Source organism: Lolium perenne, chromosome 2 (assembly GCF_019359855.2).
Source record: "Lolium perenne isolate Kyuss_39 chromosome 2, Kyuss_2.0, whole genome shotgun sequence".
Classification (NCBI taxonomy): Eukaryota; Viridiplantae; Streptophyta; class Magnoliopsida; order Poales; family Poaceae; genus Lolium; species Lolium perenne.
The window spans coordinates 117,746,932-117,819,020 of record NC_067245.2 but is presented as its reverse complement, the minus strand read 5'-3'; the positions used below and the strand labels follow the sequence as shown (position 1 = coordinate 117,819,020).

Sequence of the window (72,089 nt, the reverse complement as noted above, 5' to 3'; positions counted from 1 at the left end):
AAGTATTGTACCCCACCTATACCAAATTTAACCTGGCTCATACATTAACTTCTACTCGGTAAAACTAGAATCGTAGCTAGTACATGGCTTGGCAGTAGAGCGCCCCCAAGTGAAGAGATCATACAACTACCAAAGTGAACTTTTATACCGAAATAAAAATACTAAACCCACGATGGACAAATAAAGTCAAACTTGACATTTTCATTTTCAAGTGCATTTTTTATCTTCTAATTTAACTCAAACAGTATCATAAACATAGCGAACTGCTCCAAAATTAAAACTGAACTTTCTCTATTTAAAAATTCAACATATAAATGAAGAATGAACTCCCGGGTTAGAAAAAAATAAATTTCCATTTTTGTTGTCTATACAGAGCAAAAAAGGAAAATATAAATGAAAGGGAAAAAACTTGCCAAACAACCCACGCCAGTTCTCCTGAACCGCAATTTCATGCCCCATGTCTACTAGATACAATACTCATTCAATATCCACTTGCATATATGATCAAACAATGATGCATGTGCCTACGCCCTGCATATGCACATGATTTCTTGTCTTGTTGACCTGGACAGATCATGCCTCCCTCCCTGCATTGACCTGATCAACCGACCTCTGTCGACTCTACATTGTATCACCTGGGAATCAATCTGGCAATAGTAACATACATGCACCTGGTGGCCAAGTGAGTACACTCACGTATCCATCACAAAGTCTACACCTGCAAAAGAACAACACAACCAAGTTAAAACAGCCAAAGTTGAATTCTTGTTCATGCCAACATACATACTGTAGCTAGCTTAACTTCTGGATCGAGTAGTGCTAAGCACCTTTTGACTTGCAAATTTGAAACCAGAAGCTAGATAGGTACTCCAACTACTAGTTTTCTTAGGAAAAAGGAAATACCCAGGGCAAGTCCAGCTAGTACTCCTAGTTAGAAGAATTGGACCAACATAAAAAAAAAGTTAGAAGTGGATCAAGATAACAGAAATGGTGGTGGGTTTCGCTTGACCTGGATAAGGTCGTGTCCCCGTCGAGTAACTTTTCGCCTTAGCTCTGCTTGACGAGAGACCCATGACGCTGGGCTAGAGCATGGTGATGCAGAGGCGCACATTAACCAAAGTTCAGAAATGCGATGAATCACAAAGACATTTGAAATTTTGAATCAATCAACTTGAGAGAGAGAGGGAGAGAGATTTAGCAAGGAACATACATTGTTACCTTATCAGTATCTCTCCTAGTTTTCCAGAAAATTGCCGATCGATGTACACCTCCATATTAGGAAGCTGCAAGTAGTAGTAAAGGTAGTGAGAAAATGAAATATGTAGACCCATCACAAGATAACAACTTCACTTATGCAGATTCATGTAGGAGTATAATGCGTAGGAGCAAATCGTTTTGTATAAGATAAATTAAGCATGATGAATTGATACTTTTATCGACAAAAGTGAACCCCCTTTGCTGTACCAAATGAACTTATCAGAGCAATTACAGTGAACTTCATATTTTTTTTGAACTATTCTTTTTACGATGTGTTTTTAACTGAAACTATCAGACAAACTAAATGAGCCCCTGAAAAATACAAAGTGAACCGCCCTTATGAATAATGTGAGCTTCTGTTGGTCACCTTACTTATATACAGTGAATTTCCTATTTTCACCAATGTGCACTTCCAGACAAATACACCCTATTAGTTTCTCTGCAAAATAGATTACAATTAACATCAGTGAGCAATCAACTAAGCATCACCAAGAAATTAGTACCATTACTTCAGAGATTAGCATGGTTAATAATAGCAGTAAGAAGCTACAGCATCTCCGCCACATGCACAGCAAGTATAGGAAAACTGAAAGAAGTTATTGGAGGCCGCTTACCAGATTGTACTCATGTCCTATCGGTCGTGTAGCATACTTCAAGATGATAAAAGCATACCACTCAAAATGAACTTCACTTATTTCTGTCAGAACTACAAAAAAGATGTGACTGAACTGCTATCGGGTGAACTTCCTGTTTTAAGCATGGTTCACACAAAATTGCAGTGAAGCAATTCTTATATTTCGGGATACTAGAGAAATTAACATGGCAGTCTGAAGTGCGCGGATAGAAAAAAAGTGATTTTAATCATGCTTATATGTGTATAGCGAACATTCGAAAAAGTTATCTAAAGTAGATAGTACTGAACAAACAAGGCAATGAAACAAACACGTACCACACATTTAAATTAACACACGGAAATAGTCGTTTGTTTCCCCTGACAAACACATGTATAACCCACTAAATAAACATGTGCGCTTTTAACTGTAAATGTCACAGGCTATGCAAGTTACCGAAATATGGACAGTGAACTACCCCTGCTAATAATGTTGAAACAATAGCGATATAGTATGTTCACGGGTATTGAAGCAAACTTTAGTAGTGCAAAATTCTAAATACATGTACTGTCAAAAAAGAAAACAATTTAAACTTCTGGGATTTTTAAAAGTGAACTTTGTGACAAGGAATAGTGAACTGCCACTGTACATACGGAAAAAATAAAATTCTTGCTATTTTTTGCCTATAAAGAAGTGAGTGTCTTCATCAGATGATTCGAATATTCAGATCTTAAAAAGAAAAGTGAACCGTTCTGGAAGAGCGAACTGCCTAAAATGAACAAGATGAACTTCGCGACAAAACAAGATGAAGTCCCTGAGTTGGACATGTGAACTTGCATTTTAAATAGAAGCGAACTTCCCGACAAAACAAAAATTTGTGACTAAAAGAAAAGGAGAAATCCTTAAGTTGGACAAGCGGACTTGCATTTTAAATAACAGCGAACTTCACAGTCTTGTGCTTATGTGTTTTAACTGAAATCAATCTATGAAGTGATTTTTTCCAAAATAAAAATGAGTAAACTTTATATGTGAACTAGGTGAAATTGTTTTTTATGTGCTGCAATCGTCCAACATTTGCTCAAATACAAAGCTAGCAACAATCTTTATGAATAAAATCACAAAAAGGCAGTAGTTAAGCTAGCAACAATCTTTATGAATAAAATCACAAAAGGCAGTAGTTAAGCTAGCAACAATCTTTATGAATAAAATCACAAAATGTGAACTTCTATGCGAGGAAGATGTGAACTTGCGAACAAAATTAAAAAGACGAACTCCCCGATAAAAAGAGGCAAACTTCAGGTATATGAAGTGAACTCCTTGATTTAAAAATACTTCAGTTCACAAATTATGGTTAAAGTGAACTTATTGTAGTTCACTTATTGAACTTCTGTTTCCAACATTTTAAAAGTGAACTTCATGACAGAGAATAGTGAACTGCTAATTTAACTCTCAACAGAAAAAGGTTTAACTTCGCCTGTTGCACACCACTAAACCACCCCTGCACAACAAGGAACTGCTGACCATGCGTGACAACGGAAGAACTTCTCAAACAGGAGGAAGTTAACTTCTACGATTAACACAGGATTTTTTTATTTTTCTATGTATTGTTATCATACCAGAGGCCCATTAAACTAGACACGATTTGTTTTCCAGTGGCATTTTCAGCAACTAGGTCGCCGTGCACCACTACAGGTTGCAGCTAACTAAAAATAAAATGTGAACAAGTTTTCAATATGCTTTGTACATCTTGTCGAGAGACTGGAACATGAGCGGTGATTCATCCGAACTAGGAATAGCCACTGAAGCAATAGTTCACCTCAGCGGTTAGCAGCAGTACTGAACTTTTGGATGCATTCGAAATAAATTTCAAAGCTAAGTGCACTTCTTGAAAACAAAAAACCGAACTTCCCAAATATTGTTGATAGATTGTTGACTACGTATAGAAAGTTGAATTCACAATAACACAAAGTGAATTTTCCTATCTGTGTTTTTTTCACATCATCATTTTCATTAATACAGCAAGACATCATTTTTTCTAGATTTTTAATCTTTGTTTCTAGTGTCAATGTAATGAACCAAACATAAAACAGATGCATTCCATATACCAATTTTTCAAACGAAATTCTAACTCAACTGGATTGCTCCATAATTGAAGTTGTGCCTCTAGTTTTGCTACATATGCACTTCGTGCACCATATATAACAACCAGAAGTGAATCGTTTGTGCGGGCGAAGACAAAGGAAATTTGTACAATACAAACTGAACTGCAACTTATTGACAAAAACATAGAGAAGTAAACTTCACTTTAACACCAACTCACTGTGATCCTTTAATTTGTTTCATAGGAGACTTGACTAACCTGCTTCACATCGCGGCACTGCCTTTAGCTAAGGACTCGACTGCCCGCCCGTATACTGGAGCTCTCCCGGCCACGAGCTTTTGTGCATAGCAAAGGAAAAAAAAATTGCACACACCAGGTGCATCCAGAACAAGGCGATTAGACTCCATTGGATGGCCAAGGTCAGGCTTTTTATCTGTAATCCAAATGAAAACAATCAGCTTTGCTGAAAATGCATAACCATGATTAAATTAATATAATCGCAAGCAACAATGCAGCCAAAGCACGATAATTTTCAAACTCTTAAGCTACTCTATCATGGCCTGAAATGAAACTACTGCTAGCTACTTGGTACAAGTGGTATCAATGCAAATTCTGGTATCTTCAAGTATAAGAATATTCGAGAGCTCGACAATTTACTTTTCAATGATGAAGTTCAAGCAGCATTAGTCTTTACTCTGCTTAATTTGCTCAAAAATAGCTAGCTGATTATTAATTGAATTGTTTCGATGGCAAAACTGAACTTCGCTTTCGGACGGAACGAACTCCGCTGACAATAAAACAAAGTGAACTTCCCAGTTAGGTACAGTAATTCTGAACCAGCATCGTTTGCGCGGGGCGGGAGGTTTCAGATAAAAATAAAACGAACTTCCACATATTACTGCTTTGAATTCCCAAGGTGTTCAAAATGAACTACCAACCCGTTTGAAGTGAACTTCAGGGGGCATTTTTAATTCCCAAGGTGTTTAGCTTTGCTCATAGAAGCTAAACAAGCAAACTTCTCAATATAGATAAGTGTACATACCGCAAACATTTGAAAACTGAACTGCTCAATATACACATATGTATAGCAAACATTCGAAAATTTTAACTTCCGCCAGAAAAAAGAATCACGAGAAGAGCAAACTTATGTCGCGACAAGAGCAAACTTATGCCGCAGAACATTCAAAAACTGAACTGCTCAATATACACACGTGTATAGCGAACATTCGAAAAAGTTATCTAAAGTGGATAGCACTGAACAAAAAAGCAATATATCGCGACTTGACCATATGAACCAAACTTCAAGTGCGAAGATCTGAACTGTGTCCGAAAATAAACTGAACTACAGCCAGATAAGCACTAAAAATATAAAACATGCATAGCTATTGATGTCCAGGGCCATCAATGGTTCTTTTAAATTTGAGCCAATAAAATGCTAGTGAAGAGCTGGAGGCACCAAACAAATAAAGAGATGAACACGCATACCAACAAGGGACTTGAGAAGGACAAGCAGTGTGCATACATGATAAGCAGGAGCTAAGTGAACTTCTTAAGGATAAAAAGGTAGAGAAAACATGGCTGTCACTAAATGAACTTGGAAACCAAAAAGAAGTGAGCTTTGCTGAAAATGCATAACCATGAGTAAATTAATATAATCGCAAGCAACAATGCAACCAAAGCACGATAATGCCAAACTCTTAAGCTACTCTATCATCGCCTGAAATGAAACTACTGCTAGCTACCTGGTACAAATGTTATCAATGCAAATTCTTGTATCTTCAAGGATAATAAAATTCCAGAGCTCAACAATTTACTTTCAATGATGAAGTTCAAGCAGCATTAATTTTTATTCTGTTTAATTTGCTCATAAATATCTAGCTGAATATGATTGGAATTGTTTCGATGACAAAACTGAACTTCGCTTTCGGACGAAGTGAACTCTGCTGACAATTAAATAAAAAAAGTGAACTTGCTAGTTAGGTAGAGTAATTGTGAATCAACATCAGGCAGTTCGGAGTTGCACAGAAATTTATACCTTGAACACGTAGGCGAATGACCTCCATGGAGACGATGCAAGAGGATCATAATGCGGTGGTTCCCTTGCCGATCAATGTCGGCTCAGTAGCACAGGATGAAGCACTCACCACTGCATCTACAGGGCTCGCTTCACCGCTGGTCGCATACGGTGGACATCCCGGCGGCGCACGATGAACTCCTTGACCCCGCATGATGAACATCCCATCATTGCGAGCAGGCTGCCGGGCATCGCCACAGTGCACTCCCTTCCGTCGTGGCACTGAACTGCCCGCGGCAGACCTCCGGAAGCCTGGCCGGCGGCGGGATGTAGAAAGCCACGAGACGAGATGGGGGTCACTAACGGCGCTGGGAACTCGAGGTGGTGCCATGTGGCCCAGGCGGCGTGATTCGGGTCAACGGCGGCAGCAGCAACCCGGGTCGTTGGTGGAGCACGGCAGAAAGAGAAGGAGGCGGAAGGCGGCATGCCGGGCGGGTGGCGGGCAGCGGCGGCGTGTGGGGCGGGAGGTGGGCGTCGGTGGCGCGCCGAGCAGGAGGCGGGCGTCGGTGGCGCACGGAGCGGGAGGCGGGCGGCGGCAGCGCGTGGGGCGGAGGCGGGCGACGCGCGGGCTGGAGGCGGGCGCGGCAGCGCGCGGAGCGTTGGGGATCGGGATCCGGTTGTGGCTCGCAGGGAGATACCTCGGTCGCTGGGGAGGGAGGCGAGGCGGGATTTGGGTCCGGGCGGCGCGGTACCTCGGTCGATAGGAAGGAGGTGGGGAAGAAGATAGTGGGTAGTTCGGGAATCGGGACGCGGGCGTTTTTTTTTTGTCGCATGCGTCGGGTGGATCACGCAGTGCGGGCGGGTGGGCTCGGTTTGGGAGCAGAAACTAGTAGGATTAGGGGGTTCGAGAATAGCTATTCTAGAACCCCTCTTAAGGGGGGTTCGAGAATAGTTGGGCTCTATATATATATATATATATATATATATATATATATAGGGAGCGGTCGAGTGAAATACAAAGAAAACCCAAACAGCATCTTCCCGATGCAAACCATCACGATCTGATCCAAAACTGCCGGCAGGTCGCCCCGCGCCACTCCATCTTCCCCGCCGCCGGAAGGCCCCCCGCGCCGCACGCCTTCTCCGCCGCCGGCAGGTCTCCGCGCCGCCTCTCCTTCCCCGAGGCTGGCAGGCTCCCGCGCCGCCTCTCCTTCGCGGACGCCGGCAACTGCCGCCGCCGCCTGCCCCGGCCCCAACAAACACAGCCGCTGCCTCCCTCGGCCCCAGCTAGCACCGCCGCCTCCTCCCCCGACCGCGCAATTGGCCACGCCGCCGACACTTGTCCCCGCGAGTGCGCGCTTCCTCGCTGTCGCCTCGGATTCTCCGGCCACCGCACGAGTTCACCCCGCCTGTCGACCGTCCACGCTTGCTCGACCGGTCTATCTTAGCAAAGCATTCATCCTCTTCCTCCTTGAACCCCGGTTGCACTGCTTTTTCTTTGAACTGTCTATGTTTCTTCCGTTTCGGCAGTACAGGCTGCTTCAGGTGAGAAGTGCCATGGCGCAAAAAGAGAGAACGAGGTGTCATCTTCTTCTAGCATGACAGATTCTACAAATGGTGATATTATCATCAATTGATGGAACTTTCAGCATAGTCAACGGAAGCAATTTGAACATACCAGAATTTGTGTTGATTCTCTCTCTCTTGCCCGTGGAGCAGCAGTTCTGTTCTTTTTATTCTCTACTGCAGCTTGCGCGTGCTTTTTTTTTTTAGTCTCTACTGCAGCTTGCGCGTGCTAGCTAAAGCATCTATGTACGTGTGCATTTCTAATTCTCTCATGCATATTCTCCCTGTATCTCTATGTGTATGTGCAGACTAGTCGATGCCAACGGAGAAGTCCAATCGTATAGTAGTGAGAAGTGTAAGTATATGATTTTGGAACTGCAAAATTTTCTGAATCTGGAAGTGTGTCACATGGCCATCCCGTCCTCTTCCCCATCCCAGCAGTACCACAAACATGAGACACGGCCATGTAATAGGGCATCGCTCTGTGCTCCTCCACACAGCAGCAGCAGTTCACGAAGTGTGTGGTAAAGAACTAGTTACTGCAATGCCACATGGATGTCCGCGCGCCATCAACGGGAGTTACTCGCGCCGCCGCAGCGCCGTCCGTGCGCCGCCCTACATCCGCCACCGACCTCCCGACGACGAGACCTTCCTGCCCCCACGTTGTGATAGCTTCTAGTTCTTCTCCCTGCGGCGGCGCCCCATGCCACCCGATGACCACTGCAGACCGCTGCACACCGAATCTGTTAATTGTTGCGGTGCTACAACAATAGTTGATGTGCACTTCTGTTTTCTTCAGTGTTTTACTTTTTTTTACATAACGCTTGCACTTCCGTAATTTCTTATATTCTTTCGTTGGGCTGGTAAACCGTTTTGCATACCGTGGCTGCAAGCAGCTTAGTCCGTGTTTATGTTGTCTACTTGTGTGACAATGCATGAGCCCTCAAAGATGCGACCATGGCCCTAATGAGTGAGCGGATATCAGAAGTACAAGCGTCGTGGAACTCAGGTGGCCTTTCCCGAACTGCATCGACACCTTGGATGGATAACAAGGAAATAAGGATAGAGCGCATATGTGTCGTGGTTAATAGGAGTAGGTGGTCTCAAAATAAATAAAAATAAGTGCTTTTAAAAAAGACTACATTATAGTATGTATTCTGTAGAAGAGGTTTCACTCGGCAAGGTGTATCTATTTGTTATGTATTCTGTAGAAGAGGTTTCACTCGGTAAGGTGTATCTATTTGTTATCTAATTCACTTGTGGTGAAGTGAAAGTGTATATACGTAATTCACTTGTAGTAGCAACAGACCTTCTTTAGTTGTCACTGTCTAATACTAAAACAAGATAGGAGAAAACGATGCAGCAGTATAATCATTTTAGTCTCGGCACTACAATCGTTATAGTCTCGATAGTATAATCTTTTAGATCCAAACAGTACACATCGAATAGCTCTCAAACCTTCTATACCGAAAGAAAAGCGAGAGATGGGATAAAAGAAACAAGTAGAGCACGGGCGGCGTAGTCGTGGTGGCCGAACACAGCGGGGGACCAAACAACGAAAAAGGTCTTCAAAATATGTACATAGTGTGTTCCAAAAAGGTGAAAAATACACTAATTATGATGGTCCAAATGGAGTCATAAACTCTTATATTCTCCGCATGTTGCTAAAAGGTGACAAAATGTACGAAAATATCTGTTTTTTGTCCAAGATTCATTTAAATAAGGAGATTTGATAATTCTTGGAGTGCAAATCTTAGGTTTTGCGGAAGTACATAGGAAAAATAATAAAATCATCTTTCTTTTTTATCTCACGGGAAGTAGTGAAAGTGGTCTCAAGAAGTACAAGCGGTGACTATGCTAAGTACACGTGGTCATTTTTTGAAGTGTTCAAAAATAATTACCAGAAAGTACACATGTCAACACTGGGAAGTACAATTGATTAGTTTTGAGAAGTACTCGGTCCATCTTGTAGTGCATTAAAAATAATGAAAAAGCATCCAATTTTATCGCATGGGAAGTACAAGATGTGATTACCAGAATTGCAAGCGGTAACTATGGGAAGTGCAAATGGTCGGTTTAGTAAGTGTAAAAAGAAAATCGCCACGAAGAAGTTCACATAGCTACTTTGGGAATTTCAAAGAATACGATCCGAAAAGTAGATTCTCCGGAGTTGAGTGTAGGGAAAATTTATATAATTGATGACAAGAAGTTCAACCAGCCGACACGATCAGTACACCCTGTTGCGGTCAGAAACCCACCGGCGAGCAACGACGGGCAACACAGGAGAGCCGGGAGCAACTTAGGGCTGCGGCTGGCCCTGGTCCCTCCGAGCGACGGCCCGCACAGACTCCGGCACGCACGTCCGATGCTGGTGCAAGGGCGTGCCACCTGACCTATACCTGGTCAGGAAGGTGATGGAGATGCCTCGCTTAGTTTCCTGCATGGCATACACGTAAACATTAAATACGAGCCTCGATCGGCTCTCAGGTTGTCCTGTGAATCGGCTCAAGGAGCCGATCCACCCATGATTCGTCCGAGGTGCACGAATATATGGTGGTCCTGCTTGATCAAGATAAAGCTAAAACGATCTACGACGATTTGGGGTTTTCACCGCATCATCGGAACATCCTACTCACGATTGGGCCTCGCGGCCGCGCACGGTGATCGTAAGCCGATCCTAGACAAGGCCTAAAAACCAACACGAGGTTGATCCTCGGAACATCCTGTCTAGGGCTAGCAAACTACACCCTACACGTCGCTGGATCCTCCAACCCTTTGTAAGGCCTAACTATGCAGATATTAAACTAATCCTTGAAGAACAAGGAGCAATCATAACGGATCGGATCTACTAAATAATGATCAAGCGGGGTGCCGCCCCTACGCCTAAGATAGGCGTAAGGGCGGCTTGATGTCTACGGGTTGCACTACAACAGCATATGATACGAAGAACAATGCTAACCCTAACACATCTAAGATAACTACGTTGCTCGCCATCAAAAAGGCTTCAGTACGAGCAACGCATGAACAACGAATAAACTTGTACTGCCTAGATCGCAAGATGCGATCTAGGCAGCATGATGCTTACCCGGAAGAAACCCTCGAGACGAAGGAGTTGGCGATGCGCCTAGATTGATTGTGGTGAACGATGATTGTTGTTTATTTCATAAACCCTAGATACATATTTATAGTCCGTAGACTCTCTAACGTGGGAATAATCCCCACCGTGCACGAGACAAATTCTAACTAACCGACACGTATCCTACTATATTACAGATACACGGGCAAACTAGCCCAAACTTTGCATAACAGGCCGATTCACGTATTTCTTCCATGTATATTCTTCAAGTCCATCTTGATCGCGGCCCACCTCTGACTCGGTCAAATTCTGGTGATAACACATGCCCCCCTGGTTTTGGAATTGATAATTCCAAAATCACCCTGGTCTTTCTTCGTCGGGTCATGTCATGGCAGATCAGAACCGTCGCAGTATTCTTTATCATGATGACTTGCCTTCTCAACTTCTCTGCACGATTTGACAGTTTTGGCTCCACCTCCTCGGAAACTGCTCGAGCAATAAATCTCTATTCTATCCCCTTTTATTTACAGCATCGAACAGTTCACCTCTTCATCCCCCTGCTCCAAATTAGCCGTCAGCCAAAAAAACCCTCTCCTTCCATAGCCATGTCGTCCTCTTCCTCCTCTTCCGTTTCTCTCCAATCCTTTTCCTCAAGCGAGTCGATCCCAGGGCACAACCAGATGGAGGCGTACAACAGGCGCGCTCCCAAGCATTGGGACGAGTGGGAGTGGGACTTCGATTTCGTGCCAGAGGGCCTACCCGAGGACCTCGTCTGGTCAGATGGGGCCATGCCCCTGACTGACGGGGAGGATGACCTCCGGTTCCTGATTGACGGAGCACTGGAGGCGGAGAGCGACGACGATGACCCTCCCTTCCGGGGTAAATTCACCTCCATCACCAAAGAAGAAAAAGAGGATGACGAAGACGAAGACATCTCCTCCGACACGAAGAAGGAACAGGAGGACGACACCTCCTCCGACGAACCGCCGCCAAAGCGTATCCGTGGCTGGGCTTGGTCAGATGAGGACGATGATGATGACGAGGAAGAAGCCTACGCTGAAGGTTACAGTAGTAGCAACGAGGAAATCGTCGACAGCAGGAATGACGGCAGCTACCCCAGCGACGGCGAAGACAGCAACAACCCTTAGAGTAGGGACCTACTAGCATAGGATTAGCAGTAGCAATCTGTTCCTTTTCTGTGGAACAATCGGCTTCTCTTTGTAAGAAATCTTATTATCAATGAAAAACTTCCTTTGATTTTGCCGATGTCCTTTATGCTGATTTAGCCGATTTTTCCTCATCTGACTTCGTCGATTGTTAGCCTAATCAATGCTCAATGACCGATGGCAACGCATCGGTCTCTCACGATAATCTGCGAGACAGGCCAATTCAGTCATCCCTCCAAGTTAGCCAGCTCCGCCGATGATGATAGCACTTGGTACAGCCGATCGCAGCAGGCCGGCGATTTGGTCTTGAGCAGGCGTCTTTAAGAGAGCCCCGGAATCATTGTCGAATCAGCTTGGATGCTGAAACTGATAACTCTGTAACAAAAGCACCACTCTTCAGAACAGTTGCGATGTAGAGCCAGCCGATTCCAACAAAATCGGCTCCCCAGAGCAAAGAACCTTTCGGGCGAGCTGCCCCCCGAGCCTCTTCAGCTTCCATCAAAACGTAGCAGGAAAGCTTACGCCCAAAGAACCGACGCACTGAAAGGGTTCGGAAAGATCAGCAAATCCGTTCCTTGAACTAAGAAGCCTCAAATATAATGGCTTTCCGACTCCTCCTAGTTCAATCCTTTGTGCCTTGCTGATCAGATCGGCTCATCATCTGATGCAACTTCCGGTGAGGATGTTTTGAATTTCTGATGCCCTCCAAGACTCTGGACGTAACAACCTCTGAAAGAGACACCGACCAAGCCGCCACCTTGGTCCACGCCAGGCAAAAAAGCCATAGCCGCTTGATTCGTCATCGGCTGTGCTCATTCTCCTAGGATAGGTATGCTCCCTTTGTTGGACTCACCCTTAACCTGGTCTGCATGCTTACACTGGCACTGCTGAACTTGAAGACTTGCAGAAGGAGTTGGAGGTCTTGAGAAGGAATTCATCCAGTAGAGCCTCTCCTTGTAACTCAACAACTGCTCCATCGGGCTTCTGCTTATATCAGCTATACCTCTTGAGTCGATGGCCATGCATCGGCTTTCTATTCTAAAGTCGATGTCTGTGCATCGGCTGTATACCCACTATGAGTATTTTTTTTACTGGCCGATTTTTTCTATCGGCCCCCAATATTTCACTGCACACATGTTCAACTGCACATGTTCATCTGATTTAGGTGCCCCCCCGAGCCGAATCTGCCAGGTAACTGCGGATATCGGCTCTGTAGTTAGCCAAGGCACTGTATTTGCACGTCGGCTCTGGTAGGACCAATGTTGATTTTTCCTAACTCATCAGCCGACGTAAAACCGCTGCCCAGTAGATCGATGTTGAACACAAGCAGAACATGTGGTGAGGATAATTTTGGCCGATTGCTGGAATCGGCCTCCATATTGATCGAAGCGCTTAATGAAGGTTCTGTAATGTTCCTTCATAGATCTTTGGGGCCGATCCCAAGGATCGGCCTCGCCACGTTTGCTCATCGGTTTGTTCTTGCTACACGGTCAGGCCTGTGGATAGGACCAGCCTAACCCCGTTCTTCGTCAGGACGATGCGCTCGCAGTCGTCCAAATTGATGCCTGAGAGTGGTTCTTGGCCTGCTGTTTCCCAAACATTCATGTCAGCCGTTGAAATTTTGGCTGAGTCATCGGCCTGGACGACCTCTACCTCATCTCCATCCCACTGTATTACGCATTGGTGCATCGTGGAGGGAATGCAACAGTTGGCGTGGATCCAATCTCTTCCTAGCAGAACAGCATAGGTGCTCTTGCTATCGACGATGAAGAACGTCGTAGGGATGGTTTTCCTTCCTACGGTCAGATCCACATTCAGAACACCTTGTGCGTCAGACGCTTGGCCGTTGAAATCGCTCAATGTCACGTTGGTCTTGATCAGATCCGAGCTAGAGCGTCCCAACCGACGTAGCATAGAGTATGGCATAATGTTGACTGCCGCTCCGGTGTCTACCAGCATCTTGTTGACAGGCCTCCCATCGATATAACCTCGCAAGTACAGGGCCTTCAGATGTCTGTAGCTTCTTTCTGGTGGCTTCTCAAAAATAACCGGCCGTGGGCCGCAGTCAAGTTGTGCCACAGGTGCCTCGTCTAATCCTGGAGCACTGAACTCCGTAGGAAGGATGAACACCATGTTTGTGCCAGCCGATGTTTCATCATCGGCTTTCCTTTGCTTGGGGCGCCACACCATTTTTTGTGGTCGACCCTCTTCATCCAGGGTTCGCTGAATTTTCGCGGCCAGATCAGGCCGCGCCTTCCTTAGCGTGTGCAGGTATAACCTTTCGGCTTCTTCCAAGCCGCGCAGCCGCTGAACCCTACGCTTTTGGGAACGGCTGAGTCCATCAGGGCACCACCTTGGCCGGTGGTACCTGTCTTCTTCTTCTTCTTCTTCATCGTCTTCCAAATCCTCGAGATCTTCCACCCGAGGGGACTCAGCGCGTTTGCTTCGAGGTGGGAGAGGCCCTAGACGTTTGAACACGGACACGTTAGCTGCATCCTTCCTCTTCTGTCTACATTCCGGGCAGTTGCCGATTGTAGGCAATCGGCTCATTCCTGAATCCCAGCAGTGTCTGAAGAAGGGGCAGTCCCAGTGCCTATCCTCGTCGTCTTGCTCCCTCGACTTTTCCTTGGCACGGCGCTCGTACTCCTCCTCATCGCGATCATGCCGACGATGTCTCCTGGCGTCCCTAGCCAGACGATCTCTATCATCATTGTCGCTGGATCGTCGGCGTTGGCTATATTGACTCACGTACTTGTTGAGGAGGTGATCAGAGAGAGGTCGCTGATATCTTACGTTCCTCACTTCTCCCTCTGTGATGTAGCGCTTGCCATCGTGACGGAGCCGATCGCGTGGAGCGGCCTCCTCTGTGTCCTTGCTACGAGAGCAGCTGCCCTCGTCTCCATCCTTGCCAGAGTGGTGTCCAGGTCCTACCATGTTGATGCTGAACGAGAATCCTGGCTGGCAACCTTCAGGGTAAGTGCATTCCACCATGTTAACGGCGGGGAAGGGGTGGGTGTCGACCTTCATGGCGTACTGGTTGAAAATCAGACGTCCTTGTTCTATCGCCATTTGGATCTGCTGACGCCACACCCTGCAGTCGTTGGTGGCATGGGAGAACGAGTTATGCCATTTGCAGTATGGCTTTCCGTTCAGCTCCTGTACCGTGGGGATTTTGAGGCCTTCGGGTAACTTCAACTGCTTCTCCTTGAGTAGGAGGTCGAAGATTTGCTCAGTTTTAGTCACGTCAAAATCAAACCCTCTGGGCGGACCCGGTGGCTTCACCCATTTGCAGGACACGGGGGTTGCCCCCCGAGTCCATTCAGCCACTGCTACCTCTTGATCTCTCGCAGAACCTTCGTCTTCATCTGCCTCAACCAGGACTACTGCACGCTTGAATTTGTCCTGGTACAAGTCCGGGTGGCGCTGTTCATATGCCGACAGTTTCTGAACCATGTGCGCCAGTGAAGGGTAGTCTGCTTGGGAGGCCATGTCCTTGATTGGTGACGCAAGGCCCACCACTGCCAACTCGACTGCTTCCTTTTCAGTCACACGAGCCGAATAACATCGGTTCCTTAGATTTCTGAAGCGCTGGACGTACTCTGCCACGGTTTCTCCATGCTTCTGACGTATTTGTGCTAGATCGGCAAGGCCAGACTCGGAAGCCTCGGAGTGATACTGCATGTGGAACTGTTCTTCCAACTGCTTCCAAGTCCGGATCGAGTCCGGTGGCAACGAAGTGTACCACCCGAAAGCCGATCCCGTGAGGGACTGTGCGAAGAACCTCACGCGTAGTGGATCCGACGCTGAGGCCGTTCCTAGCTGCGCCAAATATCGGCTCACATGCTCGATGGAGCTGGAACCATCTGATCCATTGAATTTGGAGAAATCAGGGAGCCGATATTTGGGCGGTAGCGGGACCAACTCGTACTCGTTGGGGTACGGCTTGGAATAGCCGATTGTCCTCCTTTTCGGCACCATGCCGAACTGGTCTCTCAGGATCGCACTGATTTGATCCGCGGTGCTGGCTGCAGGAGTCGAACTCTAAAGATTCACCGAAGTGGCATACTTAGCCAGCCATGCTTGTTTTTCCAACTCTGAGCCAACTGCAGGAGCTGAGCTCTGGAGGTTTGTCGGGGTGGCATACTTAGCTAGCCACGTCTGCTTCTCAAGATCTGTTCCCGAAGTTCCTCCTGTTGTTCCAGAAGTCCCTGCTGTTGCGGCCTGGTTTGTGAGCGCCCAGTTACCGCAATCTGGCACGTATGTGCACATGTACCCGTGAGGGATCTCCTTAGGCGCCTCATGCAAGAACTGGCAGTCACTAGGGTCACCACCGATCTTGTAGACGACGAATGCCGGTGTTCGGCACTTCTGGTGCTGCCAACGCAAATGGCAGCGGTGGACGAGACTGGAGTGGCATCTCTCCTTGGTGTGTCCCGAGAGCTGGTCCTGACGGAGAGTACTGGTGCCTCATGATTTCCTGGATCACCCGAAGAGCAACACGCTCCAAAGTGTTCACCAGGTTCTCAGAGTGGCGGTGCAGCGAGTGAGCCACCAGGTAGTTAATCTCCTGACGTAGGGACCTGGTGCGTTCTTCTGACGGGGCGGACAGGTCTATCCCATCGAGTGCACCTTCAGGCGAGAACCCTTTCCACCTGATGCCATGTGAACGGGTCCTGTGAAAAGAGCCGATGAGGTCGGCTTCGAGGATCGCTTTGACCTCGTCATACTTCTTCTTGAGCTCCTCGGCCAGATCCTCGTACGTGACTGGAGTGCCGTCCGCCATCTCAGATGTAGATGGCGATGTGGTTGATGTCGAAGATGGTCCCACCGGGCGTGCCAGAATGTGTTGCGGTCAGAAACCCACCGGCGAGTAACGACGGGCAACACAGGAGAGCCGGGAGCAACTTAGGGCTGCGGCTGGCCCTGGTCCCTCCGAGCGACGGCCCGCACAGACTCCGGCACGCACGTCCGATGCTGGTGCAAGGGCGTGCCACCTGACCTATACCTGGTCAGGAAGGTGATGGAGATGCCTCGCTTAGTTTCCTGCATGGCATACACGTAAACATTAAATACGAGCCTCGATCGGCTCTCAGGTTGTCCTGTGAATCGGCTCAAGGAGCCGATCCACCCATGATTCGTCCGAGGTGCACGAATATATGGTGGTCCTGCTTGATCAAGATAAAGCTAAAACGATCTACGACGATTTGGGGTTTTCACCGCATCATCGGAACATCCTACTCACGATTGGGCCTCGCGGCCGCGCACGGTGATCGTAAGCCGATCCTAGACAAGGCCTAAAAACCAACACGAGGTTGATCCTCGGAACATCCTGTCTAGGGCTAGCAAACTACACCCTACACGTCGCTGGATCCTCCAACCCTTTGTAAGGCCTAACTATACAGATATTAAACTAATCCTTGAAGAACAAGGAGCAATCATAACGGATCGGATCTACTAAATAATGATCAAGCGGGGTGCCGCCCCTACGCCTAAGATAGGCGTAAGGGCGGCTAGATGTCTACGGGTTGCACTACAACAGCATATGATACGAAGAACAATGCTAACCCTAACACATCTAAGATAACTACGTTGCTCGCCATCAAAAAGGCTTCAGTACGAGCAACGCATGAACAACGAATAAACTTGTACTGCCTAGATCGCAAGATGCGATCTAGGCAGCATGATGCTTGCCCGGAAGAAACCCTCGAGACGAAGGAGTTGGCGATGCGCCTAGATTGATTGTGGTGAATGATGATTGTTGTTTATTTCATAAACCCTAGATACATATTTATAGTCCGTAGACTCTCTAACGTGGGAATAATCCCCACCGTGCACGAAACAAATTCTAACTAACCGACACGTATCCTACTATATTACAGATACACGGGCAAACTAGCCCAAACTTTGCATAACAGGCCGATTCACGTATTTCTTCCATGTATATTCTTCAAGTCCATCTTGATCGCGGCCCACCTCTGACTCGATCAAATTCTGGTGATAACACACCCACTTTATAGAGGAAGTACAAGAAAACCGACAAAATCCAAATTTAGAAAAAAAAACAAAATAATCCCGTCATCTGCGAGGAAGTACGAGCAGTGATTCCGAGAAGTATAGGCGGAGAACAGGAAGTACAAGCGGTAATTACATGAATTAAAAGTGTTCAAAGAAAATACCCCCACATAAGTTCACATAGCAAAAAAACAATAATAATCACATCACCCCGTAAGGAAGTTCATATACTTGACAATGAGAAGTACAACCATTCGACACGAGCAATACACCCACTTAATATAGGAAGTACAAGAAACCCGACAAATTCAAAATGTAGAAAAAAACAAAATAATCCCATCATCTGCAAGGAAGTACGAGCAGTGCTTCCGAGAAGTACATGCGGAGACAACATGAAGTACAAGCGGTAAATACAGGAAGAAAATACGCCCACAAGTTCATATAGCAACATTGTGAAGTTCAAATATTAAGATCCAGAAAGTGCAGAATCTCTTAAATAGAATATAGTGACAATCTAAAATTATCATTTTGATGCACACATGCTAGTTTTTGTAAAACACTCTAGTATCAAAATATTTCGAGGAAGTACAATCACGAAGGCCTAGAAGTACAAGGACATGTCGCGGGAAGTTCATATGTGTGTTGTTGTGCTGAGCATTTTGTGTGGTCGTGGACCTCAAACGGACACCGTATGAGAAACTTATAGTCATTTTACTAAACACTTTCGTGAAACAACACCAAGAAGTACAACCGCTTTTCCCTAGAAGTGCAAGTTCGTGTCGAGGGAAGTTCAGTGCTCTGTTTTTACGGGGCGGAAATCTATTGTTCAAATCTCATCGATTTGATCACCAACCACTTCAATCATTGTCACCAAAAGCTTTATATGGTGCGCCATTTTGACACCTTTCCAACCGTATATCATTTGCATTGTTTAAATATACCCCATGGAAATCGCGGGGAAAATCGTTCGGTACTCGTCACATAAAATGGGCGGACAGTAATTCAAGTTAATATCTTAAACTGTAAGGAATTAGAGAAAATAATTGGAATAACAAATTTGCGCCTAGTCCATAGCTTTCCAACGCCATGTAATTTGCATCATTCCGACAAACGGTTGAAACAAATCATCCAAATTACCTTCCGCTCGTTTTTAAGTACGTCCGAATTTCGGTATTTTCAAAATTGTTCAAAAACTATGAGGATTTTGAAAAAAACGTAAAACATGAAAAAGTTGCGCAATTTCATTATCTATCCAACGGTATATCATTTGAACATTTTGGATAAGCGACTCGAAAATCGAACTAAAAGTTCGTTTTCTGGCCATATAGAAGCATTTTTGTATTTTCAAATTTAAATTTAAACCCTACATAATCTGCAAAAGTTGTGAACATGAAAAAGTTGCGGTTTTTCATTATCTATCCAACGATATATCATTTGCACATTTCCTCCAAATGGTTGAGAAAATCGTAGTATAATCAGTAGCATTGAAGAAAATGGGAAGTTCAGGTAAGTTTCGACAGAAAGGTCACCCGTCTTATCCAGGAAGTACAAGCGGTGACTATGCTAAGTACACGTGGTCATTTTTTGAAGTGTTCAAAAATAATTACCAGAAAGTACACATGTCAACACTGGGAAGTACAATTGATTAGTTTTGAGAAGTACTCGGTCCATCTTGTAGTGCATTAAAAATAATGAAAAAGCATCCAATTTTATCGCATGGGAAGTACAAGATGTGATTACCAGAATTGCAAGCGGTAACTATGGGAAGTGCAAATGGTTGGTTTAGTAAGTGTAAAAAGAAAATCGCCACGAAGAAGTTCACATAGCTACGTTGGGAATTTCAAAGAATACGATCCGAAAAGTAGATTCTCCGGAGTTGAGTGTAGGGAAAATTTATATAATTGATGACAAGAAGTTCAACCAGCCGACACGATCAGTACACCCACTTTATAGAGGAAGTACAAGAAAACCGACAAAATCCAAATTTAGAAAAAAAAACAAAATAATCCCGTCATCTGCGAGGAAGTACGAGCAGTGATTCCGAGAAGTACAGGCGGAGAACAGGAAGTACAAGCGGTAATTACATGAATTAAAAGTGTTCAAAGAAAATACCCCCACATAAGTTCACATAGCAAAAAAAACAATAATAATCACATCACCCCGTAAGGAAGTTCATATACTTGACAATGAGAAGTACAACCATTCGACACGAGCAATACACCCACTTAATATAGGAAGTACAAGAAACCCGACAAATTCAAAATGTAGAAAAAAACAAAATAATCCCATCATCTGCAAGGAAGTACGAGCAGTGCTTCCGAGAAGTACATGCGGAGACAACATGAAGTACAAGCGGTAAATACAGGAAGAAAATACGCCCACAAGTTCATATAGCAACGTTGTGAAGTTCAAATATTAAGATCCAGAAAGTGCAGAATCTCTTAAATAGAATATAGTGACAATCTAAAATTATCATTTTGATGCACACATGCTAGTTTTTGTAAAACACTCTAGTATCAAAATATTTCGAGGAAGTACAATCACGAAGGCCTAGAAGTACAAGGACATGTCGCGGGAAGTTCATATGTGTGTTGTTGTGCTGAGCATTTTGTGTGGTCGTGGACCTCAAACGGACACCGTATGAGAAACTTATAGTCATTTTACTGAACACTTTCGTGAAACAACAGCAAGAAGTACAACCGCTTTTCCCTAGAAGTGCAAGTTCGTGTCGAGGGAAGTTCAGTGCTCTGTTTTTACGGGGCGGAAATCTATTGTTCAAATCTCATCGATTTGATCACCAACCACTTCAATCATTGTCACCAAAAGCTTTATATGGTGCGCCATTTTGACACCTTTCCAACTGTATATCATTTGCATTGTTTAAATATACCCCATGGAAATCGCGGGGAAAATCGTTCGGTACTCGTCACATAAAATGGGCGGACAGTAATTCAAGTTAATATCTTAAACTGTAAGGAATTAGAGAAAATAATTGGAATAACAAAGTTGCGCCTAGTCCATAGCTTTCCAACGCCATATAATTTGCATCATTCCGACAAACGGTTGAAACAAATCATCCAAATTACCTTCCGCTCGTTTTTAAGTACGTCCGAATTTCGGTATTTTCAAAATTGTTCAAAAACTATGAGGATTTTGAAAAAAACGTAAAACATGAAAAAGTTGCGCAATTTCATTATCTATCCAACGGTATATCATTTGAACATTTTGGATAAGCGACTCGAAAATCGAACTAAAAGTTCGTTTTCTGGCCATATAGAAGCATTTTTGTATTTTCAAATTTAAATTTAAACCCTACATAATCTGCAAAAGTTGTGAACATGAAAAAGTTGCGGTTTTTCATTATCTATCCAACGATATATCATTTGCACATTTCCTCCAAATGGTTGAGAAAATCGTAGTATAATCAGTAGCATTGAAGAAAATGGGAAGTTCAGGTAAGTTTCGACAGAAAGGTCACCCGTCTTATCCAGGAAGTACAAGCGGTGACTATGCTAAGTACACGTGGTCATTTTTTGAAGTGTTCAAAAATAATTACCAGAAAGTACACATGTCAACACTGGGAAGTACAATTGATTAGCCTACCCACCTTCCACACGCGCCTTCAATGTGTGTTCGCCGCTTCCCGTAAAACCCCACCTGGCGCGCACTTCTCTTCTTCCCCGTCTTCCAACCCTAGCTGCCATTGTCGCAGACGCCGCGCAAAAAACACCGCTCCCACGCACCCCACCGATGCGATGGCGCACTACGACGAGGTCGGCGGCAGCGGCGGCAGCATGCTCCGCACGCTGCAACTTACCTACGACGAGGCGGATGTACTTATCTTGCGGTGCATCCCCGTGTCAAGATACGATACAAGCTACCGCACGGGTGGCACGTCTCAACACCGGCCACAGGCCACCGCTGCCACCGGCAGACCCAGAGATGCGTGCCCTCATCAACAAGCGGGGGAAGCGTATGACGCCAGCGGAGAGGAACCTGTTAGAGAACGCGCTCAGCGGCCCGGCGTGGCCATGGCGATTTGAAGATGAGCGCGCCATCGAGCTCACGCGGGCAGCCGGCCGCGCGAACGGCCGCTTCAACAACGTCGTCCGCCGTGCCTGGTGGCACGGCCGCGACGTCGACGCCACGCAGCAGCAATATGGCTACCACCAGCGCGCCCGCGGCGACCCGCCGCGCATCCCACTTTACTTCCCGCAAGCGGAGTGCATGGCGCCGGAGGCGCCGCTCGCAGAGCGCCGGCAAGGACGACATCGTCCGGAGCTCGCGCACCGGATCGTCGCATCCGGCGACCGCGACGGGCGAGGCGCGCGTCTTCGGCTCCGCATGTTGGACGACAGGTCGGGCCAACACCGCCGCCTCAAGGAGGAGGACGCCGCGGCCTCGCCACCACTTCCGTCGGTGAAGAAGCAATGGTGGGAGAAGGAGGTGCAGGGCGGTCCTCCATGGTGGCGATGACCCGAGGAGTTCCCTCGGCCTCGCCGCTCCGTCGAGGAGGACTACCGGCAGATAACGATGGACCCGCGGGCAGACGACGATGCAGTCCGCCGGGGGACCACGGCTCCAACTTCATTGAACTCACCGAACCTTTCGAGCTGCTCGCGCCAAAGGAGGAGGAGGACGACGACAACGACCGGTCCTTCGGGACATCTAACGACGACGGCGACGACCTCGTCTTGACATCTTCGGCGTACGCCACCGCTAGATTTTTTAGTTTTTTAGTTTAAATTTGAGTAAACTATTCCCACACCGGTGCCCCTATACGGAGTGCTAGCGCTCTGTCGGTGCCATCAGCTAATTGGAATTGATAGTTGCTAGTGGCAAGATTATGTAAACTGCCCCTGTGCTAAACATATATACTATCGAATTTGTGCACTATGCATATGCAGGAGAACAGCGAACACCATCCATACCATGGGGCCAACAATGACTCAGAACGCAGAACCGCCCCGTTTCCCATGCACACGAGCGGAGCGGCGGAGTCGCCTCTAGTCTGGTCCGGATCTGCCAAGAACTTATCTGCCGCGTTCACGAACTTCCAGTCCGCGTGTATCTCCGTTACATTACCAGGCCGCGTGTATCTCCAGTCTAGTAGCAAACCTTGTCCGGTCCGTTTGTTCAAACCACGTGCGATGGGTCACATGTTGGATCACTTGTTTTTGATTTTGGCCCAGATAAATCTAGCCCAGTTGTGACACCAGACAGCCACCTATTCAGATTTAATAGTAAAGGTCTTTTTGTTTCTGCCACATACTATACGTAGCAAACCTTGTCCGGTCCGTTTGTTCAAACCACGTGCGATGGGTCGCATGTTGGATCACTTGTTTTTGATTTTAGCCCAGATAAATCTAGCCCAGTTGTGACACCAGGCAGCCACCTATTCAGATTTAATAGTAAAGAGATAGAGAGAGCAGGACTATTCTCGAACCTCCTTTTCCCGCTTAGCTTCTACTCCCGAACCGGACCCTATTCCCTCTTTGCTTTCTACTGTCGAACCGGCCACTCCACCCGGCCAGTCCACGCCCCCGCCCTGAACCGGTCAACCCACATCCAGATCCCTCACTCTGTAGCCCTCGACATCCAATCCCGTAGACCGGCGGCGCCCCGCTGCCCTCTCCAACCGATTCCGGCGATCGGCGGCGCCCCGCTTCCCTCGCCCACGACGGAAGACCAGATTCCAGGCGGCCCACGATAGCTCGCGCGCGCGCCCCGTGGGAGGGAGCTACTGCTTAATTTGGCGGCGGTTCCGGGCACCGAGGATGAGCGGCGGCGACGGGGCCGGTGCCGGCGTCCGCGCGGAAGCTAGTGCAGGGGCTCAAGGAGATCGTCAGCCGCCCCGACGCGGAGATCTACGCGGCGCTGCGGGACTGCGGCATGGACCCCGACGAGGCCGTCAGCCGACTCCTCTCCCAAGGTCCCGTCTCCCTCTGCCGTGCCTCGCACATGCTCTTTTGCTGCACCGTAGTTTTTTGTGTTGTTTTTGTCCCGTTGGTTACTAGTCTCTGGGTTGTGTCTGTGCAAATGGATTGGAGGAACGTACCTTCTTCGTTTTACCCCGGTGATTTACGGTGATCTGCTGCTGTGCTAATGGAGTTCGTCTCCGGAGGAGGTGCTGCAGGGCTAGTAGCAGCAAGCGTGTTCCTCTGTAGTCTGTAGAGTTTTCTCTGTTGGGTGCACGCCTCTCGTTTAGGATGGGGCTGTACGCTCTGTGTGATTTACTTGTGCGTGTTTTTTTTCTTGTTGTTATTTTTAGATACTGGTACTACATTTCAGAGTTCAGCTAGTGAGTCTTAGCAAACAGCAAGGTCGATTCCTTTAGGGCTAATGCTAGTGGACTAGATCTTGGTTTGCTGCTGTTGGACTGTGCTATGCTGCCTGCAGAATGTTGTTAGTCAAGGGACACTTTACTCTTACATCCAAGTAAAAGCCTTTCAACTATAGCTATAATACCTGACAAGACAAATAGTTCAGTGCTTTTCGAAAGCTAACTGCAGCCTAGATTGATAGGAACTACGGCGTTGAACTTAAACTTAAGGGGAGAAAAATCTTTAGTTGGCGCAGAAAATGTTGAAAGCCAAAGCCTCCAAGAAAATGTGATGGAGCACCAGAGAGCCTAGGGTGTTTTGGATCGTAAATGATTTCATGATGCCCAGGTCTCATTGAACTGGACTTGGGGCCTAATAATCTAAGCCCTTACTTGTTCACATATTTGTTGGTTGCTTTTTTGTTTACACTTGGAAGTTCACTAAGGAAAATCCACAAGTTCACTATGTGAAACATTGCAGCCCACTCTGAAAAAAGATTGGAAAAGCAGAGGAGTTTAAATAAAACACAAGAATGAAACATTGCAGTTGTATTCTAGTATTATGGTTAATAGGTAATGGCAGTTCCTTGACATACTCTTTTTGTATCATAGACTAAGCTTTCTCTGCCAGCACTCAAAATTCTAGGAAGTTTATTTTGTTTTAGTAGAGAGTAATTTTTGACAATTGAGCAGTTCAATTAGGTTGAAGGAGGGAGTTCACGTTCATGTAAAAAAAAAATAGAGAGGAAAATGTAACCGGTACACTTCTTTATTTTTGGTTGGCTCTATTCTAAAGTTCTGCTCCGTGAATCGAGTGGTGTAAACAATTTTGTTGCAAGTTCACGCTGTTTGTAGATGAAAACTTCAGTTATTCTATCTGAAGCGTTGCAGGCGAGTGAGGACGCCATGGACATGTCATGTGTGGATGTAGCAGGAGAATCCTACGCTGGTGTTGCACATGGCTCGTCGGAAATTCAGATTAGACATTGCAGCAGTTCACTTGCGCATCGTGGGAATGCCTGATTCGGCAAAGACAGAAGTTCACTTACACGATGCAGCAGGTGGTGATGCACCAGGTTCTGGAGTTCAGTTCTGCCAGTTTTCTACAATTTTGTTTATTTGTTTCTCATTATTCAAGTTTTTTCCTTTCCTGAAGTTCATTTCATCATAATAAGAAAAAAGAAAAAGGTCACTTTTATTATTTCATATATTGTCAAGTTAAGTTCAGTTCAAGTTATTATTTCATACTGTGAAGTTCACTTTTATTTAAAATGCAAGTTAGCTTGTCCAACCTAAGTATGGACTAGTATAGTTCACATTATTCAGAAAGGGAAGTTCGTCTTTATTATCGGGTAGTTTATTTTGTATACCTTTTTAGTTGAAAGCACAAATAGGAAAGAAATAGAAAGTAAAGCTCGCCTCCATATTTTTATTTTCTTTCTTGGAAGTGCATTATTTGCATTCTGGAAGTGCAGATGGAAGTAGACATCGAACTGCGCCTGGTAGGCTCGTTTTGATGTGTTGCTGATACAAAAAAGTAGTGCACTTGGGTACAGCGCAGCAAAGTTCACCTTTTATTTGACTATCTAGTTCTTCATAGCAAGTTTGTTCTTATTGGCCCGGCCTGTTTAAAGCATAATGACTTACAGTCTTACATTTTGAACAATTTATCCTGGTCTTAATAATTATTGGTAGGTTACCATGACCACTATGCCATCTCTATCAAGTAGTAGTGGTGCAGTTCACTGTTAGCCATGGTGCGGTTCAGTTTGTTGTTGTTTGTCACAAGTAAGCTGCCTCCTCTGAACTTCTATATCTTTGCAACAATTTTGGCCAGCAGGCCTCTTGGGGGCTTTAGGAATGCCAAGATGGTATGGATCTGCGGCAAGAGGCTCGTGTATACCAATAACCACGGGGTGGTCGTCAATGGTGTCTGCTCAAACTTCCTCTGTATGTACAACATTCTCATCACAATCCCTTTTCTTGTTTGTTTCATATATGGCTAGTGATTATTGAATTGATTCGTTAATAACCAATTACTGAAACATTATGAGATATGAAATGGGTTGAAAACTGATTGATTATGATGCGGTATTCTAGTCTACTAATCTGTGAAGCTCACTTCTTATAATTCGTGAAGCTCACTTCTCTTAATTCGCGAATTTCACATCTACTGCTATTTTCATTTTATATATTCCTGCCACTTCTTATAATCCGTGAAGCTCACTTCTTATAATCCGTGAAGCTCACTTCTCCTAATCTGTGAAGCTCACTTCTCCTAATCTGTGAAGCTCACTTCTCTTAATTCGCGACACAACTACTTCTATTTTCATTTTATATATTTATGTCAGTTCTTATAATCCGTGAAGCTCACTTCTTCTAATCCGTGAAGCTCACTTCTCCTAATCTGTGAAGCCCACTTCTCTTAATTCGCCAAGTTCACATCTACTGCTATTTTCATTTTATATATTCTTGCTAGAATATTTGTGATGTTTGTGCCTCCGGGATGTATGATTCTTGTATATGCAATAGTTTTATCTTTTGATGATACAATAGTTTTTATAATGCAGGAATAAATGTTGTCTTCAGCAGGAAGAGTTCGCCTGCATATAAGTTCACTTCTTATCTTTATACAATGACATTGGTGCAGTTCACTGTAAGCCATTGTGCGGTTCAGTTGGTTGCTGTTTGTCAAAGGTACGCTACCTCATCTGAACTCCAATAGCTTTGCAGCGTCTTTTCTTTCCAAAACGAAGTGCAGCATTTAAGAGATACTACCTATGATGTTTCTGTCACTAGGAAATTCACTTTTACATTTTTCCAGGGGAGTTTGCTTTGTCCGAAGGCGAAGTTCGCTTTTATTTAAAAAGCAAGTTAGCTTGTCCATAATGTGAAGTTCACTTTTATTGAAAATGCAACTCCTTGCATCTGTGAAGTGCAGCTGTATATTGTCCTTGCATATGTCTCTCTTTTCTTTGTATTTGTTCTCTCTTTTCTCTGTATTTGCTCTCTCTTTTTGATGGAAAACATGAATCAAGGCTAGGAATAATATGGTACAAGTATGTGCTAATGTCATGTCTGGCTATAAAAAGAAGTAGAGTAGCCAACTGTTTTAACTTGCTTTTGTTGTTCCTTTTCAGGTATTTATCCATGGTAAGAAGGATGGCATGATCCGTCCAGGCACAACAAACCATGTGCATATACAGAGTGCACAATGCATATCGGGGATATGACATGATTGCTGAGATGCGAGTAATCAAGCAGGAACGATGATGAACTTGTGAAGTTCAGATAAGTAGTGAAGTAGGGATGACTCTGAAGTTCACCACAACCAGCCGCCGCCGCAGAGCCTATGCGGAATACCACTGGGCCTTCGCCGTGGCTGTGCCTCTCCACAATAGCACCCCATTGTGGCAGTCTACACCAACACAGCAGGAGCACCAGGCGGCGCTCTGGGAGTCCACAATGGGGCAGGTAGGTACATCCTAATGTACTTCCACAATGGGGCAGGAAAACTGTGGTGCAGTGGTGAAGTTAACTTTAATTCATGGGGTAAAATTAGTTATGAATGGAGCAGTAAAATCCATTTATTCCACTTAATTTAGATACATGAAGATATGCCACTGATCTTGATTGCGTGCAATAAGAAATAGCAGCTAGTAGAGTTGTAGATTCATGATATGTGTTCTTTGACCGGGTACACATGAAGTTCACTAAATTAAATATTCGAAGTCCACTTTAAAAAACAGCAGGTGTCGGTGTAGGATTGTTGAGGCCTGTCTAGCGATAGACAGATTTCAGCTAACGCACATAAGCACAAAAATGTGAAGTTCGTTTTTATTAAAAATGCAAGTTCGCTTTTATTTAAAATGCAATTTCCCTTGTTCACATAAGCACAAAATGTGAAGTTCGCTTTTATTTATAATGCAGGTTCGCTTGTCCACATAAGCACAAAAATGCCAAGTTCATTTTTTTCTTTTTTAAATGCAAGTTTGCTTCTCCACATAAGAACAAAATGTGAAGTTAAGTTTTATTTAAAATGCAAATTCGCTTGTCCATAAGCACAAAAATGCGAAGTTCTCTTTTATTTAAAATGTATGTTCGCTTGTCCAGCGAAGTTCACTTTTATTTAAAATGCAAGTTTTCTTTTGTTTGAAATGCAAGTTCGCGTGTCCACATAAGCACAAAAATGTGAAGTTCGCTTTTATTTATAATGCAAATTTGCTTGTCCACATAAGCACAAAAATGTGAAGTTCGCTTTTATTTAAAACACAAGTTTGCTTTTTGTTTAAAATGTAATTTCACTTGTCCACATTAGCACAATAATGTGAAGTTCGCTTTTATTTAAAATGCAAGTTCGCTTTTATTTAGAATGCAATTTCGCTTGTCCATATAAGCACAACAATGTAAAGTTCCCTTTTATTTAAAATACAAGTTCGCTTGTCCACATAAGGACAAAAATGTGAAGTAGCAGCACATAGAGTTGGGCTGAGCATGCTCGGGCAGCAGGTCCTCCTGGTCGGTGTAAAGTGCACTATCGAGTTGTAGGTTTCTGAATTGTTGTGCTAGTTCTAAACGGTTTTTGTTTGTGGTTGTTTTAGGTTTTTTTAAACCTTATTTGTGGAGAGTAATAGCATTTTGTCTAGGCAAAAGTTCGGAATATATCAACACAAAAAAGTAATTTCTGAAGTTCACTCCTGCATGTGTGAGGTTCAGGTGTATCGTCCTTGTCCTCACTACTGGTCCTCTGTCTCTTGTTTCTCTTTATTTGTTGTTCTCAGTTTTTATGGAAAAAATGAATTAAGCCTGGGCAAAATATGCTACAAGTATGTGCTGATGCATTTCTGACTATAAAAGATGTTCACTATTGTCGGCTCATCCAGAAACATGAGACTAAAAGATGTTCACTACTGTCGGCTCATCCAGAAACATTAGCCTCTCCATCTGTACACATGAAACCATTTCATGTGTGCTTTATTTGCTCTTTGCTACGGAGTTCACTAATTTGTTTTTGGAAAGTTCACTCTTTTGTGGTTAAATTAGTGTATGGGTAATTGATATATGTGTTGCACTTTTGTATAGATGCAGAAAACTAGAATTTCGGATTTAATTATGGAGCACTGCAGTTCACATCGGCGTTGGCGAACATCCGTGCACGCCAAGATCCCGGCTATGAAGTTCACATCTTTTTTCAGCGTAAGCTTACTGTGTGAGGGGAAAGAAGTTCAGTAAAACACTACAGTAGCTAATACGTTGTGGTACAATTCATCATTGTTCATTGTATGCTGTTGGATGCTGCTGCTGCTGATGTGTTGGTGACACTTAGTAAATGTACGTTGCACAATTTCCACAATTTCACTACATGTTTCGACATCAAAATCATACTCATACATTGATATTGCTGATTTGTGCGTGAAACACGTATCAAATGAGAGTATATTACATTATCTTAAAGATGTGATTGAATTGTAATTTGGAAAGGTTGCAATCCTGTTCAATTAAGCTGTACTCTTTTGTCATACACATGCAGCTTGAAGGCAAAGAAATGGGATGCAAGAAAGTTTCTTGCTTTTTCTGTAGCCAGCGTGAAAGTTCAGTTCACCTAATTCCGTGAAGTTCACTCCTCCCAAGTGCTTCAGTTCAGATTTTAACAGCTAGATGGGGCTTGTGAAGTATGTGCACGAGCAGGGACTTGTGAAGTATGTGCACGAGCAGATGGTGGTGATGCTGTTGTACCCACAGTACACCTTCGATTACTTAGAGAATAGGTAATACATATATGTTCTCGATGTGTGGCTGATAGAAAAATAGTAGTTCACTTCATCAGATTGTAAGTTAATGCTTTATTTTGGGGAAATCACCCCAATCTATTGGGAGTTCACTTTGTGTAATTGCCCAAAAGTTAACTGTATGTTCGCCTACAGCAGTGTGTAAACTTTAAATCGTGTGATTTGCACTGATGTTTCTGTTGGTGTGTACTTTCTATTAATTTCTAGAATGTAAGTTCGCTTGCCTAACTCATGCACATAAACATAAAATTGTGAAGTTCACTTTTTTACTTAAATGGTAAGTTTGCTTGTCCACAGATGCACATAAGCATAAAATAGTGAAGTTCACCATCAACCGCGACTCGAAGTTCACTAGCAAAACATCATGAAGTTCAGTTCTATGAACCGGGACATTTTAAGTACTTTGTTTTTCTGGGTGGAAATCATACACATAGAAATCGTTGGTAAGGCCTTTCGTTGCACAAATCGACCAGCACCACATAGAATTAGCAGTGATATAACTCTATGCCACACCTAATCAATCTAGATGAGCCAATTTCAAATCGCACGAGTGTCGGCGTTATCTTTGATTTTGCATATTTCTGAAATTAAACTTAAACCGTTGAGAATTTGAAAAAAATTTGAACATAAAAAAGTTGCGCCTTAGCTATATCTTTCCAACGCCATATCATTTGTAATATTCCAACAAGTGGTTCAAAATGAAACTCCAAAATACTGTGTGAAAAAACTAAGAAGCTCGGAAACAAAATCACGTATTTTCAAATCTGCTCTTAAACCGTGATGAATTTAGAAAAATGTTGTACATGGTAATTGTGCGCCTAGTCAGCATCTTTCCAACGGTATATCATACGGATCATTTCGACAAACCGTTTGAAAAATACACCTAAAATACTGTACGAAAACGGAGTAATCCGTGAAAACATAGTTTTGTATATTTAAAATTATTTTCGAAACATAGAGAATTTGGAAAAACATTAAACATGAAAAAGTTGTGAAATTTTCATACGAATCCAACGGTATATCACACGCGTCATTCCGATAAGTGGTTTGAAAATAAACATAAAAATACTGTCTGCCCAAACATACAATTTTGAAGTTCCGCCACGAAGTTCACTTAGAAAATGGCACGAAGTTCACAAGTGGTTCAAGAATATATATATATATATATGTCTATTCTCGAACCACTTCTGAACTTTCAGCTACTCATGCAATGAACTTCCTGGCGGAACACATGGATTTCACGTTTTCATGTGTATTGTTTTGATCGTGATTTACAAACCACTAATCGGAATGATACAAATGATATACCGTTGGAAAGCTAGAGAAATTGCGCAACTTTTTCATTCAGATAATTTCCCCAAATTAATGACTTTTTAAAGTAATTTCAAATATAATAGACTATTTCCGCGGATTTATGTGTTTTCGCACAGTGTTTTGGGAGCCATTTTCATACCACTCTTCGGTTTGATGCATTCAATATACTGTTGAAAAGATATGAAAATTGCGCAACTTTTTCGTTTAGATTGTTTTCCCAAATAATGTAAGGTTTAAGAGCAGATTTAAATATACTCGAATCTGTTTTTCGAACTACTCCGATTTCGTACTGTTTTTTGCGTGGTATCTTCAAACCGCTATTGGTATTGATGCATATGATATATCATTGGAAAACTACGAAAAATGCGCATCTTTTTTGTGTAGGACTTTTTCCCAAATTATTTACAGTTTTAAAGTAATTTCAGAAATACTAAGAACATAGATGGTAGCCCGCAAACAAACGGTTCGAGATTGACGTGCCTTCGGTGCTTGGGTGGGGCGGGTGGACATGTTAGAATGTAATTAGGGTTATATTGGTGTCAATTGATTGAGGCGGGGCTCGATTTGGGCAATCAGAGCTTGTAGTTACGACTTCAGTTTGTAGAATTTTCGCCCTGGTAAAATCAGAGTAGCTGAACTTCTTCTGACATACATGTGAATTTCCTGTGACGTGCTGGTGAACTTCCGGTCGCAATGTATACACGCTCCATTGTGTCCACATTTTTCATCGTAGATTTCAAATTGTCTATCAGAATTTTGCGTATAATATACCCTTGAAAAGCTATGCGAATTCCTCATCTTTTCATGTAGAAGATTTATCGATATTCGTAACAATTTGAGAGCAGATTTAAATATATAAACTCCGTTTTTAGAACTTCTCGTTGTTTTTTCACACTATTTTTCATAGTGAACTTCAATATTATATGAACTGAACTACTAATATTCACTGAGAGAACTTTAGTGTATTTTCTATGCGAGCTTCCAGAAGAATTTTGGCTGCGACAACAAAATAATGATCTTCATAGACGGACAAAGTGAACTACCCAGATAAGTTTTGTTTAACCCTTGATAAATTAAATGCAAACTTCCTTATGAAAAATGAAGTTTTAGTGCCAAAGCCAAACGAGTGAGCCTTCTGTGACGCCCCGAAACTGGTACCATGAGGATCCCAGCGTATCCACCGAAATCCGCACGATATCGATTCTAGGAGACGCACCACCAAGCGCCTCGTACACGCCGGAGCATGCACACGATGCGGGTGGAATCAATCACGAGCGGTAACATTACAACAGGATTACAATAGAGCCCACAAGAAACAGATATATTACAACAACGACTCCAACGATGGCGTCCATAACTCTGCCCAGGCCAAGCCGGAAGGGTAACCTTGCTATCGTCGTCTTCATCGAACATATCTTCATACCTGCCCGGTTATGTCCGTAGAAGAAGCAATAAGTACGGGTTCATACTTAACAATACTTCAAGACGTATAAGCATTCGTCAACCAGTCGTCCTTTGTACTTGAGGCACGCAGGGGACTTAGAGGACGCAAGAGGAACGTCATAGGAAATATGGTGGGGTTAAGTGGCAACGCGCAAGCACTAAAAACCTATAGAGACACTCTACAACATTCATTTATCAGAGAAGGTGAGAGAGCGCATAACTAACAGTTCTATACTCTGCAAACATAACACAGCCGATGTGTTCCCCCCTCGCAAGGAAGTACTTACAAGGGCACTCACACGATTGACAAGTTTTAACCAGTTATTATTTAAGTTGTGCTAACTTACTACGCAAGTTATTAGTATGGAAACAACAGGTGTAAGTTGTCTATGGTCGATTCATACAGCTCCAAGTCATCGATAACCGCGGACACGGCTTATCGATAAGATGTACACCCTGCAGGGGTTGCCCAAATGTACCCACACGCACCGCTCGATCCACTTACGACAGGTGGATATCACAGCTCGCACTCTCCTTCACGACAACAATGTCCAGGAAGCCACCTAACCAAGTTGAACCCGTATCGAAGTCCGGCCGAATCTTCGAAGCGGACCTAGCTATGTGCGCCAGCGTGCTAGGTGGTTTAAACACACACTGGGGCGATATACCACTTCGCAGCGGCTCCGCGACCTATACGTGCATACCAGAAACAAGGGATACATGGCACCCAGGGGCTTCCCAAAATAAAGAAGTATCAGGCTGGCATGCACGCAAACAACAAATGGTAAAACATTGCAAACTAGTTGTGGCTACTGGACAAAGCTGTAGATTCCGGCAGTGGTCAAGGGGAGACCCATAAGCATACCCACGTGTGGTTAGGGCGCTCAGTCTCGGAACAGATAACAGGAACTCGGGGTCCTAGGTTTTAAAGAAACACAAGTGAGCCGTCATAAAACGAGCAACTGACCCACCGATGCCTCCACTAACAACTATTAACAAGTAACCATGATACCCTGAGCAGATATAAACATGTAGCATGTGTCATGATTCCCAACTGATAACCCGATAAGATAGCATTAACGGTAACGAGATATAAAAGCACTAGCATGCACTACGACTCGCAAGGCAGACCCAGAACCAAACAATAGCTGTAGGAGGTGGTGGTGGCAATATGGGCTGCTTGAGGTAACAAGTGGAAGGGACACGTGACAAGAACGCAACTCAAGGATAGCATGAGGGAGAAGGCAAAATAAAATAGGTGAGCGACTTCTGCAGGGGCAGAAGTATAGGGGAAATGCTTGCCTGTTAAAGGTTGCCGAGGAACATCCGGAGAACTTGTCGTATCTCACAACACCACTTCGCGATCCTATCCAGGAAGAAGCAAATGCTACAACAAACAACGGATACAAATCTTACAACTACGGATAAAGAACCGGCATGATGAAGAGATGATATGCATGTTATGGAAAACATGATGCGGTGATGCAACTTACCCAATTTAAGCGGAATCGGAATTCCGACAAACAATTATTAGGTTCGAGTTGTTTATCTACCCCGCATATTAAATGTTGATTAGCATGGCAAGATGATGAGATATGAGATCTAGGGTTTGGCATGATCTCGCGATTTGACCCAAAATCGAGGAGAAAAGGTGGGAGAACGCGAGGAACACGAAGAACACGAAGAACGCCGGTACTCACGCACGCACACCAACCCGATACTTACCCCCGTGGCTCGATGGACCACGCCAATAGAATCACCCGGAAGAGGCACGCGGCAGAATTCCCGGTGAGAGATTGGTGTTGGAGAAAACGAGATTGGTGAGGGAGAGAGAGAGTGACTTGCACTAGAATCTCACTCAACAATGTCAAGATCAACAACAAGAGTGCCTTGATTACAAAGGGATGCTTGTCCAAGATGGATGCTAACCCTAGGGAGACAAAAGCTCAAGTAGTGTTTAAGCTCAATTTAAGTCTAAGGGGTAAAAGGAGGGGTCCAGGCTACTTATATAGGCATACATGGCCAGCAAGGCGAAAAGGTACGCAAGTGGATAACTTAGGCAGTTTGGTGAGTCATTCCCGTCAAATCCGGTTTGGGGCCGGTCAGACCGGGCCTGTGACCGGGTGGTCCGGTCCTGGGTCCGGTCGACCGGGCGCCAACCAGAAACTTCGCAAGTTTCCGCCCGGTTGCCTTCCGGTACGATGCAGGTAAATCCGGTCGGGCGCCCAGTTGACCGGGCCTGGGACCGGATGGTCCGGTTGTGGGTCCGGTCCGACCGGGTCCTGGGCCGGCCAGTGTTCTTCCCTTCCTTTGAGCGCTTCGAGTGACGTCGGGTCCAGCTTCGTGATCATCTCCATGTCCCGCTGCTCCTCTCCTTCCCTTGACCATGGCGTATCCTCCTCTCCGGAGTCTTGATGCGCCTTGTACCTAATGACACATAGCACATCGGCATGAGGTAGCATTCCGTCCAAAGGGGTACCGAGATCAAGGGTGGTGAGGAGTGAGTTCACCTCATCGTGTAGCGCTTTAACCCGAGCTCGCGTCATCGGTCCACTTGGGGGACTTATTGGTCTTGGTGTGTAGGTGTCCGAAGGCCACCCCGCATCATCTCCCCCCCCTTGGGAAAGAGTCGTCCTCGACTCTTGTGCCTCCTCATCTTCATGATATGGCGATAAGTCCGCAACGTTGAACGTGTTGCTCACCAAGTACATGGAGGTTGGGATGTTGATGACGTAGGCGTTGTTGTTGATGCGTTTGAGGACCTTGAAGGGGCCATCTCCTCTTGGCTTGAGCTTTGAGTTGCGTTCATGAGGGAATCTTTCCTTCCGGAGGTGGATCCAAACGAGGTCGCCTTCTTCGAATATGCGTTCCTTCTTCTTGGCGTTGAGGCGGGTAGCTTGACGAAGCACATGTTCTTGAATGGTTTCTCTTGTTTCTTCATGTAGTTTCTTCATGGCGGCGGTACGCTTGTCGAAGTCCATGTTCGTCCGCTCAAGAAGGGGAAGTGGTAGTATGTCGAGTGCCGTGGGAGGTTCGAAGCCGTAGACGACCATGAAGGGACTCCTTGATGTTGTCGAGTGCTTGGCGCGGTTGTAGGCGAACTCCGCATGTGGGAGGCACTCCTCCCATGACTTCAAGTTTTTCTTCACTAGGATGCGTAGGAGAGTGGAGAGGCTTTGATTGACGACTTCCGTTTGTCCGTCCGTTTGTGGGTGTGAGGATGATGAGAACAAGAGCTTCACTCCAAACTTTGCCATGAGCGACTTCCATAGATAGCTCATGAACTTGACGTCTCGATCCGACACAATGCTTGCCGGTATTCCGTGTAGGCGAACAATTTCCCTGAAAAACAATGAAGCAATGTGTGAAGCATCGTCGCTCTTATGGCAAGTTATGAAATGAGCCATCTTAGAGAATCTATCCACTACCACAAATATGGAATCATAACCATGCTTAGTGCGAGGCAATCCTAGGATGAAATCCATGCTAATATCCGACCAAGGAGCATGAGGAATAGGCAATGGTGTATAAAGGCCATAAGGGTTGGAGGTAGACTTAGCTTGTAAACACGTTGTGCACCGGCGGCAAAGGCGTTCCACGTCGCGGTACATTCTTGGCCAATAGTAGTGGGTTGAGAGCATGGCATATGTCTTCTCTCATCCAAAGTGTCCCATAAGACCACCTCCATGTGACTCTTGCAAAAGCAACTTTCGAAGAGAAGACTCGGGTATGCAAATCTTGTTAGCTTTAAACAAGTAGCCATCATGCAAATAGAAATCATCCACTCCTCGTTCAACGGAGCACTTCTCAAATATTGGTGCAAAGAAAGAATCGGAAGGATAGAGTTCTTTGATCTCTTCAAGTCCCAAAACATGAAAATCCAAGCGAGTAAGCAAAAGGGTGTTTTTGCGGGAAAGAGCATCCGCCACAACATTGTCCTTGCCCTTCTTGTATTTGATTACATATGGGAAGGACTCAATGAACTCGACCCATTTCGCGTGTCGTTTGTTCAAGTTGTGTTGGCTTTTCAAATATTTCAAGGACTCATGGTCGGAATGAATGATAAACTCTTTTGGCCAAAGATAGTGTTGCCAAAATTCAAGAACACGAACCAAAGCATAGAGCTCCTTGTCATAAATAGGATAGTTGAGGCGTGCGCCATCCAACTTCTCACTATAATATGCCACGGGTTTGCCCTCTTGCATAAGAATGCCACCAATACCAAGTCCACTCGCATCACACTCAATCTCAAAAGTTTTGGCAAAATTTGGAAGGACAAGAAGGGGAGCTTCGGTAAGGCGTTTCTTCAACTCATCAAAAGCATTTTGTTGGGCCTTGCCCCAAACAAACGGAACATTCTTCTTGGTAAGTTCATTCAAAGGGCAAGCAATGGTGCTAAAATCTTTCACAAAGCGGCGGTAGAAACCGGCAAGTCCATGAAAACTTCGGACTTGACCAACATTTGTAGGGGTTGGCCAATTGTGGATGGCCTCCACCTTGGAAGAATCAACTTCAATCCCATTAGCGGAAACCACAAAGCCAAGGAAAACCAATTTGTTTTGAGCAAAGGTGCATTTGGGGAGGTTGGCATAAAGCTTCTCAAGACGCAAGATGCATAAGACCTCTCTCACATGTTGCACATGGTCCTCGAGATTTTTGCTATAAATGAGAATATCATCAAAATAGACAACCACACTCTTGCCAATGAGAGGACGCAAGATGTGATTCATAAGACGCATAAAAGTGGATGGAGCATTGGAAAGACCAAAAGGCATAACGAGCCATTCATAGAGACCAAGCTTGGTCTTGAAGGCCGTTTTCCATTCATCACCAATGGCCATGCGCATTTGGTGGTAGCCACTACGCAAATTGATTTTAGAGAAAATCGTGGCACCACTTAACTCATCAAGCATGTCATCTAAACGCGGAATGGGATGGTGGTATCGGACGGTAATGGCATTGATGGGGCGACAATCCATACACATCCGTTGCGTCTCATCCGGTTTAGGCACAAGAATCACGGGAACCGCACAAGGGCTAAGGCTTTCGCGAACGTACCCTTTGGCGAGGAGATCTTGAATTTGGCGTTGTATCTCCTTTTTCTCTTCGGGGTTGGTGCGGTAGGCGGCACGGTTTGGAAGCGGAGCGCCGGGTATGAGGTCGATGCGGTGTTCTATGCCTCGAAGTGGTGGAAGTCCATGAGGAAGCTCGTCGGGGAATACGTCTTGAAACTCCTTCAAAAGAGACAACAAAGACGAAGGAATGTTGGTTAAGTCGTTAGTCGCCGACGATGGTCCCTTGCAAATGAGCACGTAGTGCAATATGGTGGATGGGTTTTCTTGGGCCTCTCTCCACTCACTCTTGGTGGCTAGTAGGACACTCTTTGCCTCACTCATATATGGCTTGTGGCGCTCACTATCTTTGAGGTGGGTCACGCCCTCTCCTCTCATCTCACTATGGTGGGTGCGGAGTTGTGCCCTCGCTAAAGCCTTCGCATTATCCGCGATGATTTGGCTAGGAGTCATCGGGCGTAACTCAAACTTCTTGTCCTTGACCTTGAAGGTGTATGTATTGGAGAGTCCATCATGTATAGCCTTCTTGTCAAATTGCCAAGGGCGGCCAAGCAACATGTGGCACACCGTCATGGGCACCACGTCACACTCAATAGTGTCCTCATAAGGTCCAATCTTGAAGGTGACGGTGACGGTATGTTGTATCTTGACGTTGCCCTTGTCACTCAACCATTGGATATGGTAAGGGTGAGGATGCTTGTGGAGGGTGAGGTTGAGCTTCTCACACAATTCGGTGCTTGCAAGGTTATGGCAACTTCCACCATCGATGATGACCTTGATCGACTTGCCACCAATACCGGCACGGGTTTGGATGTTGCACCGTTGGTCTTCCATAGCTTGAGGTTGAGTTGTTAGCACCCTTGTGACCACAAGTGAGGGACTTGGGTCATGCTCACATAAGAGAGGGTCTTCTCCACTTTCTTCCTCATAAGCTTCTTCATTGGCCGCGGCGGCTTGCACAAGGGCTTCGTATTCATCTTCACTTAGTGTCTCGATATCACCGTTCTCCATAGTGATCATGACCTTGGTATTCTTGCACTCAAACGATTTGTGGCCTTGGGTGCCACACTTGAAACAAGTGACATTAGAGGGTCCCGTAGATGCCTTAGAGGAGGCGGTGGAGGACACCGTTTGCTTCATGCGACTTTGGGTAGTCGTTTGCTTGGATGGTGTAGAGGACACGGCGGGCTTGACACTTGTTGTAGGAGTTGATGTAGCTAGCTTGGAGGCGAAGTATTGCTTGGACTTGGAGTACTTGATGTCCTCATTCACTTGGCGCTCGGCCTTGGATGCTTGGTGGACCAACTCAACCAAGTTGGACTATGGTTGGAACTCCACAATTCTCTTGATGGGGTAGTTGAGGCCATTGAAGAAACAAGCAATGGTTTGGCTCTCGGATTCTTGGATGTTGGCTCGCATCATAGTTAGCTCCATCTCCTTGTAGAACTCCTCAACGGTCTTGGTGCCTTGCTTCAACTTTTGGAGCTTGTTGAAGAGGTCGGTCATGTAGTGTGTTGGGACAAAGCGAGCTTGCATCTCTACCTTCATCTCTTCCTAAGTGTCAATTGGAGGTTCACCCTTTTCTTCCCTTAGAGTGAGAACTTGTTCCCACCAAGTGTTGGCATAGTCCTCAAACTCAAGAGACGCCATAGCCACTTTCTTGGCACCGGAGTAGTTATGGATGCGGAATATCTTGTCAACCTTGAGTGCCCATGAGAGGTAGGCCTCGGCATCCTCTTCACCCTTGAACTTCGGCATGGTGAACTTGAGCCTTCCAAACATGTTCTCTTCATCCTCCAAGTTTCTTCGGCGAGGACGGATGCCTTCATCTCTTGTGGCTTGAGGGATAGGAGGTCTTCCACGACCAACCATAGCATTGGGTTGGCGTTGAAGGTGGACACTAGCTTCACTTGGTTCACGGTGAGGATGTTGTTGAAGATCTTGTCGAGGTTGTTGATGATGCTCATTGTTGGCCCTCTCATCTTGATCATGTGGTGGATCTCCTCTTCCACGTTGGTCATGGCGAGGGTGGCGTTAGAGATCTCGCCGAGGTTGATCTTGAGGACCTTGGTCTTGGGGTTGGTCGTCACGCCCATGGTGGGCATGGTGATCCTCTGGGTGACGATCTTGTTGTAGGACTTGGTCTTGTGTAGGACGCTCATGTGGACGAGCATGGCGATGGATTTCTCCTCGCCTAGAGTTGGAGCGAGAGTCTTCATGACGAGCATGTGGGCGATGAGGTCGATGATGGTCTTCATGACTTGAGGAAGAGCTTGAGGACGAAAGGCCACCATGAGAGTAGTAATCTTGTGGCGAGCTTGAGGATGATGAAGTAGAGCGGTGTCGGCGATGACGACCCAAGTTGGTGATAGCGCGCTCAAGGCTATCCATGCACCGCTCCATGTTCGCATCATTGGCCGCCATTTGGCCATTCAAGTTGTCCGTAGCTTCACGAAGGAGAGCCAAATCTTGGTTCACGGCGGAGAAGTTGTGTGCCACTTCATCGTATTGCTCATCGATGCGCGTCTCGAAGAGGGTGAGTTGCTCCTTGAACTCTTGGCGTTGTGTCCATAGGTTGTGTTGAGTAGCCAACCTCTCGGTGTTGCGGAGGACTTCTCCATCCCTTGGGTCATCTCCGTTCCTATCCATGATGGAAAGACAAGAACTTTGTTGTGTATGTTAGTGGAAGAAGACTACCTCGCACTCTTACCAAGGTAAGATAGTATTGAGGCAATCAACCAAGCCAAAAGCAAGATCAAGTGTATCGGGGACACACGCAAAACCACACGCAAAAGCTAGCAAATATGGTGTTAGGTGAGTGTTGTGGAAAGCCAAAAGACGAAATCCAAGATCGAGTATGTTGTTAAAAGTGGGTGAGGTCCAAAAATCCAAATGTCAATGTGAAGATCACTATAAACACGGAAAAGTTGTGGAACACACACATGGGATAAGCGGGGTTAGTGCAACCAAAAGTTAGCGGAAAAGTGTATGTAAAGGTGCTCGGTGTCACACTAACACAAGGAGAGCCAAAGCTTTGGTTGCAAATGAAGAGACAACAAGATTCACACGCGGCCTCTCTTCTCTTCTCTTGTTTGCTTAAAAGCTTATGACTCTTTTGTACACGGTGGCACTTGCACTCGTTTGTATCTATGGTGGCACTTTGACTCTTTTGTATATATGGATGTATGGTGCTACTTGCACTCTTTTTGTGTTTTTGGGGCTTTTTCACGCACTATGTTAGCGTTAGCCTCGCTTTTGCTATCTTGCCACACGAGTGTTTGCTTGTATGCTTTACTCCACACGACACACACACCTCACACTCGGGGCCACGTGCAATGTCTCGCAAACTAAACAAGCAATGCTCGATAGGATAGATCGCAAAAGGAAGAGGGCTACAAGGGAAAACTGCAAGTTATACCTGCGATGCTGCTGGTGGTGGTGGTGGTAGCCGAAATCGAGCTCGGAGGAGGGCGCGGAGCTGCGCCCGGTCTGGGGCCGGTTGGACCGGGTTCTAGACCGGCTGATCCGGTTGGCGCCCGGTCGACCGGGTGCTGGGCCGGCTGGTCCGGTCTGGGGCCCGGTCAACCGGGTTTCTCAACCGGATTTCGCGGTTTCTCTCTCCTGTTCTTCCCCAAACCAAAACCAAAAGAGCAAATCGACGGGAAACGATGGAATTGGAGGCTAAAAGTTGGGGAAATAGTAGATCAAGCACAACAACACTGAATCCACGGACCAAAACCACTCAAAACGCAACCAAATCACAGATCGGTCAAGAGGCAATTTAGGGCTATTTTTGGGGATTTTGTGAAAATTTTCTAGAAACGAAATCGGGTGGGTGGAGGGTCAAAATCACGGTAACCAAGAGCTGCCGAGGATGTAAAATAGTGGCTGCTAGCGTTTATAAAACAGTGTACTGCTCCACAATCGAATGTGGATGCTATCTTTTTGCAGAGATTAACAAATTACAGAGAGGATGAGGGGAATTGGACGAGTAACACGGCCGCTGCCATCGTCGGACGTTCGTGTGACAGAACATCTGAAGTCTAAATTGATGCTTATCTGAATTTCACGTTGATGCTATTCAGAAGTTCAGATAAAACACAAGAAATGAACACTGCAACATGAACGAATTCAGAGTCATGGAACAGAGGAAGTGCGGCCACCCAATGCTGACGGCAACAAGGATAGGCTCGTGGCACAGAGGATGGTCGTCGTGGTGAGCCACCGGCGTGAGTGCCTGGTCCAGCCCCATCACCCAGGTTGACATGGGCACCATCAGCAAGCTTTTAGCACAGCTCAGCTGCTTCGCTTTTAGCACGGCTCGGCGGCCTCAGAGACGCCCTGCTTCCTGCTACCCGTTGTCCGGGCATTCAAAGGGAGCATTTATCAATTCAACGACTTGTAATTTATCTGTACTTCTCTTTGATAAACAGGTACACTGCCTTCAAGTGCACTCCTCTACTTTGGTAAAAAAGTCGCCTCCTCTCCATCATATCACGGGTGTTTAAACGATCAACCATAAACAGCCAGACAAATACCTTTGGTTTATGCAAGCTTTTACTCTTCCATAATTTCTTGAACACCGGGGAGACCACCAGCCATCAAAAATAAATTTTTAATATGCAGATGGGGAATAAACTCCACATGTGTGCATAAAGGACCAGCCATCAGTATTAACCCGAGTATCAGATTGTCTCATAACATTCAGAACCTGCAAAACCTGAACCAATTCTTGAAAAGCTTGCACAGACAGTGGTAATGCAAAGTGTGTCGCAAGCTGATCGAGACGAGTGCACCCAACATGGTTTTAAGTGATACATCAGTATTGATCACAAAAGAATATAGCCTCAAGAATTCATCAGACACGATGCCTTCTCTCCATCTATCTTTCCAGAATAGAATCGCAGCTCCATCCCCAGGGCTGCACTTGCTTATTCCTCCAAAAATGGTGAGGAGATTGCACACATCTCGCCACCAAAAAGATCCAACCTTGCCAGCAGCTTGGGGTATGACATTTTCATACGAACATGTTCAGATAAACAAGATATCAAATTCAGAAAAAAGATCATAAAAAAGATAACGAAGATGCATGGCACCTGGAGAGAGCACGATGCAGACGAAGTTCGACCATTCCGCACGGCTGCGGTCGACGGTTAGCAGCAGAATGGAGGCGGAGTAGCGTTGACTTCAAGAACCACACCTGTACTAGTATACAGAATTATATCATCCTGCTAGACTGTATCATGCATAGTATGAGGGGATTTTGTCTGAAATCATAATATGTTTCATCGTAAAGCCAAAACTAATAATCATGCATAGCGTGGCAACTTAAAACAGCTTCAGGCTATGTTACTGGCCACCATAAGAAATGATGGCCTGTACATCAGGCTCAATGATCGTTGGTTTCAAAAAAAGTAACTCCAAAATAAGAGGTCTTTATTGGAAACCTTTCTTATAGCTGAGCAACTTAGTAAATTTAAATTCGTACCGGACACTTCAAGAGTGACAGGATAATTGGAGAGAAAATCACACAGGCTGAGACTACCGGCATCATGGACTTCCATCAAGGAAACGTAACCGCATTAAGGTCAATTCATATGCATCAAAATCTTCAGCGCCGCGGCAAAATAAGTACACGCCCCGCCGCAAGGAAGTTCAGCGGCGGCGGAGCGGCAGGCCTACCGTGGGGGATGCAGCGGCGGCAGGAGCCCCATGGGATGTGCAACGTCGGTGTGAGGCGCAGGGGACTCGCGCTGCCGACGAGACTTGCAGGTCCACGGGCGACAAGCGGAGGAAACTGAACTGCAATCTCAGTTCATGTTTACAAAAGAACAATTGTACTTCTTAGTATCAAATATGTGCGCCGGAGTCGAGTTACATTTTCGAAAGATAGAACATTAAGTCTCCCTAATATTTTAAAACTTTCCATCATTCACATGCAATAAAAAAATATTTATTTTTGGCATCCGAAAACCTTTATTTCATTACAAATTTTTAGAACCGAAGATGTTTACTTCCTTTTTCCATCGTCTTGTACTTTTTCCAATCGAGAGCTTGTACTTCTCTCGTTAGCAAGTGTTCCTTCCCATGAACAAAATTTTTCATAACTGATGTCATGTACTTTTCTGAAGCTACTGTGTGTACTTTCTAGCGGACAGTTTCTTTAATTTTTCTTAATTTCTTCGAGCAAAAGTGTACTGGGCATAATCGAAATTTCTAACTTCCAAACTTTTGATGTGTGTACTTCTTGGAAGTTGTTTTATTGTTATATTTTTTCAGCACTATCCGGCAGGTTACTTTTCGGACAGTCTCTAGTGTACTTCGTAAGTTTATGGCATGTACTTCTTTGAACTTATCTAGCTAAAATATGGCACATAATATTGTCATGAGTTGCTTCAGTGTTTTACTTGTACTTCCAATAACCATCGGTCTGTACTTTTCAGTACTTGTCAATTGAACTTATCGTCTCATTTTTTTCTCTGTACTGATATCTTCCTAAATACAATCAGGTGTATTAACGAAAATGTTACTATCCGATACAAAATTTGCAATATAAACTATTAATTAAGTTTTCCGGTGACAAATGGAGTTTTCCGGTGATGTTTATTTGCAAGTGTGCTTTCTCAAATGAACCATGAAGTGTCAATTTTTTGCCAAAAAAATGTACTACTTTTTACTGCAACGAATTGTACTGCAAATTAGTAAGAAACTGAACTTACTTCCACATGTTGGAGATATGCCCAAGAGGCAATAATAAAATGGTTATTATTATATATCTTTGTGTTTATGATAATGTTTACATACCATGCTATAATTGTATTAACCGAAACATTGATACATGTGTGTTATGGAAACAACAAGGAGTCCCTAGTAAGCCTCTTGTATAACTAGCTTGTTGATTAATAGATGATCATAGTTTCATGATCATGAACATTGGATGTTATTAATAACAAGGTTATGTCATTATGTGAATGATGTAATGGACTTACCCATTAAGCGTAGCATAGGATCACGTCATTAAGTTTTATTTGCTATAAGCTTTCGATACATAGTTACCTAGTCCTTCGAACATGAGATCATGTAAATCACTTATGCCGGAAGAGTACTTTGATTACATCAAACGGCACTGCATAAATGAGTGGTTATAAAGGTGGGATTAAGTATTCGGAAAGTATGAGTTGAGGCATATGGATCAAGAGTGGGATTTTGTCTATCCCGATGACAGATAGATATACTCTGGGCCCTTGATACGCGTACAACACACGTCCGTTGGGAACCCCAAGAGGAAGGTGTGATGCATACATGGCAAGTTTTCCCTCAGTAAGAAACCAAGGTTTATCGAACCAGTAGGAGCCAAGAAGCACGTTGAAGGTTGATGGCGGCGAGATGTAGTGCGGCGCAACACCAGGGATTCCGGCGCCAACGTGGAACCTGCACAACACAACCAAAGTACTTTGCCCCAACGAAGCAGTGAGGTTGTCAATCTCACCGGCTTGCTATAACAAAGGATTAGATGTATAGTGTGGATGATGATTGTTTGCAGATAACAGTAGAACAAGTATTGCAGTAGATTGTATTCGATGTAAAAGAATGGACCGGGGTCCACAGTTCACTAGTGGTGTCTCTCCCATAAGATAAATAGCATGTTGGGTGAACAAATTACAGTTGGGCAATTGACAAATAGAGAGGGCATGACAATGCACATACATGATATGATGAGTATTGTGAGATTTAATTGGGCATTACGACAAAGTACATAGACCGCTATCCAGCATGCATCTATGCCTAAAAAGTCCACCTTCAGGTTATCATCCGAACCCCTTTCAGTATTAAGTTGCAAACAACAGACAATTGCATTAAGTATGGTGCGTAATGTAATCAATAACTACATCCTCGGACATAGCATCGATGTTTTATCCCTAGTGGCAATAGCACATCCACAACCTTAGAACTTTCTGTCACTGTTCTAGATTTAATGGAGGCATGAACCCACTATCGAGCATAAATACTCCCTCTTGGAGTTACTAGCAAAAACTTGGCTAGAGCCTCTACTAATAACGGAGAGCATGCAAGATCATAAACAAAACATAGGTAATAGATTGATAATCAACATAACATAGTATTCTCTATCCATTGGATCCCAACAAACACAACATATAGCATTACAGATAGATGATCTTGATCATGTTAGGCAGCTCACAAGATCCGACAATGAAGCACAATTAGGAGAAGACGACCATCTAGCTACTGCTATGGACCCATAGTCCAGGGGTGAACTACTCACTCATCACTCCGGAGGCGACCATGGCGGTGAAGAGTCCTCCGGGAGATGATTCCCCTCTCCGACAGGGTGCCGGAGGCGATCTCCTGAATCCCCCGAGATGGGATTGGCGGCGGCGGCGTCTCTGGAAGGTTTTCCGTACCGTGGCTCTCGGTACTGGGGGTTTCGCGACGAAGGCTATAAGTAGGCGGAGGAGATAGGTCAGGGGGCCTGACAGGGGGCCCACACACTAGGCCGGCGCGGCCAAGGCTTGGGCCGCGCTGCCCTAGCGTCTGGCCACCTCGTGGCCCCACTTCGTATCATCTTCGGTCTTCTGGAAGCTTCGTGTGAAAATAGGCCCCTGGGCGTTGATTTCGTCCAATTCCGAGAATATTTCCTTACTAGGATTTCTAAAACCAAAAACAGCAGAAAACAGCAACTAGCTCTTCGGCATCTCGTTAATAGGTTAGTGCCGGAAAATGCATAAATATGGCATAAAGTATGCATAAAACATGTAGATATCATCAATAATGTGGCATGGAACATAAGAAATTATCGATACGTCGGAGATGTATCAGCATCCCCAAGCTTAGTTTCTGCTCGTCCCGAGCAGGTAAACGATAACAAAGATAATTTCTGGAGTGACATGCCATCATAACCTTGATCATACTATTGTAAGCATATGTAATGAATGCAGCGATCCAAACAATGGTAATGCAATGAGTAAACAAATGAATCATAAAGCAAAGACTTTTCATGAATAGCACTTTCAAGACAAGCATCAATAAGTCTTGCATAAGAGTTAACTCATAAAGCAACAATTCAAAGTAAAGGTATTGAAGCAACACAAAGGAAGATTAAGTTTCAGCGGTTGCTTTCAACTTATAACATGTATATCTCATGGATATTGTCAACATAAAGTAATATAATAAGTGCAATATGCAAGTATGTAGGAATCAATGCATAGTTCACACAAGTGTTTGCTTCTTGAGGTGGAAAGAGATAGGTGAACTGACTCAACATAAAAAAGTAGAAGAAAGGGGCCCTTCGCAGAGGGAAGCATTGATTGCTATATTTGTGCTAGAGCTTTGGTTTTGAAAACAAGAAACAATTTTGTCAACGGTAGTAATAAAGCATATGTGTCATGTAAATTATATCCTACAAGTTGCAAGCCTCATGCATAGTATACTAATAGTGCCCGCACCTTGTCCTAATTAGCTCGGATTACCTGCATTATCATCGCAATACATATGTTTTAACCAAGTGTCACAAAGGGGTACCTCTATGCCGCCTGTACAAAGGTCTAAGGAGAAAGCTCGCATTGGATTTCTCGCTATTGATTATTCTCAACTTAGACATCCATACCGGGACAACATAGACAACAGATAATGGACTCCTCTTTTATGCATAAGCATTCAACAATTATTAATTTTCTCATATGAGATTGAGGATATTTGTCCAAAACTGAAACTTCCACCATGGATCATGGCTTTAGTTAGCGGCCCAATGTTCTTCTCTAACATTATGCATGCTCTAACCATTCTAGCGGTAAATCTCCCTTACTTCAGACAAGACGGACATGCATAGCAACTCACATGATATTCAACAAAGAGTAGTTGATGGCGTCCCCAGGAACATGGTTATCGCACAACAAGCAACTTAATAAGAGATAAAGTGCATAAGTACATATTCAATACCACAATAGTTTTTAGGCTATTTGTCCCATGAGCTATATATTGCAAAGGTGAAGGATAGAAATTTTAAAGGTAGCACTCAAGCAATTTACTTTGGAATGGCGGAGAAATACCATGTAGTAGGTAGGTATGGTGGACACAAATGGCATAGTGGTTGGCTCAAGTATTTTGGATGCATGAGAAGTATTCCCTCTCGATACAAGGCTTAGGCTAGCAAGGTTATTTGAAACAAACACAAGGATGAAGCGGTGCAGAAAAACTCACATAAAAGACATATTATAAACATTATAAGACTTTACACCGTCTTCCTTGTTGTTCAAACTCTTTACTAGAAATTATCTAGACCTTAGAGAGACCAATTATGCAAACCAAATTTTAGCAAGCTCTATGTATTTCTTCATTAATAGGTGCAAAGTATATGATGCAAGAGCTTAAACATGAGCACAACAATTGCCAAGTATCACATTATCCAAGACATTTTACCAATTACTACATGTATCATTTTCCGTTTCCAACCATATAACAATTTAACCAAGAAGAAACTTTCGCCATGAATACTATGAGTAAAGCCTAAGGACATATTTGTCCATATGCAACAGCGGAGCGTGTCTCTCTCCCACACAAAGAATGCTAGGATCCATTTTATTCAAACAAAACAAAAACAAAAACAAACCGATGCTCCAAGCAAAGTGCATAAGATGTGACGGAATAAAAATATAGTTTCACTAGAGGAACCTGATAATGTTGTCGATGAAGAAGGGGATGCCTTGGGCATCCCCAAGCTTAGACGCTTGAGTCTTCTTGAAATATGCAGGGGTGAACCACCGGGGCATCCCCAAGCTTAGAGCTTTCACTCTCCTTGATCATATTGTATCATCCTCCTCTCTTGATCCTTGAAAACTTCCTCCACACCAAACTCAAAACAACTCATTAGAGGGTTAGTGCACAATCAAAATTTACATGTTCAGAGGTGACACAATCATTCTTAACACTTCTGGACATTGCACAAAGCTACTGAAAGTTAATGGAATCGAAAAATCCATCAAGCATACCAAAACAGGCAATGCGAAATAAAAGGCAGAATCTGTCAAAGCAAAACTGTTCGTAAAGACGGATTTTATTGAGGCACCAGACTTGCTCAAATGAAAATTCTCAAATTGAATGAAAGTTGCGTACATATCTGAGGATCACTCACATAAATTGGCATAATTTTCTGATTTACCTACAGAGAATTAGGCCCAGATTCGTGACAGAAAAGAAATCTGTTTCTGCGCAGTAATCCAAATCTAGTATGAACCTTACTATCAATGACTTTACTTGGCACAACAATACAAAAAACTAAGATAAGGAGAGGTTGCTACAGTAGTAACAACTTTCAAGACTCAAATATAAAATAAAAGTACTGTAGTAAAAACATGGGTTGTCTCCCATAAGCGCTTTTCTTTAACGCCTTTCAGCTAGGCGCAGAAAGTGTATATCAAGTGTTATCAAGAGACGAAGCATCAACATCATAATTTGTTCTAATAATAGAATCAAAAGGTAACTTCATTCTCTTTCTAGGAAAGTGTTCCATACCTTTCTTGAGAGGAAATTGATATTTAATATTACCTTCCTTCATATCAATGATAGCACCAACAGTTCGAAGAAAAGGTCTTCCCAATATAATGGGACAAGATGCATTGCATTCAATATCCAAGACAACAAAATCAACGGGGACAAGGTTATTGTTAACGGTAATGCGAACATTATCAACTCTCCCCAAAGGCCTCTTTGTAGAGTTATCAGCAAGATTAACATCCAAATAACAATTTTTCAATGGTGGCAAGTCAAGCATACTATAGATTTTCTTAGGCATAACGGAAATACTTGCACCAAGATCACATAAAGCATTACAATCAAAGTCATTGACCTTCATCTTAATGATGGGCTCCCAACCATCCTCTAGCTTCGTAGGAATAGAAGTTTCTTGATTTAATTTCTCTTCTCTAGCTTTTATGAGAGCATTTGTAATATGTTTCGTGAAAGCCAAATTTATAGCACTAGCATTAGGACTCTTAGCAAGTTTTTGTAAGAACTTTATAACTTCAGAGATATGGCAATCATCAAAATCCAAACCATTATAATCTAAAGCAATGGGATCATTATCCCCAATGTTGGAAAAAATTTCAGCAGTTTTATCACAGGCAGTTTCAGCAGTTTTAGCAGTTTCAGGCAGTTTTTCGCGCTTTGCATTAGAAGTGGAAACATTGCCAAAACCAATTCTTTTACCATTAATAGTAGGAGGTGCAGCAACATGTGAAGCATTAGCATTACTAGTGGTGGTAATAGTCCAAACTTTAGCTATATTATCTTCTTTTTCATTTTCTTCTTTCTCCCACCTAGCACGCAATTCGGCCATCAATCTTATATTCTCATTAATTCTAACTTGGATGGCATTTGCTATAGTAACAATTTTATTATTATTATTTTCATTAGGCATAAATTTTGATTTCAAAAGATCAACATCAGCAGCAAGACTATCGACTTTAGAAGCAAGTATATCAATTTTCCCAAGCTTTTCTTCAACAGATTTGTTAAAAGCAGTTTGTGTACTAATAAATTCTTTAAGCATAGCTTCAAGTCCAGGGGGTGTGTTCCTATTATTGTTGTAAGAATTCCCATAAGAATTGCCATAACCGTTCCCATTATTATAAGGATATGGCCTATAGTTGTTACTAGAATTGTTCCGGTAAGCATTGTTGTTGAAATTATTATTTTTAATGAAGTTTACATCAACATGTTCTTCTTGAGCAACCAATGAAGCTAACGGAACATTATTAGGATCAACATTAGTCCTATCATTCACAAGCATAGACATAATAGCATCAATCTTATCACTCAAGGAAGAGGTTTCTTCGACAGAATTTACCTTCTTACCTTGTGGAGCTCTTTCCGTGTGCCATTCAGAGTAATTAATCATCATATTATCAAGAAGCTTTGTTGCTTCTCCTAGAGTGATGGACATAAAGGTACCTCCAGCAGCTGAATCCAATAAGTTCCGCGAAGAAAAATTCAGTCCTGCATAAAAGGTTTGGATGATCATCCAAGTAGTCAGTCCATGGGTTGGGCAATTTTTAACCAAAGATTTCATTCTTTCCCATGCTTGTGCAACATGCTCATTATCCAATTGTTTAAAATTCATTATGCTACTCCTCAAAGATATAATTTTAGCAGGGGGATAATATCTACCAATAAAAGCATCCTTGCATTTAGTCCATGAATCAATACTATTCTTAGGCAGAGATAGCAACCAATCTTTAGCTCTTCCTCTTAATGAGAAAGGAAACAATTTTAATTTTATAATGTCACCATCTACATCCTTATACATTTGCATTTCACATAATTCAACAAAATTATTGAGATGGGCAGCAGCGTCATCAGAACTAACACCAGAAAATTGCTCTCTCATAACAAGATTCAGTAAAGCAGGTTTAATTTCAAAGAATTCTGCTGTAGTAGCAGGTGGAGCAATAGGTGTGCATAGGAAATCATTATTATTCGTGGTTGTGAAGTCACACAACTTAGTATTTTCAGGAGTACCCATTTTAGCAACAGTAAATAAAGCAAACTAGATAAAGTAAATGCAAGTAACTATTTTTTTGTGTGTTTTTGATATGGCAAACAAGATAGCAAATAAAGTAAAACTAGCAACTAATTTTTTTTGTGTTTAGATATAATGCAGCAAACAAAGTACTAAATAAAATAAAGCAAGACAAAAACAAAGAAAAGAGATTGGAATGTGGAGACTCCCCTTGCAGCGTGTCTTGATCTCCCCGGCAACGGCGCCAGAAAATCTGCTTGATACGCGTACAACACGCGTCCGTTGGGAACCCCAAGAGGAAGGTGTGATGCGTACAGCGGCAAGTTTTCCCTCAGTAAGAAACCAAGGTTTATCGAACCAGTAGGAGCCAAGAAGCACGTTGAAGGTTGATGGCGGCGAGATGTAGTGTGGCGCAACACCAGGGATTCCGGCGCCAACGTGGAACCTGCACAACACAACCAAAGTACTTTGCCCCAACGAAACAGTGAGGTTGTCAATCTCACCGGCTTGCTGTAACAAAGGATTAGATGTATAGTGTGGATGATGATTGTTTGCAGAAAACAGTAGAACAAGTATTGCAGTAGATTGTATTCGATGTAAAAGAATGGACCGGGGTCCACAGTTCACTAGTGGTGTCTCTCCCATAAGATAAATAGCATGTTGGGTGAACAAATTACAGTTGGGCAATTGACAAATAGAGAGGGCATGACAATGCACATACATGATATGATGAGTATTGTGAGATTTAATTGGGCATTACGACAAAGTACATAGACCGCTATCCAGCATGCATCTATGCCTAAAAAGTCCACCTTCAGGTTATCATCCGAACCCCTTCCAGTATTAAGTTACAAACAACAGACAATTGCATTAAGTATGGTGCGTAATGTAATCAATAACTACATCCTTGGACATAGCATCGATGTTTTATCCCTAGTGGCAACAGCACATCGACAACCTTAGAACTTTCTGTCACTGTCCCAGATTTAATGGAGGCATGAACCCACTATCGAGCATAAATACTCCCTCTTGGAGTTACTAGCAAAAACTTGGCCAGAGCCTCTACTAATAACGGAGAGCATGCAAGATCATAAACAACACATAGGTAATAGATTGATAATCAACATAACATAGTATTCTCTATCCATCGGATCCCAACAAACACAACATATAGCATTACAGATAGATGATCTTGATCATGTTAGGCAGCTCACAAGATCCGACAATGAAGCACAATTAGGAGAAGATGACCATCTAGCTACTGCTTTGGACCCATAGTCCAGGGGTGAACTACTCACTCATCACTCGGGAGGCGACCATGGCGGTGAAGAGTCCTCCGGGAGATGATTCCTCTCTCCGGCAGGGTGCCGGAGGCGATCTCCTGAATCCCCCGAGATGGGATTGGCGGCGGCTGCGTCTCTGGAAGGTTTTCCGTATCGTGGCTCTCGGTACTAGGGGTTTCGCGACGAAGGCTATAAGTAGGCGGAGGAGATAGGTCAGGGGGCCTGACAGGGGGCCCACACACTAGGCCGGCGTGGCCAAGGCTTGGGCCGCGCCGCCCTAGCGTCTAGCCACCTCGTGGCCCCACTTCGTATCATCTTCGGTCTTCTGGAAGCTTCGTGTGAAAATAGGCCCCTGGGCGTTGATTTCGTCCAATTCCGAGAATATTTCCTTACTAGGATTTCTGAAACCAAAATAAGCAGAAAACAGCAACTGGCTCTTCGGCATCTCGTTAATAGGTTAGTGCCAGAAAATGCATAAATATGACATAAAGTATGCATAAAACATGTAGATATCATCAATAATGTGGCATGGAACATAAGAAATTATCGATACGTCGGAGACGTATCAGCCCTCTCGGTGGAATGTCGTCTAATTAGCTTGCAAGTATATGAATGGTTCATAAGAGATGACATACCACGGTACGAGTAAAGAGTACTTTTCGGAGAAGAGGTTGAACGAGGTATAGAGATACCGATGATCAAACCTCGGACAAGTAAAATATCGCGTGACAAAAGTAATCGGTATCGTATGTAAATGGTTCAATCGATCACTAAGTTATCGTTGAATATGTGGGAGCCATTATGGATCTCCAGATCCCACTATTGGTTATTGGTCGGAGAAGAGTCTCGACCATGTCTGCATAGTTCACGAACCGTAGGGTGACACACTTAAGGTTTGATGTCGTTTTAAGTAGATATGGAATATGGAATGGAGTTCGAATGTTTGTTTGGAGTCTCGGATGGGATCCAGGACATCATGAGGAGGTCCGGAATGGTCCGGAGAATAAGATTCATGTATGTGAAGTCATTTTCCGTGGTTCGGAAAAAGTCCGGTGTTTTGACCGGAGCTTCGAGAAGGTTTTGGAAGGACCGGAATAGTCCGGAATGTTGTGGAAGGTTCCGGAAATGTCCGGGACGACCCGGGCTGTCTAAGGAAGTCTGTAGGGTTCCATAATAGGTGTATCCATGTTTTCCTTAAGGGTTAAGAAGTTTCCCCTAAAGCAGATTCGGATTTGGCAAAAGAGTCCTAGTTCTGGTAGGTTTCGGCTGACAGAAACCTACCGGAACTCTCCCAAACTTTGGGGGCAGGTCTTGGACGACCCAAGGACCTTTTCCACCTATAAAAGGAGGGCAAGGGGAGCCCCAAGAGGTGCACAAGTCGCAGCCCTTGCCCCCTCTCCCCAAACCCTAGCTGCCCCTTCCTCCTCCTCCCTCTTGCACGGCTACGGCGAAGCCCTGCAGGATTTCTCCACCACCACCGCCACCACGCCGTCGTGCTGGTGGGATTCTGAGGAGGATCTACTACTTCTGCTGCCCGCTGGAACAGGGAGAAGGACGGCATCATCAACACCGAACGTGTGACTGAGTACGGAGGTGCTGCCCGACTGTGGCACCGTCAAGATCTTCTACGCGTTTTCGAAAGCGGCAAGTGATCGACTACAGCAACAACGAGATCTAATCTCGTAGGCTTTGGAAATCTTCGAGGGTTAGTCTCATGATCTTCTCGTTGCTACCATCTTCTAGATTGCATCTTGGCTTGGTTTTCGTTCTTGCGGTAGGAATTTTTTTGTTTTCTATGCTACGAATCCCATCAGTGGTATCAGAGCCGTGTCTATGCATAGATTGGTTGCACGAGTAGAACACAATTGTTTTGTGGGCGTTGATGCTTTGTTGTCTTTAGTTCGTGTACTTTGCATCTTGCGGCATGGTGGGATGAAGCGGCTCGGGCTAACTTTACATGACCGCGTTCATGAGACTTGCTCCACGTTCGACATGCAACTTGTATTGCATAAGTGGCTTCGCGGGTGTCTGTCTCTCCCACCATAGTGAAGATTCAATTTACTCTTTCTATTGACAACACTAGTATCACTGTTGTGGTTCATGTTCGTAGGTAGATTGGATCTTACTCGAAAACCCTAAACCACGTAAAATATGCAAACGAAATTAGAGACGTCTAACTTGTTTTTGCAGGGTTTGGTGATGTGATATGGCCATGATGTGATGATGAATATGTATGAGATGATCATTATTGTATTATGGCAACCGGCAGGAGCCTTATGGTTGTCTTTAAATTTCATGTTGAGTAGTATTTCAAAGTAGTTGTAATAGTTGCTACATGAGGTGAATAACCATGAAGACGGCGCCATGGACCTTGACGCTACGCCGACGATGATGGAGATCATGCCTGTTGATGATAGAGATGATGTCCGTGCTTTGGAGATGAAGATCGAAGGCGCAAATACTAAAGGGCCATATCATATCACATATGAATTGCATGTGATGTTAATCCTTTATGCATCTTATTTTGCTTAGAACGCGACGGTAGCATTATAAGATGATCCCTCACATTAATATCAAGATAATAAAATGTTCTCCCCTCGTATGCACCATTGATATAGTTCGTCGTTTCGAAGCATCTCGTGATGATCGGATGTGATAGACTCAACGTTCACATACAACGGGTGTAAGCCATGTTGCACACGCGGAATACTTGGGTTTGCTTGACGAGCCTAGCATGTACAGACATGGCCTCGGGACAACGGAAACCAAAAGGTTGAACACGAGTCATATGGATGATATGATCAACATGTTGATGTTCACCATTGAAGCTACATCATCTCACGTGATGATCGGTTTTGGTGTAGTGGATTTAGATCATGTACCACTTAACAACTATGAGGGATGTTGTATTAAGTGGGAGTTCATTAGTAATTATATTAAAACATGAACTAATTATCATGAACATAGTCTGAGTAGTATTTTGAATTAATTTTGTAGTATTGGCATCTGTTTTCTACCATGCGCTAGTCTTGTAATTGAGACAGAAATAATGTTAAGTCTGACAAGAAACTTTACGGATTGGTACCGTATTGTTAAAGAATCAAGAAATGATTAAGTCCTATTGCAAACTTTTAGTAAACCTCACATTGTTGATTCAAAGGGCTATGGTTTCAATTAGTACCTAAAGTCATCTTGTCTCCGTGAAACTTGAAGTTCAAATCTGTTTGAAAAGTAAGGAGCTGAAAATTTTGTTTTCAGAAATAAGCAAGGTATGAGATATATGTGATATCTAAGACCTTATTTCAAGATGGAAGAATATAATTTGGTGAGACTACATAAACTCATAAGTTTTATGGGAATGTACGAAAATTGAAGACGCCAGGCGTCCCAATCCTCCAACTATTGGGGCACTAACGATATTCGCATATCCATGAAGTGATCGTCCTTAGTATGCACCGTTGCTAAAACTCGTCGTTTCGAAGCATCTCGTGATGATCGGGTGTTATAGATTCTACGTGTGCATACAACGGGTGCAAGTCAGATTTGCACATGCGAATACTGAGATTAAACTTTACGAGCCTAGCATGTACAGACATGGTCTCGGAAAGTCATCATGATATAATGGATAAAATTATGAGTGAAATTGTTCATCATATTACAAAGTTACTAATAGTGAAATCTAGAACACTTGTCATATGATGATCAAACTTCAAAGTAAAAACTTAAAAGTTATTGGTATTTGACCAATGGACCTAGAAGTTATTAAAGATGAAGTGTTTTGTGAATAATGAGGAAAGCTAAAAGAGAAACTACAAAAGATTTTTTGGCAGAAAGAAAATAAAAGACTAGAAAGTCTAGCTCAGGTGTATATAAATGATATACATGTTATGGTTGTATTCCTAGTTAGGTCACACAATGAAATTCTTGGGTATTAGTACCATATTGGTTGGTATGAAGTGTCATACAAAACAACGCAATACAAGAATACAATGGCCTAAGTGACTGACAAGGAATATGATAGGAATGCACGTCTGGAACAAAAATAAAGTGTTATTATGTTCATCGTTGGCATTCTATCTAGCCCTTAGAATTTATAATAAAGAACTTAATAATTGTTATTTTGCTCTGGTCAAATTAAAACAATGAGTTGTTCAAATTATGACATTACTCCATATACGATGGATAAGTTATTATAAATCTTAATGGTGAAACACACATACATAAAACTAACGCTAAAATTCCATAAGGCAAATGATTTGAATTCCACTTATTTGTGGAACCGCCATTTAGGTCATTTTAGAGAAGAACGCATGAAGGACCTCCATGCAAATGGATTTTTGGAGTCATTTGATTTTTGAATCATTTGGCGCTTGCAAATCTTTTCTAAAAGAGAATGACTAAAATACCGTTCATAGGCCAAGAGTTGAACGGGCAACTAACGTAGTGAAAACATACATGATGATGTATGTGGTTCACTGGGCATAGTTGTGTGCGGGAGATTCTTCTACTTCATGAAAAACTTCCAACAATGAATTGAGTATATATATGTGGATATATTCGATAAGGAAGAAGTTTGAAATATTTGAATAGATCCAAATAAATTTCAGCATGAAGTGGAAATCATCGTAATAGAAAAGTCAAATATCTATGATTGGATCATGGTGGAAATATTTGAATTACGAGTTTTAAGCGAACATCTAAGAGAGTCATGAAATTGTTCTACAACTCACATTTCTTGGAGTATCATAATGATGATGTAGTATCCGAGAGATGTATCCAAACCTTGTTGGATTAATGATGGGATAAAATATTATGACGCCATTGTATTTTTGTGGATTATGCTTTAGTGACTACCGCTTTTTACACTAAATAGAGCATCATCATGATCCGTTGAAAGGACATCATACGAGTTATGGCATGGGTATAAACCCTAATAGTCCTTTCTTTAAATTTTGGTCTAAGAGTTTACAACCAAAATCGGATGAATGACTTTGTTAGTTATCCCAAAGTATTGATTGGGAATTCTTTCCACTATGGATACAAAGACAAAAGTGTTTGTCGATGTTTCTTATTTATTTCCAAGAAATTGTTTCTAGCGAAGTATTTGAGTGGGAGGACAATAGAACTTGATAAGATTTATGAACCTGAGCATAATGATCAGAGTAGCGCAGCATCGAAAATGGTTCCGAAAAGCGGCCACGACGATCATGGCTCCCATGACTACAAAGTGTTTTAGCTATGGAGATCTAAGTACATATTGAACCTTGTAGGTATGGTTTACTTTGTGATCAAATAAATGATTTGTGGACAAAGGATTGATTTTGAACAATGATAAACCAACTACAAACAAAGAAGTTATGATGGGCCCTGACTCCGTTAAAATGGCTATACGCCATGACATCCAAGATAGATGAATACTTTTTTGGATCTATAAAATTGATGGACTTAGATAGAATATCCTTGAAGAAGCTCGACTTGTCGAAAAGTTGTTTACGACAAAGTTCAAAAGGTTGACTGTGATAAGATTAGATCTTCCGTAGCGATGCTTATAGTCTATGTGGATTATTCTAGTGATCGCTACATATTTCTTTTATGAGATATGCTAGTAGGATGGCAAAATATATTACTTAACAGAAGTGTGTATTAAAGGTGTATACAAGATACAACCAAGAGTTTTGCTAGTCCGTGGAATGCTAGATAGGTATACGAACTTCAATTGGATGAAGTAAGTATCGCGGAGTTGGAATCTTCACCAGATGAAATAGTCAAAGAGTTTTTGGATTTCATCAGAAACAATGAAGATGCTTGCATTTGCAAGAAATTAAGTGGGAGCGCTGAGACATATTTATAATACTTTATGTAGATGACATATCGTTGATTATAAGTGATGTAATTATATACTTGATGTGAATAAAAGGTTTCATTGAGAATTAACTTCAGTGAAAGGATATGGATTGAAACATATTTAGTGTCAAGATCTATGAAGATAGATTGAAACACATAATAAGTTTAAGTCAAAGTACATATAATGGATATTGAAGTAGTTCAATATAGAAATATTAAAGAAGGTGTTCTTTGCATGCGAAGGTTTTACAAGACTTGAGTGTATCTGACACTCAATGAGTAAAAACAAAAGAGTGATTTCAGATCACGATTAATATGTACACAATCAGATATCCTGTGCTCTAAAGTGTTATGAGCATGTACCAGAATGATTCATGTGATGATCATTGATCAAACAGTAAAGAATATCCCTGAGTGCTTTAGAAGAACCAAGGATATTAGTTTTGTATGGGAAATGACAAACAAATCGCTGTAAGGTGTTGCACCGATATTAGTTTGGTCACATATAAAAATAAAAATTTCAATCTCAGTTAGGCTAAGTGTTGTTTAAAAGGTAGCACAATGAGCTAGAAGTTGTCTATGCTAGATTTAGATGAGTTCTAAATATTCTGACGGATTCTACAAACGAAGGCAGAGTATGTCATTGTTTTGACAATGACTGAGGATGTTAAGTCAAGAAGTTCTTTGAGAATTTGGTGTAGTTCCGATAGTGTCAGAACTTTTAAGCTATATTGTGTGTGACAATATTAGTGACATATTTCAGACCGCGAAATTAAGGTTCCACCAGAAGACCAAACATATTTAATACCGACTTGTTTGGAAATGAGTGATGCGTTGAGACGCAAAATACATACGTTTCTGAGCGTGTCAGATCCATTGACTAAAACCTCTCCCGTGAGCAAAACATGATAAAACACCGGAAGGCCAAGGTGTTGTATCTTTACAAATATAAACTAGATTATTGACTCTAGTGCAAGTGGGAGACTGTTGGAGATATGCCCAAGAGGCAATAATAAAATGGTTATTATTATATATCTTTGTGTTTATGATAATGTTTACATACCACGCTATAATTGTATTAACCGAAACATTGATACATGTGTGTTATGGAAACAACAAGGAGTCCCTAGTAAGCCTCTTGTATAACTAGCTTGTTGATTAATAGATGATCATAGTTTCATGATCATGAACATTGGATGTTATTAATAACAAGGTTATGTCATTATGTGAATGATGTAATGGACTCACCCAATTAAGCGTAGCATAAGATCACGTCATTAAGTTCTATTTGCTATAAGCTTTCGATACATAGTTACCTAGTCCTTCGACCATGAGATCATGTAAATCACTTATGCCGGAAGGGTACTTTGATTACATCAAACGCCACTGCGTAAATGGGTGGTTATAAAGGTGGGATTAAGTATTCGGAAAGTATGAGTTGAGGCATATGGATCAAGAGTGGGATTTTGTCCATCCCGATGACGGATAGATATACTCTGGGCCCTCTCGGTGGAATGTCGTCTAATTAGCTTGCAAGCATATGAATGGTTCATAAGAGATGACATACCACGGTACGAGTAAAGAGTACTTGTCGGAGAACAGGTTGAACGCGGTATAGAGATACCGATGATCAAACCTCGGACAAGTAAAATATCGCGTGACAAAAGGAATCGGTATCGTATGTAAATGGTTCAATCGATCACTAAGTTATCGTTGAATATGTGGGAGCCATTATGGATCTCCAGATCCCGCTATTGGTTATTGGTCGGAGAAGAGTCTCGACCATGTCAGCATAGTTCACGAACCGTAGGGTGACACACTTAAGGTTTGATGTCGTTTTAAGTAGATATGGAATATGGAATGGAGTTCGAATGTTTGTTCGGAGTCTCGGATGGGATCCAGGACATCACGAGGAGGTCCAGAATGGTCCGGAGAATAAGATTCATGTATGTGAAGTCATTTTCTGGGGTTCGGAAAAAGTCCGGTGTTTTGACCGGAGCTTCTAGAAGGTTTTGGAAGGACCGGAATAGTCCGGAATGTTGTGGAAGGTTCCGGAAATGTCCAGGACGACCCGGGCTGTCTAAGGAAGTCCGTAGGGTTCCATAATAGGTGTATCCATGTTTTCCTTAAGGGTTAAGAAGTTTCCCCTAAAGCAGATTTAGATTTGGCAAAAGAGTCCTAGTTCTGGTAGGTTTCGGCTGACAGAAACCTACCGGAACTCTCCCAAACTTTGGGGGCAGATCTTGGACGACCCAAGGACCTTTTCCACCTATAAAAGGAGGGCAAGGGGAGCCCCAAGAGGTGCACAAGTCGCAGCCCTTGCCCCCTCTCCCCAAACCCTAGCCACCCCTTCCTCCTCCTCCCTCTTGCACGGCTACGGCGAAGCCCTGCAGGATTTCTCCACCACCACCGCCACCACGCCGTCGTGCTGGCAGGATTCTGAGGAGGATCTACTACTTCCGCTACCCGCTGGAACGGGGAGAAGGACGTCGTCATCAACACCGAACGTGTGACCGAGTACGGAGGTGCTGCCCGACTGTGGCACCGTCAAGATCTTCTACGCGCTTTCGAAAGCGGCAAGTGATCGACTAACAACGAGATATAATCTCGTAGGCTTTGGAAATCTTTGAGGGTTAGTCTCATGATCTTCTCGATCCTACAATCTTCTAGATTGCATCTTGGCTTGGTTTTCGTTCTTGCGGTAGGAAATTTTTTGTTTTCTATGCTACGAATCCCATCACCACAAAACTGCACCTGCAGCGGCTTTGCAAAGAAAATAAAATGGTAGCTTCCAGTGGATGAACGAATTCAGAGCGGACTGTGGTGTTGCAAGATTATTTCCAGCTTTACTGGGAAGGGGGTATCAGCTCTCGAGCCTTCCGTCTAGAAAATCCACCTCCAGTTCGCCAACGTCCACGAAATTATCTGCGCTAGAAGAACTAAGAGTATTACTGCCTCTGTTAGAATAGTTGTACTGCTGTAGAGTGGGAATGGAGAAGAAACCAGAAGCTTCTCTGGGAAGCTCCACCACGTAGACGGAGCACGGGGATGCTCGGATTCAGCGGAGCTGGACTCGTCCACTTCTCCCAACGGCGCGGCGCATGGAGCGGAGCTGGCGACAGCGCACGGGCGCGGAGGCTGGATTTCCGTTGGGGAAATTGGGGCGGCGGTGTGATAGGAACCTGGAGAAGTGTGAGACCTGCCGGCAGTGGGAGGGGAAGCCCCATAGTGCATGCCACCAGCGCCTGACGGCGGATGGTGGTGTCGCCAGGGATCGACGGCCCGCGCGAGGCCACCCGGGTCCCAACGGCTGCGCGAGGTAGAGTGGCGGCGCCGGCACGCGGGGGATAATGGTGGCGGCAGCGAGCTGGGATGCTCGCCGGTGGGGGAAGCTGCAGATGAGAGGCGGGTCCAGCTCCGCTTGGGGATGACAGGCGGCCGCGCAGGGGATGTCCGGGATGCCGCGCTGGGCAGTACTTGAGGCTGCACTAGGGATTCCGAGAAGCTTCGCTGGGGGAGGCCAGACCACGGCGGCGTGTTGTGCTCCGGTCCGGCGACAGTCGGGGCAGCGGCGGCGGCAATACGAGGTCATCGTGATCCAGGGAGGGCGGTGGCGGCGCACGGATTGCTGGATCTCGCCGACGCTAGTGTGGGGCGCGGGAGTCCTGGTTGGCAGCGGCGGTGATCACTGGTGGAAAAAGGGCCATTAGTCGCGATTTGCAACGTCCATTAATACCGGTTGTGCAACCGGTATTAAACATGCGGGACTAAAGCCCCCCTTTAGTCGCGGTTGGTTATGAACCGCGAGTAAAGGCCCGTCCATGTGGGCGCCAGGCGACGGTCGGGGCGGAGGACCTTTAGTCGAGGTTCTTCTGGCCAACCGCAACTAAAGGCCGCCTAGGGTTTTAGCCCCCCCCCCCTAAACATGGTTTCTTTTTAATTTGTATTTTTTTATTTCTTTTGTGTTTTATTTTAATTTTGAAGGAGTTTCACATATTCTACGGTACTACATACATGCATATGAATGTACAATTTCAAACAAATTTGAAATTAGAACCAAAAAGAATTCAAGAGGAATATACAATATATATTCAATATCATCGGATGACCATATACAATTTTGAACAAGTTTCCATACATAATTTAATGAATATGAAGTTCTACGTCCTCTACATAGTGTTCTCCTTTAGGATCGACGACTTCCCTCGTGAACCATCCAGCTAGTTCCTCTTGAAGTGGTCGGAAGCGAGCTTCTGGACTAAGCATCTTCCGGAGGTTATTCTTCTTGACATTGTTATCACACGGAACCCGCTCAGAGGTGTATCTCCGGATCATCTCACAAACATAGTATCCACATAGATTGGTCCCCGGTGGCTGAATATCCCCAGTCGCAGCCACTGACCTTTTAAATTCTAGCTCTTTTTTGAATTCACCGACCCTTTCATCTGAGAACCGTCTCCAAACCCTATGAGGCAAAGAAAATTAAATGTACAAGAGAGTTATTAGTTACTTGATATTAGGAAATGAACGAAATAGGCCGATCGATATAGAGCGCAAATGAATGAAAATAATTACTTCTGCAGCATTCTTCTCATGTCGCCTCAAAGCTTTGCATCCAGAGTCAGAGAGTCGTGGACGAGACATGTGGAGGTGTGAAATTTAATTACTAGCAGAATCTAGTGGAACCTGCGGACACGATACATGCACAGTCATGCATAACTCATCAATTAGCCGGCCACATACCATGCATGGAGTAAACAAAAGAGAATGTGCTCAAGACAGAAACACTCACCCAAAATGGTAAGGAAATAGAATATCACTTTTGAGTTCCTGCTTTGTAAGAAACTGCCACAGGTCAGCCTCCACGTCGGCGGGGTGTTTTTCTAACACATATCCATTAACGATGTGTGGGTCAATGAACCCAACATCATGGATGTTCCTTACTCCGCATTCCTTAATCTTCATTCTGCATAATAGCGTACACAACAATATAGTTAGGACATATATATAGTGCAGGCAATATGAACGAGATGGGGTAGAAATAAATCACTTACAGAACGTAGCAACTGATGATAGATTTGTCGAGCTCGCGCAGATTGAAAAGCTGGAACAATTCACTCAGATGAATTGTTACATAGTAATGTTTGAAGTGATGCTCATATCTAACTTCCGCATAAATATATTCTTTGGCGTTTTTATTTTTTATGTAACCCTTGTACCATTTCAGCAGACTTTTCATTTGTGGAGGTAGATCCTCTTCCTGCGCAGGCTCGACGAGAGGCCCATTCGGTACATATGTAATTACTACCTCCTTCACTGGCACCTCATCAAGGCCTAACAGTGCACGAAGAGTCATACCGATAAGGGCCGCTTGTTCTCTGGCACCCGTTACGGTCATTCCCTGTTCTGTCGCAGCTGCTATGATTGTGGGGTCCATTAGTTCAGCATCCGGACCGGCGGCTTTCACTATGAGCGGGGCGATCGATTGTTTACTTTGTTCCCCGAGCTGGGCAACTCGTTTCCCGCTTTTTTTACTTGCTAATTCTTTCTCGGCCTCCTCCAAGGCTTTCTTCTCCTGCTTCTCCGCCAGCTCTTTCTTCTCCTTCAACATGAGTGCCTGCCTACGAAGTTCACGTGCATAGTCGTCAGGCAGATTCTTCGTGGCTTGGGACGGTGTGCTCAAAAACGACTTAGCCCACTTCTTTTCCTTGCCAGAATATACTGGCTTGGGCTCGGGCTCTCTTCTCGCCTGGCATTCCGCCCTCCATTTCTCATGGTGAGCAGCCGCGGCCGCGTCGACTTCCTCGGCACTACGTTCCCAAGGCCTCGTGGGGAGAGGCTTCAGTGATGGCTCCGGTACCTTTGTGGTCTTAGGTACATAAGGGTCCGGGTTAATAGTCCAGGACTGCTTCTGCTTCTTCGCCGGAGGTGGATTGGGGGGCGGCGTCTGCTTACCCGCCCGGGGCGGACTAGGGGGCGGCGGCTGCTTACCCGCTGGAGGTGAATTGGGGGCGGCGTCGGCTAACGTGAAGGAGGTGTAGGTGAAGCACCACCACCACCACCACCGCCACCGCTACCACCACCATAGGGGGGTGGACTTGTTGGCCTTGGCGCTTCGCCTGGAAACTTGATAAACTTCTTTTGCCATAGAATGAAATGGCGCTTGACATCTCCAAGTCTTCTCTCCCCTTCAGGTGTAGCAATGTCAATCTCCAGGTCCTCAAACCCTTGTACTATGTCCTCCACCATGACACGAGCATAGCCACCTTGAATGGGCTTGTTGTGGTGGAGTGCTCCAGGTTCACATGGTAAAGCACTGCCGATGGCTACCTTCATGGACATGTTCCCCATTGGATAATACAGATGACATTCTTTCATCTCCTTTACATCGTCCACGGGGTAGCGAGGAGGCTCCGGTGCAGTAATTTCGATCGCCGGAGGCTCCGGTGCGGTAATTTCGATCGTTGGTGCATGTGCACCAGCCGGTGGGGCCTCCGTGGAAGCCACGCTGCTTCTCCGCTGCTGGCTTCCGACATCCGGTGGATGATCTTCATGCTGCATCCGAGCTGCCTCTCTTTCTTGTACTAGTACATCCACGGTTTTCTTCATCTCATTGAATTCCGATGCCAACCGCGCCAGCTCATCTTTTTGCCGATCCGCCTTTCTCTTACGGCTTCTGTAACTGTAGGGGTCATTTTCCTGGGAAAACCCTTCTTCCCACGAAATGACGCCTTTGCCTCGTACATGTCCTCCGTGTTCAGGATTCCCGAGGGCTTTTGTCAGCTGGTCATTCTCTCTGTTGAACTTGATCTTCCCCTCTTGAGCATCCCTCATTGCGTCAATAAGGGGTTGGGTGGGTTTAAACTTTGTGTCTCGGTGGGTACACTCCCCTGTCACCGGGTCTAGCGTTCCCCCATGCCCGTACCACCAGCTTTTGGCCCTAGGGTCCCATCCCTCGGTACCTAGAGGGATTCCTCGCGCCCTCAGGTCATCCTCCATCTTCTGCCACTTAGGCTCCTGGCCCCATAATATGATTGTACTGCTTCTTAGCCGCATTTGCATTATTTTTATCCGATATGAACTTGAATTCCTCTGATTTCTTTTGCCTCACAAATTCGGGCCAATCATCTTTCAGCTTCTCATACTGTCCGGTGAAATCCGGAGTCTTCCCCTTCTCGACATATTGAGCCGCTAAATTTTTCTTGTATGTGCGGAATGCTATGGCCATCTTCTAAAGAGCGAACTCTTTGACCAGCCTCCTCCCCTTACGTTCCTCCGGATCATCGTTACCGAATTCATCTTTTTTGCGGTATTCTGGAGGTAGAACGAAATGCTCCATAAGCATTCTCCAGCATTCCTTTTTCTTTCTCTTGCTGACGAAACTGGAACCAACACGTTCCTTCACTGGCTCATGCCATTCCTGGACGGTGATCGGGACGCTGTCTCTAACAACGACACCGCATTGGTTGATGAACTTGGTGTACGCCTCTTCGGGCTCCAGCGGCTTGCCTTTTGGACTGATAACATCAATGGTATATATTACTCCTTGTTTCAGCCTCTTGGTTTTGCCACGCTTTGTCTTCACCAATTTTTTCGACGATCCGCTGGCCGAGGGCTAAAATAAGATAAAGAGTCGAGTTAATACACATATTTATTGAAATCGGTAAATTTGTATCACCAGAGGCTCAATGTATATATATACCTCGCCAGAGGTGGTGATTGCTAATTGCTTATCAACATCGCCGGAGGTGTTTGTCGACGGTTCACCTCCATCAACAGTGCCCGTTCCTTCGTCATCACCTCGCTGACGACCTTCATCTTCACCGCCAAGGTTCAGATAAGAACAGATATTGTCTTCTTCATCTTCTTGGGGGAGCACATAAAGAATGTCACCGTTTATGATGCCGAAAAGATGTGCCTCGGCTTCCGGATTATAGTTATCCCTAATCGGGTAGGCTCTATCGTCCGCCATATGTGTCACTCCTGAAAACATGTAGTAAAAACTAATTAATTGTGTATATGCCAGCATTATCACATCTCTTCTACATATAAAGAGAGAGGGCGACGAGGGAGGCGAGAGGGGGGACGCGTATTAGATGTGTATATGCGGACGATCGACCTCGCCTCGTAGTGACCGCGTGACCGAGAGACCGGTGGCGGTGGCGAAAGGGCGGTGGCAGTGGCGGTGCTGATCCTCTCTCTTGTAAAAAAACAAAAAAAAACCCGCGCGTATACGGAGGGGGAGGCGAGGGCCTCCCCGCCCCCTCCGTATACACGCGGGGTCGGTGGCGAAAGGGCGGCGGTGGCGAAAGGGCAGTGGCTGTGCCGTGTGTTGTCCTATCCCCATTACCCCATCCCTGTCTGTGTGTGTACACTGTGGCTGTGCCGTGGTGGGATTGGTGTAACATCCCAAAAATTTCAAAATAAAACAAATGAATTTCCCTAGTTCCAAATTTTGGAACCAACAAAAACTTTTATTAAAGTAAGTGTGATACATAGTGATCTTGCTTAATCCTTGTGCTATTGCCATGATTGGTTGCTAAAGTAGTTTGAAATAATCTTAAACCCTAAACCTCACCCCTCTTTTCACCATCCTAGTTAAAATAAAAAAAGGAAATTAAATAAGAAAAAGGCATATGTGCATATGGCTATTTTTATAAATCTTTACCCTAAGCCTTTCTACTTTTCTTAGAGGTTTGGAAAACCTTCATACACCTTACCTAGTACTTATCAAACCCAATCCAAGTTGATCCCAAAGAAAACAAAAAGAAACTAAAAATGCCATAGAAGCATATGAGAGTAAAATAGCAAATATGTGAATTTAAGAATCTTGACCCTAAGACTTGTTGTGAATGGTGGGATCACTCCTATATACCATTTCAACCCTCAACCACACCAATTGGGGCAAGCCAAGTCAAACTAAAACTCAAATGCAACATATGCATAGAGGCATATGTGACACATAGCCATAATAACCAATTCTTGTTCTATGACTTTAAACCTTGACCAAATGATGTGAAACCATATATAAACTTAATATAACACTAAATTGACCCTAACCCATGCCCAAGTAAAGCAAAGGGAACAAATTACAAGACTAATGAAATTTGACACATCACCTCTTATGTGTTAAGGCCATTTTTGCAAATCTTTGAACTAGACCATTTGGAATGGGTTCAATGGTTTGAAAATGTTTCTAAACTAATAAGACTCACATTAGAGTCAATAAAAGTCAAATCAAATGGAGAGAAATCAAATAGTGAGAAAATCCCAATTTCACTCACATACCCATAAGGCCAATTTTGCAACTCTTCACCAAAGGCCGCCATTGCTTGATCTATTGCTTGGAGAATACTTATATATGATAAACAAACACAAATGCATCAAAGAAACCAGAATCAAATCCAAGAAAATCTCAAAACCAACATACATGTGATAATGGTCAAAATTGAGTTTTATAAAATGTTCCTCACTTTACCCCTCTGGTTTGGACTTTTCTTCAACCAAACTTGGTCAACTATTGCCATGTCATCCAAGACCTTGTCAAGGTGAACAAATTTCATGTTGACCACACATGCTAACTTTGACCAGGTTGACCAGAATAAATTTGACAAGAGGTGACTTTGAAATAAGGAGAAGATAACCCCAAATTTGAATTCTCACAATTCTTCACCAAAATGAACACCACCACCACCATTCTATTACATTAAATATATAATTGAGCTCCACCAAAAAGAATTGCAAAATTCCACAAAGATCTTCATGCGGACATAACATCAAACACCTTGCAGGCATAATTATGAAAATGCAACACATCCTAATATCCTCTGGATTTTTGCCTAAACCCCTTTCTATCTTTGATCATTGCCACTCCTGTACCTCCTCTGCATCAAGCCCTGCCTTTGTCACTGAGTAAAGTGGAGCTATGATCACCCTTTTCTTCCATGCCATGTACCATGCCGGCCACATTCACTCCCTTTCTCTCTGGCCCCTTTCTCACACGCTCACCTTGTCCTGGAGATGCTCCTACACTTGCTGATCATGATCATGCATGAATGGAGCAAAGCAACACACGCCATTGGCCAGAAACCGCATGCCCAGTACCACGCCACGGCATGCCAGCGCACGCGGTGAGCGCGCCCAGACAACGCCCTGGACGTGCCAGAGCGCACGCTGTGCCGTCGCCTCAGTCCTCCCCTGCAGCCCTCCCTCTGCAACAAGCTTCGCCATCATCTCCTCTACCTCCTAGACATCCGCACTAGCCCGCGGAGGAACCATCACCATCGCCATGATCAGAAGATTGGCCGCCAGTACCGTCCTCGTCGCAGAAGCTATCCGAGCGATCCCATCGTCCCCTGGACTCGCCAGCTACTCCTTGAGCCTCGCCTAGACGTCGCCTACACGACGCGCACCCCGCCTTGCCCTTTCGCAGCCCGTAACGCCATTGTCGTCGTCGACCCCTTCGCCGCATCCACGGCCCTCTCACCATCCTATAAATAGAGGAGCTCCGAGCTACCTTTCTTCACACAATCTGCTCCCCTCTCATCCTTGCCTCTTCTCCACCCACCAATTTGACACCACCTCGCCGGAGCAGCTCCAATCGCAAGCTCGTCGCCGCCGGAGCCCGCAGATCATCTACATCGACTAGAGCCTCGCCAAGCTCCGCCGCTGTACCAGGAGCCTCTACACCCTCGCCAATGTCGCCTCGTACCTCTCCCTCGATCGCCGGCGGCATGGAACGCTCTCCGACCCCCTACCTCCGCCGCCAGTACATCCTCCTCTCACCGGAGAAGAAGATCAACCTCAGCCGTGCGATCATTTTCTAATCCGACGGTCGACATTGCCAGGTACCGTTTCGGTGAAGTAAAGTCACTGACGTGTGGGACCCCATGTCAGCAGGCCCGAATCGTTACTGGGCTGCTTCTCTGTTTAAACCATTTCGGCCCATCCAGTTTCCCGCCTAGCCCACTTAGGTTTATTTCAAATAATTAGTTTCATCTAAATTCAAATACTGGTGCCCCATTAAAATTTGAATAATTTTCAAACTACTGCACCAAATTTAGTAAACTACATATCTCTGGAAAGCCCATGAAATTATCTACATTGTGCCACTGGCCTCAACCTCATATCTTGTGTAGATTTTGAAAAGAAAAAATAACAAAACAGATACTTTTCAGTATTCAAATAAATCTTAAAAATCAACCAATTTGAATTTTGAAGTGAATCCAATTGCAATAATTCACATTTCACCAACTCTAATTTACTATGTAAAAAGATGATATGGGTTCTGTACATGATCATGGGCTAGAAGCAAAATATTGGCTATGTAGTCAATACTAGTCCATTTAAACTATTTCAAATTTTAGGAATTTAAATCTATGAGGTGTAGCACCTCATTTAAATCATTTTCTCAAGTGTTGTGAAGTAATGTGATGACCTCTACTGCATAGGCTCATTCTTGCTCACTTGTAGAATTTAAATCAATATAGTATTTAAATTGCAATGGTTATTTAAATCACATGAGATGATAAATCTCATTTAAATCATTTTTCTCAAATGATAAGTGTGAAGTGTTGACCTTGGTCAACATGGGATCATCCCTGGTTATTTGAGAAGATTAAATCTTAAGAAGAATTCAATGAAAGGAATTAATTCTCCAAACCAAAAAGAAACCCTAATCCCAATTTTCAATGAGAGGAAATTATTCTCCTAATACTAAATAAAGAAAACCTAGCATAATTTGTGAATAAATGTTAAGTAATGATGCTAGATCAATTGTGTGAGACATTAAGGCTAATTAAGAATACCTAAGTGTTGTTTGGTAATTGTATCCTCGTATTCGTTTATAGACGCTAGTACCGGAGACTATCAAGAGGAAGAGGTTTTCTACCAAGAGGAAGAGCAAGAGAACTTTGATCACATCACCAATCAAGGCAAGCTATTACCAATGCAAGCTAGACTAATGCAAACTATTTTGGTTGCAAGTTTATATTCTTGCAAAGTGCAAAGCTCTACAAGAGCAAGGCACCATTACATTTTACTTTATGAGCCTATCCCAAGTTTTTACTTTATAAGCTTTACTTGATTTTATTTATCAAAGTTAATTTTGATTTATGATTCACTTGAGTTAGCTATAGAGTAGTACAAGAAAATCACACTTAGCCTAGCAAGCTCCAAGATACTTAGCACCCCTCATAACTAGTTGCTAGTGCTCAATATTAAAAGTGACTACTCTAGTTGGGAACTTGTGAATTGAAATGACTTTGAAAACCTTGGAATGATGAGTCATTTTATTGAGAGATTTTGAAGGTGAATATGACTGGTGAATGACTTGGTGAATTTTACAAAAACACTGATGGTTGGGTTCGGATGCGATACCATTCCAATTTTACAAGTACCCCCACAATACCTGAATCTGGGTAAGGCTTAGCTGGAAACTTATGTATTTTAGTATGGGTTCCCTCTGAACAAGCGTCATAGGGGTTATGCCGAGGCTGCCTCCATTGTATGTGAAATGACGTGAAATGAGGTGAATGTACTACCCAAGCCCTGTGCAGTTCCCGGGTTGACGGTTTGTTTTCACCGGGAGGCCAAGCTCATGGGGAGAGGTGCCTATACTAGAGTATGTAAATGAAAGGTTAGGATTGGTAGTTCGCATACTGCGTACGGTAAATCAGGGCCAGTTACCCCTGACGAACTATTGCAATTGTTGTGGCACAAGTGTACAACCTCTGCACAGTTTAACCTATTCGAATAGCCGCGTCCGCGGTTATGGACAGTTGGGGAGGCCATACTGTTCCGTCATCAGAACTTTTCTAAAAATATGAATGGTGAATGGTGATTTGAATTGAAAGGTGACTTTGACTTTGAATCACAACTGAGTTGTGGGAATGACACTAATGTTCCCACTTGAGTTAGTTAAATGAAGAGGCTTTGATTATTAAAGTGGTTATGAAATAAAGCTGGCTTTTTGCAAATAAAACTAGAGCTTAGAACCCCCTTACTATAGTTGATAGTGCTTACCTTAGTATTAGTTTGCGAGTACTTTAAAGTACTCATGGCTGTGTCCCTGGCTATTCAAATGGCCAGACTATGAAGACGAGTACCAGAACCCGGAAGAAGGACAGCAGGACGTCTACGACAACTAGGATCACTCCTGACGTCAACAGTTGCCTGTGGAATAGATGGACTACTACTACACTACTTTCGCTTCTGCTATGTGTTATGTAATGGATCAATAGAACTCCTATTATTGTAATAAGACTGGATCTTGTGATCCTTTATTTGTAAGACGATTATGGTATGTAATGAATGATGTGTGGTGATATCAATCTATTATGTCTCGCAAAAACAATATTCCTGGGATTGCGATGAATGGCATAATAGGCATCTGGACTTAAAAATCCGGGTGTTGACAAGTTGGTATCAGAGCCATTGTTGACCTTAGGATACCCTAGTTAGAATAGACGTCTGAAAAATTTAGTTTCAAAACAAATGAAGTGACTATTTAAGAAAATTTATTCTCCCTCTTACCATTGAGATCTTCTTCAAAATAAGAAAGTGATGCTCTATTCTTCTTATACTACTACATAAAGTTTTGACACATTTCTCTAACTTACTCATCATAATTCTTCACAGATGGAGTACACCTGCAAGTCCTATCAGCTTGGCCACGGAGGAAACCT

The 72,089-nt window shown here is 43.9% G+C and overlaps 1 protein-coding gene and 1 long non-coding RNA gene across 9 annotated transcripts; one reads left to right on the top strand and one right to left on the bottom strand.

Annotated features, from left to right (window-relative positions):
• Positions 1-334: 334 nt before the first annotated feature.
• LOC127333561 (uncharacterized) lies at positions 335-2,977 on the bottom strand. Of its 3 annotated transcripts, none has more exons than XR_007871350.1 (4): positions 1,625-2,977; positions 1,211-1,283; positions 1,010-1,082; positions 335-718 (listed from the first exon to the last, which is right to left on the bottom strand). It is a non-coding gene; the product is annotated as an uncharacterized lncRNA (long non-coding RNA). The 3 variants fall into 3 exon arrangements; XR_011750950.1 differs by having other exon boundaries at positions 828-1,082; positions 1,219-1,283; XR_007871349.1 differs by having other exon boundaries at positions 1,219-1,283.
• A 20,345-nt stretch (positions 2,978-23,322) lies between these two features.
• Positions 23,323-30,103, top strand: LOC127333560 (uncharacterized). Of its 6 annotated transcripts, none has more exons than XM_071826207.1 (7): positions 23,323-23,735; positions 25,017-25,201; positions 25,966-26,075; positions 26,696-26,822; positions 27,266-27,599; positions 29,208-29,321; positions 29,656-30,103. In XM_071826207.1, the coding sequence occupies exons 5-7, from the start codon at positions 27,435-27,437 to the stop codon at positions 29,737-29,739; spliced, it is 363 nt and encodes a 120-aa protein (XP_071682308.1). In that variant the 5' UTR covers positions 23,323-23,735; positions 25,017-25,201; positions 25,966-26,075; positions 26,696-26,822; positions 27,266-27,434; the 3' UTR covers positions 29,740-30,103. The 6 variants fall into 6 exon arrangements, 5 of the variants coding, with proteins under 5 accessions (XP_071682308.1, XP_071682309.1, XP_071682307.1 ...); XM_071826208.1 differs by having other exon boundaries at positions 24,828-25,201; XR_007871342.2 differs by having other exon boundaries at positions 23,323-25,201; positions 29,208-29,456.
• The last annotated feature ends 41,986 nt before the right edge of the window (positions 30,104-72,089 follow it).

Excerpts from the sequence above, each read along its gene's own strand:
- LOC127333560 (XM_071826207.1), top strand. The coding sequence starts at position 27,435 with ATGACTCTGAAGTTCACCACAACCAGCCGCCGCCGCAGAGCCTATGCG. Across the intron at positions 27,600-29,207 it reads GGGAGTCCACAATGGGGCAG|ATGCAGAAAACTAGAATTTC; the intron begins GTAGGTACATCC and ends ACTTTTGTATAG. Across the intron at positions 29,322-29,655 it reads AGTTCACATCTTTTTTCAGC|CTTGAAGGCAAAGAAATGGG; the intron begins GTAAGCTTACTG and ends ATACACATGCAG.